The sequence below is a fragment of the Eptesicus fuscus genome, chromosome 7 (assembly GCF_027574615.1).
Source record: "Eptesicus fuscus isolate TK198812 chromosome 7, DD_ASM_mEF_20220401, whole genome shotgun sequence".
In the NCBI taxonomy this organism is placed as follows: Eukaryota; Metazoa; Chordata; class Mammalia; order Chiroptera; family Vespertilionidae; genus Eptesicus; species Eptesicus fuscus.
The window spans coordinates 68,532,484-68,604,572 of record NC_072479.1 but is presented as its reverse complement, the minus strand read 5'-3'; the positions used below and the strand labels follow the sequence as shown (position 1 = coordinate 68,604,572).

Below are 72,089 nucleotides of genomic sequence, written 5' to 3'. Positions count from 1 at the left end.
CCCAAGTCACTAAAAGGAATAAACAAGGCCAATTGTGTATATATCTTTATTTATTTTTACTTTGAGTCTATGCTTTGTAACAAACAAGAAGACTATGTTTGATATTTCACCCTCAGGAGCATCTGACTAGAATTCACTATCATCTGATTCACTAAGTCACTAATGACTTTTAGTATCTAAGTCATTAGTTAAGAGTCCTAAAAAGTGAGGAAATTATCCCCTTTGACTTTGGATATTCATGAGCTGTTCATGCAAGTAACTATTAGCTGCTGAACAGAATGAAAAGAACTTTCTATATAAAACATAGAGAACAACAATAACAATTACAGAATAGAATAAAAAGATTTGACTCTTCTGACCTCCTACATTCATTTCTCCTAGAACTTTTTTTAAATGTTTTTATTGCTTTTTAGAGAGGAAGGAAGGGGGATAGAGAGATAGAAACACTGATGAGAGAGAAATGTGGATACATCAATTGGCTGCTTCCTATACACTCCCCACTGGGGATTAGGCCCAAAATCAGGCATGTGCACCTACTGGGAATCAAAATGGTAACCTCTTGGTTCATGGATCAATGCTCAACCACTGAGCCACACCTGCTGGGCTCTCCTAGAACTTTTTTACTATATTAATAAGTTTAAGGTGAATAAGGGTGGAACAAAACCTAAACCTTCCAGTTACATTGAATTCTGCATAGTTGCATACATTTACTCTTTAGAAGACTATGAGGAATCAACAGAATTTTTTTCCCTAGGAGTAGAATATTATTAACTTCAACAAGGCAAGAGATAATGGTCATGCTACCCTCTCTCATAATCACTGAGCTCTTCAGAATATAAGGAGCACTCTGAAGATCAGGCAAGAATTAACCTTTAATGTATTTGAGCAACAAGATCTAAGGTTATTCAAATTAGCAGGATATGATTTTTGAGGAATAGCTGGTGTTTTTAATTCTTGCTCATGTTAGAAGTACAGAATTGAATATACCTTAGTTTGACTGGTCCTTTTCCAATTGATAAATCATTTCCCGTTTCTGGTCACTTCATTTGCTTTGTCATGACAAAGGGTATCATGGTGTACTAGTTAACTAACTAGTTATGTTACTTCCAACTGAATCACTGATCTCAAGTAACAAAAATGTTTAAGTTTTTCATTTGTTTTTATGACCTTAAACGCTTTGTATTTCCTAAGCCAGTAAGTCATTATTCACTCTCCTGCTGACCTTTTTGGGAATGAATCATGATCTACTTTGGGCCCTCCTGTTCTATTCTTAGTTGCTCTCTGCCTCTACCTTCAAGAGTGGCTTCTTTCTTTTTCTAATTCTCCATTTCCCTCACTTATGGGTGCAGATCATCTTTCATAAAAATAAAAAAAAATGTATGCATTTAGTATTCCTTCACACAACTGCCAAGACAAGAATAGATATTTTTTGGAAAGACAGAAGTGTTAAAGTGTCAATTATTTGGAGATTTTTGGATTATAAACCTTAAGATGTGTGTACGAAAAAGGTAATTTATTGTTCATAAGAGTGATTCACTTAACTTTCTTAGTCAAAGCAAGCAGCAATAAAATTTAGGAATGACATTGAATTCTTTTGACCAAGTATCCAGCTAAAAATTTGTTCTCCAAAGAGGACTCTTCTTCAAGTTGCAATATTAATTGGCTTTCAGTGAGTAACAGTGAATGTGCCTAGTTACAAATGTAAGGAAAGAGGTGAGGCAGCTGGAGTCCCTGCTACTTAACAATGGCTAGGCCCTGTGCCTCTAATTCAAAAGCCCTACTTGACAGGAAAGACCATATTGTCACAATTGCTCATGGTTGGTGGTGTATTTCTAAGGGAGTTAGGTTTTCACCTGAAGGCCTCTTATATCACTGGGAAGAAAAGGAAAAGTGATGAATTTCCTGAATACCTCTGCCTATTGCTCATATAATTAGCATTCTACTTCACACATTATTTTAGATTTAGATGACATTTGAGTAAGCACTGTTATACAATGTTGAGTGGCCAAAAGGAGGTGGCTTTTTAGAGTCAAACAGTTTGATTGGAAACCCAGCTCTTACATATATTGACAATATGACATTTGGAAAATTACATAATCTCTTAGTTTTAGTTTCTTCAGTAATAAAACATAGATCATAGTAACTTATTCTATTGGGTTCTCAAGAGGATAAAATGAAATAATTCTAATAATCCATGTATGGCACTTAGCTGAGTTTTGAAATAAATTATTATGTCAATAAAGTTTTTGTTATCTTTGTTATTTTCTCCAAGAATGTTTACTAATAGTTTAGCAAGCTACTTCATGCTAAAAAAAAAACAAACCAAAACAAAAATAACTAAAATAAAGGATTAAATAATTTGCCCTGAGAGCACTTGTGGTTACTGTAATATTGGATACTTAATTTCCTCCATTTGCAGAGGTGATGGAGGCATAATTTAGCTGCAGAACCAGTTTAACAGAGAAGCAACTCTTCGGTAAACTGGGGCTCCCTAAGTGCTGTGAAATCAGAAGTGAGAATGCTGTTCCATGGAATTTGGACCCAAATTTGAGGGCCCAGGTTTGACTGCTTTGGAATCAAGGGATATCAGAACTTAAACTTGGTTTCAGAGGTTGCAGACTGGTAATGCTCTGTGGTACGTAGCAGAAGCAAAGGATATTCTGTGGAGAAAATGCCTTCATAATACACCTCAAACTGATTCACATGCAATATTTAATGTATATCAAAAGATAATAGAAAACACAGGGAACTTGAGTCTATAAGTTAAAACCAGTTGAAAACGGTAAGAAAAGTAGAATAAAAAAGACTTCAGATACCAGAATTATTAAATGCAGATGGTAAAACAATCACACATAAAGAAATGAATGTATTTGTTTGCCGGTCTCCAAATTCTAATTAATTCATAGCTATAGTAAGAGAGCTTTTGTTTACCAAATTTAGGATAAAAGGAAGAAAAAAAAAAAAACCCAACAAACCTAAAAGAGAAATTCATCTTTCCTGCATTAATAATGTAGAATGTGTTAACATCAACGTTCCAGTGTCCTATTCCTCAACAAATATTGACATTTAACTCTTAACAACTAATTAAAATATCCTGCCAGGATATGTAGCTCACCTCAACTAAAAGCCAAAAAACAAAACAAAACAAAACAACCCACAAAAGAACCAAAAAGATGGTGAAGAAAACTAGCTTTTATTGAGAACTGATTATTTTCAGACTTTGCGCTATATTCCCTCTCCCACATACTTATGTTTGATACTCATAACGCCATTTGAAGATGAAAGGCCACTGGACTTCAAAATTAAGGTAATTATTTCAATGTCAAATATCTAAGAAATAGTGGAGTTATTACTTCTTCTGTCTCTAAGAGCCAAGCTTTACTTACTGTGACATGCTCTTGGCAAGCAGAACATTGGAGGAGGTAATGAAATGATGCCAGAGAAGTGGTCCAACAATTTAGAGGAGAGACCAAGGATTAATTTAGTTCACTTATTCTACAGGACATACAACATAATCAGCTTCATTTTTATATTGCACTTGGGATCATGTATACAATTATCCACTAGGTTGTCCTATGTGTCCTATACGTGTCATAGGCAAGCCGAACTCAAAATGTATAAAGCTGAAACTATCTTTCTTCCAAAACTTGTTCCTTTTCTCTAAGGCCTTATTTTTGTAAATGGCAACATCCTTTTATGCAAGGCTGAAACCTGGGAGCCATCTTGACTCTCCCTTCTCCCCCAACTCCACAGCCACATTGGTACCTCATACCTTTCAACTCACTCTTCTTACTATGTCTTAAAACATCTATTACCCTCCATCTTACCTCCTTCACCCCGGTTCAAAGGGATTGACTACATTTTACCTTGAATGTTAGAATATTTTGCTAACTGATCTGGTTTCTAGTCTTACCTTCCTGCAATCCTCCACTGTACTATCAGAATCGTTTCCAAAAAGATACATATTCCCTGACTCCGGGACCCTTCCCCCACACCCAAGATTCCCTGAACAAATTTCAAACACCCTAAATAGCATATTCATCCTTTCATGGTCCTGCTCTTTTTCTTCCTTCCTTCCTTCCTTCCTTCCTTCCTTCCTTCCTTCCTTCCTTTCTTTTTCCCCCCAGCCTTAATTTTTCTCCTTTCCACCAAGCTTATCGAATCACTCTAGTGTCCTGACCCCAACATGTTACTTGATGCCTGTGCCTTGACGGACTGCCTGAAAGGAACATGGCATGTAGTTTACCGGTCCTGGGTAAATGGCTGTTACCCTCTGGGATAAATGGACACTAATCAAATGCAACACGATTACCTGAAAGATGTTTTAAGAAAATATTTAATCTCCAGATTGCCACAAACCCTAGTCATGAACCCAAGCAGAGGCTTTCTAAGTGTTAGCTCCTTTCTTTCATTATTCTTTCTTCCTAATTAGAAAGGTAACTTTGCAGCTGTGTCCTCAGCCCTGGACCTTGTGCTTGCCTTTCAATGGCTTAGAAGGTCCTGAAAGCCTGTCAGGATAGAAAATAAACACGTGTAAAGAGGCTACGATGGGCCAGGTACTCTCAATGCATCCAATCTAAAGGAGTAATGTGGAAATTTTTATATGCACCTGAATCACGTTCCATCTGTGGTGGGGCTGAGAGTTGTCTTTTCTATGAATTCCCACATGATGTTTTTAGTGTTGACCCACAGACCACAATTCAAGTAGCAAGGTTCTGGTCTATTACAACACATTTCCTGCTGGTGTGACATTGTGTTGGAAAATCTCATAATTATTATCCCTTTGCAATCACCCTGTGCAAGAACTGGTCTTCTGCTGATGGCATATTATGTCATGTTTAGAGGTGAATCACTCACCTATCCAGGCACTGAGTCAAGGTTAAAGCAGCCACTAATGGGATATGCACACTTTGATCAGAGGGATCCGGGGAATAGGATGGCAAAGTTGGCACACAGAGACAGCAAGGAGCCTACAGATAACTCACGGTGGGAATCTGAGAAATGCAAGGAAAAAAGGGCAAGTAGCTCCAAAAACAAACATCGTCACGGTCCTCCCAGGTGTTCACTTTGAGAACACGTACGCACTTTGTGAACATGTATGCACTTTGCATGTAGTTAATAGTATTTACAAAAATAACTACCTTGCCCTGGCCATGTTGCTTAGTGGTTAGCGAGTATCCTGTGCACTGAAAAGTTAAAGGTTCGATTCCTGGTCAAGGGCATGTACCTGGGTTGCAGGTTTGATCCTGGCCCTGGCACATACAGGGGCAATCAATTGATGTGTATCTCTTGCATTAATGTTTCTCTCTCGCTCTCTCTTTCCCCCTCCCTCACTTTCACTCGCTCTAAAAAAAAAAAAAAAATCAATGGAAAAAATATCCTCAGGTGAGGTTTAACAACAAAAAAACAAACAAAAAAAAACCTATCTTGTCTGTTTTGCTATGAACCCAAGACGGTCTTTAACTAAAACAAGTATGAATTGTTTCCCTTTTCTGCTTCTGGTTGGCATAGAAAACATTTGCGATGTTATAAGGTATTTATGTAAAAAACAAACAAAACTAGTTCCGTCTAAGAGACTGAGCCGCACGCGTAGCATGTCATTTTGCTTCAGGAATGCCCTTCATCCGCTGACCTGAGTTTGCTCCTGCTGTGCTTCCTCTTGGCTCCCGAGGAAACATGCTGTGCTGGGGTCCCTTTCCTTTGTACTCAGAGTGGCCTGAGGCTGAGTTCCTTGTCAGAGGGCACTCTGCACTCCCCATTTCTAGTGAAACCCATGAACTGCAATACGTTTGCCCCCAAACCAAGATCACTGTAGAGATGAGTACATTCTAGGCCTTGCTATTTTTAAAATGCACATGTAGGCATGCCCAATATCTTTGTTAAGAGTTCCCAGAGAGCTTCCTGGAAAATCAAAGACCACCGGCAGGTACAAAGCCCTAGAGAAAAGCAATAAGCTAACTGAGTATCCAGAGTGTCTTCTAGATGCCTTTTACTTTTAGCTACTCAACAAATGTTTACCAGGGTTTAAAGCTGAGTAAGACGCTGAATCTTTGTCTCCATATTCACTTATAAAAGTGTATGACTCTCTGTATGGCGCACTCTGTATTGGAAAACATAATTCCATTGAAATGGAATTATCCAAAAACTACAAGATGAATATCAGCATTTTTAATTTGTGTTACATGGCTCTTTGAATCTGACTCTGGCTTATGCATTTTATGACATGAATACTAACCCTCCTAGAATGTTCCAGCAGTATTGAACTATCTTTTGTTCCTTGCAGCTGAAGGTAATTTTACACCTGTCTTTTTTATGCAGCCAATTCCTTCTGCCTGAAATGTCTTTCTCCATAATTTTTTCTCAGTGAACTCCTACTCAACCCTCAAAATCTAGTTTAAATATCACTTCCTCCTAATACCTGCTTCTCTCCCAAAATTAATCATTTCATTGGGATCATAATGTTGTAACTTCATATTAATTTTTCTTATAATACTGATCATACATTACATTATAGTTGTTGGTCTACATGTCTGTAAGCAACCATAACTTATTTCTTTCTACCTTTTCACCTTGAGTACCTAATATTGCACTCAAATATTTGGGAAATCTAAATTGAATTGAAGAACCTAGTAGAAACTTCATTGAATTGAGTTCACTGTTGACTAAACACTGTAGAACAGAAAAACATTTTAGCAATCATGTAGTGCAGCAGTCTAATTATACAGAGAGGGAAACCATGGCCTGGGAGGTTTGCTGGCATGAGTGGGGGGTGGGTTGGGGGGGGCAATGGGGGTATAAGGACACATACATAATACCTTAATCAATAAAGAAAGAAAAAAGAAAACAAAAACCTCATAGTTGGTTAGTGCCATAGTCAGAAATAGACTTTAGTTCTAGGGTATTCCAGCACTGCCACAATATTTTGAGCATGTAAACAAATGCAGGACAATCTAGCTTTTGAAGTGCCACACATTTTCAAGAATTTGGCACTGTAATTAGTATTTCTTATATCCAATGTTTTCCCCATGTAACAAGAATGTGGTAACATTGATTTCAGCTTTATCTTGAATACATAGTGCCAGAAGGATATTCTATTGTACACAATGCCCCTGCCCCCATTCAAAGTGGCAAACTCTAAAGCCATGCATCTATTTATTACAGGCAATATCTCCTGCTCTCTTTTCCAGTGCCATGGGATTTGTCAATTTCATTTATCATAAGGCAACAGAAATTGCCCACATGCTATTTCACCAACAGTGGTGATCTACAGTAATGTCCTGCTGACGTCACTGCCTTGGCATAGGCAGAACATAAAGAGATGGATGATGCTAACAGGTGAGAGTCGGCGAGATTTCCCCTTTCCCTAAAGAACCAGGCATACAGAAGAGAGTAAAAAGGAAGAAAAGAAGCTGGCAGTACACTTCCATTTATTGTGCACCCACCTTGAGCATGGAACAATGATTAGTTACAACAGGCTGAAAATCTATAGAAATCAGAAATCAGTGCCTAGCCCTGGAATCTCTAGTCATGTGCAGAAGGCAGCTCCATGAGTTTCCAATTTTCCTCACATATAAAACAGGAAAGTTGGACAGTAATAATTCTAAAATGCAGTGGAGTATGTAAGAAGCATTATGCTAGGTGGTTTATGCATGTTATTTCATTTGAAAGTATAACAACCTCCAGAAGTTTATATTATTGTCTCCATTTTATTCATGTATGCTGAAGAAGTGCTAGAGATAGGATTCAAACTCAGATTTGTTACACCCAAATCCTACCATCTTAACCATTATGCTCTTCTAGCTCCAAAAATGTATAATTTAATAGAACCCTGCAATCAGCCTGAATGAATGTTGTGAGTGACATAACAAAGATCAGCATTCTTCTGGGGAGGTAGCCACCTTTCACTCAATACACTATCCTTGCACAAATAACATCAAGGAAACATGTTAAGTACAGTGCAGGACTATGCAAAGCCTATAGTTCCATTCAACAGTATCTGACTACTGAGACACGGAAGTGAGCTCCCAGTCTCCAGCAGAAAGCCACATACTGTGGAAGTGCAGTTTGACATGTCCACTTTACCTACGGTCAATCACAATTTCATTTCAGAAATCAAGACCATCTGCCGGGGCTGATCAGCAGCCCCTGAGCGATGGATGAATGGATTACTCTGACACAATGTTTGCTGAGAAAGAGAGGGCTAAGGGACCAGGCAGCCCCAACTGCCTGCCTGGTTAGGCTTTTATTGACACAGCAGTTTGAGATAAAGTTTATCTTTTAGATACAATCAGCAGGGTAAGTAATATTGGGAGGACACATGTGTTTGTAATGTCTTTCAAGCAAGGACACCCAAAAGATTAAGCATAAGGATTCCAGTAAACACCTGGGGGTCTGCATGTGCACAGACTTGTTTGGAAAGGTCAAGGAATAATTAGGGGTGCCGCCTTCAACACTCCCCTAAGTCTCCCCTAAGTCGGAATTCTGATAAACAGGGCAGGCGGCCCTCCACACACTTCCCTTTTCTCAGAATGTCCTCCTTACAAACTTTTCAACTGAGTCTCATATGCTCCCCAACAACCATCTACATTGTTCCCCTCCATTACAAAGAGGAAAGAGTAAGCACAACTGTGGGCAATCTCAGGGCATCCCCATATATAAGATGTAACATCTAAATGAAGACGCATGCAGACAGAAGGGAATTAGTAGTCATTGAGCCTAAGCTTTAGAAGAATGAAAGTACAAATTGAGATTGACTTGAGTTTTAAATGTTTATACGGGAACTAGTTTCTGTCGTTTCTAGAAATCCCCTTTAACTAATTTATAGATGTTGCCCATATAGAATAGGTAAAAAGAAAGAAAAAGAAAGAGAGAGAGAGAGAGAGAGAGAGAGAGAGAGAGAGAGAGAGAGAGAGAGAAAGAAAGAAAGAGAGAAAGGAAAGAAAGAAAGAAGGAAGGAAGGAAGGAAGGAAGGAAGGAAGGAAGGAAGGAAGGAAGGAAGGAAGGAAGGAATAGAGGAAAGGAGGAATGGAAGGAAGGAAGGACCCTGAATTGGAGCCCAGAATTTTTTTCTCTAGGTTTCTGGCTTCTGTGTACCTTTGGTTAAACTTGTTTTTCCTCTGGCCCTCATTTTCATCTGTAAAATTAGGAGGTTAGATTAGATCATGCCCAAAGCCTTTCTTATTTGTGCTAAAAGTAGGTGCTACTTTCATGTGCTAAACAAATGCACTGGTAAGTTTGCAATACCGAAGGTTGCCCATATATGTGATTTATTGATCCATTCATTCAACAAATACTTAGTGAGAGCCTACAGCATGCCAGAAACCATTCGATGTGATCGGAATACATCAGAGAACAGACACCTGCTGCTTCACTTTATGAGACTGTAACCTTTACCTTCAAGCAGTGCACAGAAATAAGAATCCATGTACATTTCTTTTGAGGATCAAAATATATCAAGTAAATGAGAGAAATTCCGATAAACAAAGTATCTAGAACATTCTATCTCAGAAAACAGGTTTCTTCCGTCAGAGCCACCATTAGGAAAGCCATGCTTAATGTGTACCTTCCTCAGGGACAAAACTCTGTTTCCCAGTTGCCCTATGTTGGTAGTGCCTGAGCCGGGCTAACCCGGCCCGCTGTCTTGTTTGCAGTGGTGCTCTTGCTCATTGGCTGGCTCTGGGGCCATCTCTACCTGGGTCACCCAAGGTCCTTCCTTTGTCCAGTGTTATGGCTTTGGCCAGAGGTTTCCCTAGAACATTGGCAGTTTTCCTTTAAGACACTCTGTCATTACCACTTCTTATCACTTGGAGGCATCATTCATTTCAGTCACTAGCTATCACTGGGAAAGGGACCTTTTATAGAAGAGAAATGCCTGCCCCCTCCAAAGGATCCTCTTTGACTTGATTTGCAGAGACCTGGCTTCAAAAAGGAGAGTCAGGGTTTTTTGTTTGTTTTTATTGATTTTGGAGAGGAAGAGAGAGGTAGAAACATCAATGATGAGAGAGAATCATACTGGGGATTGAGCCCACAGCCCAGGCATGTGCCCTGACCAGGAATCGAACCATGATTTCCTGATTCATAGGTTGATGCTCAACCACTGAGCCACGCCGGCCGGGCTAAAAAAGAGAGTCAGTAACTCACTTCAAATTCAGTGCGAGGCTGTATGATGTTGGAAAGAGTGGCTGTGAGATGGCCACTTCCTCAGTGTATACACTTGGCAGAGCACTCGATCTCTGATGGATTCTAGTGGGAAAATACTGTGCAACTTAGTGCTGCTGTGAAGATTACATGAGATAATATGCAAATGCCTAGCACCTAAAACCAAGCATTGCATAGGCAATACATCCATCACCCATAGCCAGGAAGGACACCAAAACATGCACAAATATGAGATTTTTTAATAATGGAGATAAAAGCCTAAGAAATGAATGATCAACTCACTCACTATATCTATGGCCTCTGAGTTCTAGCATAATAAACTAGATTTCTAGAAAAGATAGAAAGCAGTTCCCATATAAACCTTTAAAACTCAAGCTAATGTCCTTCCCTAACCTCCCTTAATATCCTATCCAAGGTTCTATAATGAAATCAGCTGTTTCTCCAGATGAACGAGTCTCATTTCCTAGGTGTTAGGATCACTTATTTCATTTACTGACTTGCTCACCAATAAATCAAAAGAGCAATCTCGGTGAAGGAATGTGGGTTCAAGTTGTAGATTTACCACTTCTGTCTGCATGTAGACCTTTCTAAGCCCAAATGTTTTCAGCTATAAAATGATGATCTATAGTTGCTTGACCAATCTTTGAAGGTTTTATGTAAAGATCAAAAACTCATACTCTTCAACTTTATAAATCTGGGACTAAAATATAAGTGATATTATTATTATTTCCCTAGTATATTTGAATACATTCAAGTAAAGTAAATGTATATGTATATGTATTCCAGATTTATTTTTCTGTTCTTACAAACTGTACCTAGAGAGAAATGAAAGCTTGTAACCTGTGAAAAAGCAGTTATCAATCTTTTCTCTCGGGGTCCTGTAAAAACAGGAAACAGCACCATCAATGAGACAAGTGAGAGCTCACATTGTTTGCTGAACTAAGAGTATGCGATGTGAAGAAGATGCCACTACCCCGCCCACAATAAAGTGTGAAATAGCAAATTTGATTTACAGAGCATTATTTTTTGGTATTGAAAGTTATTTTATTTTTTCAACTATCTCATATATATGTAAGTGAGTTATTATCTTTGGTACTTATATCAACATTAAAATTCTCCAGCAACCTATGAGAGGTACAAATAATTTTTATTGGATATATTTAAGGTGTACAATATGATGCTTTGATATACACATACATTGTTAAGTGATTAGCATAATCAAGCTAATTAGTATACCATCACCTCATAGAGTTACAATTTTTTGTGATAGTGGGTAGTGAGAACATTTAAGATCAATTTTCTTAGCAAATTTCAGGTATAAAATACAGTATTATTAACTGTAGTCACCATTCTATACATTAGATCTCTAGAACAGCTATTTTAAACTGGTGTGTTACAAGAATTGTTAAAACATGCAATAGCTGACTATTTAGTTAGGGGCACTGACCTCTTTTCCCTTAGATTGTCAAATAAAAAAGACTGACAATGGCCAACACAATGGTAGTTGTCTGATGTGAATGAATAAAAATTATACCTCTTTTTTTTGTCAGATCAGCAAATATAATATATTTTTGGTGTGCTGCAGAATTGTAGTAATTAGTTTATGTGTGCCATGAGGTGAAAAAGGTCGAAAATCGCTGCTCTGGAACTTATTTATCCTGTATGACTAAACCTTTGAATCCTTTAACCAACATCTTCACATTTCCCCTACCCTCCCAGCCCCTAACACCAACATTCTACTCTATATTTTTATGAATTCAACCTTTTTAGATTCCTCATATGTGATATCATTCATTATTTGTCTTTTTATGTTTGACTTATCTCAGCATAATGTCCTCCAGGTTAATCCATGTTCTCACAAATGTCAAGATTTCTTTCTTTTTTAAAGCTGCAGAATATTCCACTGCATATGTATACCACATTTTCTTTATCTATTCACCTTTAAATGGACACTTAGGTTTTTTTCTATATTTTTATGTTAAAAATAAGCTGCAATAAACATAAGGGTACAGATATATTCGACATACTGATTTTATTTCCTTTGGATATATACCCAGAAGTGTTATTGCTGAACCATATGATAGTTCTATTATAATTTTTTTTGTGTGGAACCTCTGTACTATTTTCCATAGCAACTGCACAATTTTACATTCCCACCAACAGTTCTAAGGGTTCCCAATTCTTCACATTCTCACCAACACTTGTTATCTTTTCTCTTTTTTAAAATAACCATTCTAATAGGTGTGAGGTAGGTATCCCACTGTGATTTTGATTGCTTTTCCTTGATGATTAGTGAGGTTAACACCTTTTCATGTACCTGTTGGCCATTTGGGTATCTTCTTTTGAGAAATATCTATTCAGATCCTTAGCCAATTTTTAAAATAATGTGATTTTTTTTGGGGGGGAAGGGGGAGCTATGAAGTTATTTGAGTTCCGTGTGTATAAACCCATTATTATATAAACTAGAGGCCCAGTGCACAAAATTCATGCACTCAGGGGAGGGGGGTGGGCTCTCAGCCAGGCCTGCCCCCTCTCACAGTCCGAGATCCCTCAGGGGATGTCCGACTGACGGGGAGCGGGCCTAAGCCGTCAGTTGGACATCCTTAGCGATGCCACGGAGGTGGGTAAGGCTCCTGCCACCGCTGCTGTGCTCACCAGCCATGAGCCTGGCTTCTGGCTGAGCGGCACTCCCCCTGTGGTAGCACACTGACCACCAGGGGGCAGCTCCTGTGTTGAGCAGGATTGGGCCCAAATTGTCTCTCTGACATCCCCCGCGGGGTTCCAGATTGCGAGAGGGTGCAGGCCAGGTCAAGGCACCCCAATGGTGCATGATGGGGGCCGGGGAGAGATGCGGGAGGTTGGCCAGCTGGAGAGGGACCGCAGGAAGGCTCCAGGGTGTGTCTGGCCCGTCTTACTCAGTTCCCATCAGCCGGATCCCAGCAGCAAGCTAACCTACTGGTTGGAGCATCAGCCCCAGGGTGGTCAGTGCACATCATAGAGAGCAGTTGAGCGGCCTTAGCATATCATTAGCATATTACGCTTTGATTGGTTAAATGGATGACCAGATGACCAGACACTTAGCATATTAAGCTTTTATTATATAGGATAATTTGCAAACATTTTCTCCTATTCCATAGGTTGGCTTTTCATTTTGTTGATTATTTCCTCTGCCTTGCAGAAGCTTCTTAGTTTGATGCAATCCCACTTGTCTGTTTTTGCTTTTGTTGCCTGCATTTTCAGGGTCATATCCAAAAAATCATTGACCAGACAAATGTCAAAAAGCTTTTCCTTATGCCTTCTTCTAGTACTTTTGCAGTTTTTGGTATTACATTTAAGTCTTTAATACATTTTGAGTGTATTTTTATGTTTGGTGTTAGATAAGGGAAAAATTTCATTCTTTTACATGTGGATCTCCAGTTTTCCCAGCACCATTTATTAAAGTGACTATCCTTTCTCCATTGTGTGTTCTTGGTAGCCTTATCAAAACCATTTGGATTTATTTCTGGGTTCTCAATTCTGTTCCATTGGTTTACATATCTGTGTTTATGCCCATCATACTATTTGCTACTGTAGGCAGCATATTTTTGAGTCTTGTTTTTTATCCATTCAGTCACTCTATGTCTTCTGACTAGAGAATTTAATCATTTTAGTTAAAGTAAGGTAAGGACTTACTGTTGCTCTTTTTTTATTGTTTTCTATTTTGTGCTTCCTTTGTTCCTTTCTTTCTCTCATGCTGTCTTCATTTGTTATTTGATGATGTTTTGTAGTGGTATTCTTTGATTACTTACTCTATCATTTCTGTAACTGCTAGAAGTTTTTTCTTGTGGCTTCCATAAAGCATCTGGTAGCTATAAGCAGTCTGTGTTAAGCTGATAATAACTTCATTAGCATACAAAAACTCCACACTTTACCCCCCCCATTTAATGTTATTGATGTCACAATTTACATCTTTTTATATTGTATATCCATGAAAAAATTATTGTATCTATCATTATTTTAATATTTTTGTCTTTTAAACTTTATACTAGTTATCAGTAATTTAAACCTCACCATAGTGTTAGAGTATTCTGAATTTGACTATATACTAACATTTGCCAGTGCATTTATACTTGCATATGTTTTCATAGTATTAATTAGTGTCTTTTTATTTCAACTAGAAGTTCTCCCTTTAACATTTCTTATAAGGCGGGTCTAGTGTTGATAAACTCCTTCTTCTTTTGATTATCTTAGAAAGTCTTTATCTCTTCTTCACTTCTGAAGCACAGCTTTGCTGGATATAGTATCTTTGATTGACAGTTTTTTTTTCTTTTAGCATTTTCACACAGCATAATTTTCAAAACACAGTAAGCTACCCCTTCTCTTTAGCTTCTTCCACTTTTCACCCTGGTACTTTGTCATTTCTATTTTTCAAAATAAAGTTGATTTACTAGTGGAAAATTTCTATTTCCATTGTTAGCATAGGATACTAATATTGTCAGTGGATAATTCTCAAAGCACTGCTCTTTACAACATTCAAGGTTCTGCAGGTTTTTTTTTTCTAGATCAAATGTATCTGTTATGGGATGGTTAAGCTAATACTTTCAAAGGTATATTCAATCTATTTATTGAATATTAATTAATGGCCTATTAATTTATCAGGTATCAAACACTACTGGAAATGTAATGAGCAGGAGAAGAATACATTTATCAGAAATTCTCTAAGTGTGTCCTAAGTGTGGTTGATTGGATTTCTCCCTTCTTTTGACACTTAAACTGCAAAAGATTGGGCTGAGGGGCAAATAAGTAGACTTTAAACTACCTTAAAGGATACCATGATCTGTAGGCATTGTTTGAATAAGCTGGTTTTATTGGTTTCCTAATGCTGCTGCAACAAATTACCACAAATTTAGCAGCATAAAAAATTTTTTATTTCATTAAGGGAACTTTAGAAAATAATTTGTTCCTTTAATCTTTCCATGTGCATTACTTGGCTTGTCTCTTTCTCACATCATTCTGACCTCTGCTTCCTTCATCACATTTCCTTTTCTCACTCAGACCTCCCTCCCGCCATTTTATATGGACCCTTGTGATTACATTGCTCCTGATTGAGGATAGTCTTCACATATTCAAATCCCTAACGTAGTCACATCTGCAAAGTACCTTTAGGCAACATAGTCACAGGTTGCAGAGATTAGGAAGTGGATATTCTCGTGGGAGCCATTATTCTGCCTGTCACACTGGGATAGGATAATCTGGAGAAAAGGCTATATGAATTTACATATTGAATCCACCATTTATTAACTATAGGATTTCAAGTAGGCTGTTAAAGTTATGAGCTTCTGCTTCCAAAGCTATAAAATTGTGATCATATTTGAATGTATTTACCTCATAGGGTGGTGGTGGAAATGAAATAGGCAACAGACATAAAACTAGTGGGATAATGCTTGACACTCTGACTACATAATTTGCTAGACTGGTGTTTCTAAGACTTGAGTGATTAATGAAGACTTTTCAATGAAGAAATGGTTTCTTCAGTATTGATAAAATGTTTAAATTACATTGTTATTTAAATTACATTGTTGGGAAACAGGTATACCATAAAACTAGGTAAACTCCTTTTGCTTGTAGCTATTCTAAAAATATACAAAGCAAATTTACAGATTAAATAATATTAAAGTTTCTGTAATTCAATTTATTTATATTAATTTAATTTGGAAGCTAATTTTATTTTGAAAGAAATGAATCATTGCTTATAACATGAATTGCATTCTTGCTATCATGCATTGGACCTCTTCAGTAAGACATTCTTAGTTACTATAGTTTGGTGAAGAATGAAAACTCCTATCATCTTTCAATATTTAAACTATTTGGAAGCCTTTAGTATTAGGATGGGAGACTATATATCATTTGGGCTTTACATGGTCAAGCCTGATTATAAACATAAAAACAAGCAAAAGTGCTTAGCTCAAATAGCAGTGTTCAACTCAGAAAGCATTTAGAACAACATTTCCAAGTCCAGTGGCCACTAACCACATTTGAATATTTAAATTTAAATTATTTAAAAAAATTTTAAAGCCTTAGTTCATTAGTCACACTTGTCCCATTCCAATATTTAATAGCTGCATGTGTCTAGTGACTACCATATTGGACAGCATAAAAAAAAATTTTTATCGCCAGAAGTTCTGTTGTACAGCAGTAGTTTAAAATATACTTATATTTATCTTTTCAGGTTATAATTAATGTAAAAACCCAAAATTTAAAAATTTTTATATATAATTCTGTACCCTTAGAAGACATCCATGAGGCTTAGGGGTTGAAAGACAACTATGGTAGATGGTAAGGGACACAATGGTAGATGACAGACCATGAATAAAAGAATTATTTCTATCTTGTTAACTGCTTCCCCCCATCCCCCCAAATCTTAGTGCTTAAGAAATACTTGTCAAAAAATTAAGTTGCTGCCCTAGCCGGTTTGGCTCAGTGGATAGAGCATCGGCCTGCGAACTGAAAGGTCCCAGTTTCTATTCCGGTCAAGGGCACATGCCTGGATTGTGGGCTCGATCCCCAGTGGGGGACTTGCAGGAGGCAGCCACTCCATGATTCTCTCTCATCATGGATGTTTCTATCTCTCTCTCCCTCTTCCTTCCTCTCTGAAATCAATAAAAATATATTAAAAGAAATTAAATTTCTGATTTGAAATGAAAGCTGTGTATATAAGTCAATTTACAACTAAGAAGTTTTGTGATAGAGTAAACATACTAGGGGTAAGAGATTATATTTATATCTTTATTTATCAAACATCACATTAACATATTTAAAATAAATATTTTCCCTTAGTTCATTATTCTACCACTATGCTTATCCTATATAATAAAAGCCTAATATGCAAATTGTCCCCTTGGGCAGTTGTTTGACCAGGAGATCAACTGGGAGACTGGGAGTTCAACCACTCTCTATGACATGCACTGACCACCAGGGGGTGGCACAGAACATAGCGGGCATCGGCGACAAGTGGGTGGCAGTGGAGGCACTGACGGTCCTTATGGGCCCCAATGAGAGCAGGACCATGGCGGGATGGTCGAGCAGGTGAGCAGGCAGTGCCAGGCCAAGGTGGGTGCGAGTGGGGGCTGATCGCCCCACCGATCGTCCAGCAGACAGCAACCAGCAGTGACGGCAGCAGGTGGGGCCGCTGCCCAGCTCCCAGGAGGTGAGGGAGCCGGGTGGAGGGACCCAGCCCCGATTGATTGCCCTGGGGGTGGGATGGTGGAGCAGGTGAGGAGGCCGTGGCAGGCCAAGGCGGGGTTCCAGGCGGGGCTGTTGGGCTGAGAGCATGGGGGGGTGGGCAGGAGCTGGAGCCTGATCCCTGCAGGCCACCTTGAGGGACCCAACCTGTGCACAAATTTGTGCACTGGACCTCTAGTTATAAATAATGCTAAATTTGAGGTTAGAAAACCTTCCCTATTATGTAACTGAGTCAATTTCTCCAAACTCCATTCTTCTCATTTGTGACATTGCAACTCACATTATTGTTAAAAGGGACTGTACGGGAAGGTGAAAACATTAGCTAAAGATCATATATGCATACCCATGGACATGGGCAATAGTTTGGTGAAGGCCAAGGGAGGGGGAGATGGGGTGGATAGAGGTGGGAAAGCAGGGGTGTGTGGGGGAAGAGGGACACCTGCAATAATGTCAACATTAACATTTTTAATGAAAGAGAAAAAAAATAGGGACCATACTAGAAATCACTATGTAAATTATAAAAGAAATAAAATTTTAATTATTGGTGTGCTATGAATAATGAACATCAATTATTAGGTTAAGTTTATTTTGATTTGCTATTCTTATTGAATGGTCTTTTTCACAATAACAAATTTCATGGAATTTAGGACAGTATCAAGGGTTCCAAACATGTTTGTTATTAATGCTGATGCCTTTACACATCTACTGTCCTCACTGAATCAATGTGTTTAGCAAAGTTATGTACAAATTGAAAATTTAAAACTTGAATACTTCTTTAATTAAAACACAGTACTTGCATTCTAAAGGAAACCTGTCTCTATTTTGCTGTTGTAGTTTTGATTTTACACAGTGAGATCATTATGTAATTTTAAAATATATCCCCGTGTTGTTTGTGTTGTAAAGTCATGCTTTCTAAACTGTTATTCCTTAAAATATAGTGCCTACCTGTAGGTAAGTGGATTTTAAAAAGCTGTGGTACATTTACACCATGGAATACTATACATCTGTGAAAAAGAAGGATCCCTTACCCTTTGAGACAGCATGGAGGGACCTAGAGAGTATTGTGCTAAGCGAAATAAATCTCAGAGAAAGACAAGTATCACATGATCTCACTCACTTGGAATCTAATGAACAAAATAAACTGACGAACAAAATAGGTGGAGAGACATGGAAGCATGGAACAGACTAACAAATCTCAGAGGGAAGAAGGGGTGGGGGGAGAAATTAACCCAAGAACACTTATGCATATATGCATAGCCCATAGACGTAGACAATAGTGTTGTGAAGGCCTGAGGTGGGGTGGGAACCAGCTAGATGGGGGCAATTGGGGGGCATATGTAATACTCTAAACAATAAAGATAAATTTAAAAGAATAACACTTTAAAAAAGACTATATTGACAACATTCTAAATATTTCATCTGTTAGCTTATTGCATAAACTTCACATGCTGGCACTGAAAAAATCCTCCTGTAACACAAACAACTCTGATAGATTATTGATGTCCTTGCAGGAAAAAATGAAATGAGCTTATCAATGATGACATATATGCATGCATTCTACTTTATGGGAGATAAGGCATTTCGTTACTTCATTCTTTGATTTATAAAAATTATGGATTTTATTAGAAGTCCCATGAATGTGCCTGGTGAAATATAATGGAATATTTATATTTCTCTTGAGAATACTCTAATATAATAAATCTGTATTTCTCTGAATTTGAAGGGAACAGTCTAAAATCATGTGCTATCAAAATGCAAATGTAACATCATACTGCCAGGCACCTACTCTCTCCAGCAAAAAATATAGAGCACAATAATTTAATTCATGCTGGAAAATTATTCTATTAGCACAGATTTACTGTCACAAACAGAATAAAATGTTAACTTGGAGGTGATCTCAGTCCACATCTTTTAAAAGATTCAACTTTTCTTATTTAAGATGCAAATACTTCCAAAAAAGTATATAAGAAATAGCTATATCTCTCTTAACCACATCATTTTCAGTTTGATGTGAATTATCTTGAGAGATCAGTAAAGTGGGCATAGTTGTAGACAATAAACATGGAATGCATAAGTACTTTTGAGAACCAATGACCCTTAAAGAGCTGGTATGCCTCTCACTTATCATGGAACCTGAAATAATGTTGATGTCGTTGCACAAAATGATATATTAAAGCACTGACTGCCATGGGAATTGAAAAAGGTAGAGAGAGAGAGAGAGAGAGAGAGAGAGAGAGAGAGAGAGAGAGAGAGGAAACAAAAGAATAAATGTATATTTATATTTCTTTACCTACTCTATAGTTTTCTTCTGAAAATAGAATTTGAGTGAATTTCTTTAAACCCTTCAGACATCCTTACTATGTCATATGCCACTATCTCTAAATGGAATGCTTTCTCTCTTTCCTTATTTTTTTTCCTTCTTGACATCTAACTAAATTACATTCTTTATTGTACTCCTGAGCATCTTTGAGAAGCTTTCTCTAACCCTAAAACTAAGTGAATCTGGTTTCTGAGTGTTTTTTAGGTGTATCCATTTTCTCTAAAATATGTCAGACAAATGTTTTTATCTTCTGTAGTTAATACATAAATCAACTATTTTATTGAATGATTATGTATTAAAGACTCAACAATTTGCATGAAGCTTTTAAAATATATATGAAAGTGGATTTCTATAGTAATAACATGAATATTAAAGCTTGGACTCTATTTTATATTTTATTTAGTTTATTGTTTTGGAAAGCAAATATTGTAATGTTTTAAAATTTTGTTAATTAGCAGATCAAATTAAAACTTAGAAAAACATTTTTAGGAAGACCAAAATGCAGTTATATGGTCTCTTGATAATAATAGTCCAGTTTGGCCTATTGTACAAGTTATTTTAGGCTTGGGACAACTATAGCATCAAAGACAATCTTATAAGACATGAATAAAATATGTCATGCTACATTTTATTATGCTTCCAAAACTTCATATGTGAAATAATTGACATATTGCCTGCCTGCAATACTGAAAAAGAGAAAATGGTAGTAGTCCCAAGGAGACTGATTTTACATCAACTTTAACTTTTCTGGATGTAAATGACTCATCATTTTTAAAGTTGCTAAGAGAGAAAGGCAGTTATTTGAACTAAGCTATTAGTGCTCCCATTTTCACTGTGTACTTTCCGATTTATCTCTACACATTAATAACATTAATATCTCCCACAGCAGAGATTTAATTATACATTCCAAACAAGGCAATAAATTTGTGAGCACACTTAAAACTATCATAAATAATTAAAGCTAAAATTTATTCTTCAAAATAAATGAATGAAGTAAATTTGTGTTGCTGTGACCTTGATTTAGTCACCTAGAATTTCTTAATCACTCATTTTTGATCAAAGAAATGTTATAATCTTTGATGGATTATCCCTGGGTTCTAATTTATTTCCTTATTTTAATAAGGCAGGATACATTTTTTCATGAAATGTTTTTTTAAAATAGCATTGCAATAAACAGATATTTATTAAATGTTTACTGGCAGAATGTCAAGCACAAGATTTATTACTCAGGCTTCACCAAACTGTTTTCTAGACTGAATTAGTTACAGATTCTTAGGCAAGCGGCATCGTACAGACGCGGGCAAATGACTTCTTGATGTTTCCTAGGACCCAGTCTTTTCCAATCACTCAAGTAGTCCTAGATGACTTTTTTTATTTTTTGTCTGGGTAGTGTACTTTATTGATGGAACATGACAAGGGAGGGCTCCCTAAGTCCCTCCCCTTCCTCTGGGGGCCTGGGATGGAACCTGTTGAGGATGTGAAATTCTCAGTGTGGTGGGTGATCGAGTTGCAGATTCCTCAGCCGCTGAGGGCCTCTCTCTTCCTGCCTTGCTTTTTCTAAGGCTGGTGGTCCAGGAGGCTCTTATTCCTTGGAGGCTATGCGGGCCATAAGGTTACCACCCTGTTACCATAGCAAAATTCATTGTTGTCATACCAGAAAATGAGCTTGACAAAGTGGTTATTGAGGGCAATGCCAACCCAACATCGAAGGTGGAGGAGTGGGTGTCACTGTTAAAGTCACGGGAGACAACCTGGTCTTCCAGGTGCTCAGAATGCCCTTTAGGTGGCCCTCCATGTCTGCTTCACCTCCAGACAGTAGATCAGATCCATGACTGACATACCGGTGGTGGTGACACAGAAGGCCAGACCAGTGAGTTCCTTTTTCATCTCAGAAATGACCTTGCCCACAACCTTGGCAGCACCAGTAGAAGCATGGATGATGTTCTAGGCAACTCCATGGCTAACATGCCACAGCTTCCTAGAGGGTCCATCCACAATCTTCTAGGTGGTAGTGGTGGTATAGACTGTGGTCAGGAGTTCCTCCACAATGCTGAAGTTATCACAGATGACCTTGACCAAGGGGGCCAAGCTATTGGTGGTCCAGAAGGCACTGATGACAATCTATTAAAATATATTTTTATTGATTTCAGAAAGGAAGGGAGAGGGAGAGAGAGATAGAAACATCAATGATGAGAGAGAATCATTGATTGACTGCCTCCTGCACACCCCACACTGGGGATCGAGCCCGCAACCCAGGCATGTGTCCTGACTGTAATTGAGTCATGACCTTCTTGTATAGGTCTATGCTCAACCACAGAGCCATTCTGCCTGGGCCATTGCTTACAATCTCGAGGGAGTTGTCATACTTCATATGGTTCACACTAATCAGGAGCATGGGGGCAACCGCAAAAGGGGCAGAGATGATGACCATTTTGGCTCCACCCTTCAAGTGAGCCCTAGCCTTCTCCAAGGTAGCAAATACACCAGTGGGCTTAACAACACAGTTAGCACTAGCATCACGCCATTTGACGATGGTGGGATCTTGCTCCTGGAAGGTGGAGATGGGTTTTCCATTGATGACAAGCTTCTAGTTCTCAACCTCGACTGTGCCACCAAACTTGCTATGATAGAATGATACTGGAACATTTCCCCAACCCTGGTTAGCATGCTCTTTAACAAGCAGTCCCCAGTTGGGGAAAGTATACCTATAGATAAATGAGCCAGGAAAGGTGGTCCAAAATCCCTATTTCCTACAGGTAACAGCTCTGCCTTTCTCTCTCAGTAAAAATATCCAGAGATTCAGTGACCTGGAGAAGCATCCTCTCTAATGTAGAAGTGTAGTTGGAAATTTAATGAATTGATGAATTGCTGGTGCCCTTGAATTATCTCCCACTAGATTCACTGTCCTAAGGTATCACAGCTATAGGAGTCTGGCTGGGGTGGAGGGAGGAATATACGTGTTTATGTGATTCCAGGTTATAAATAGTAGCTAATTTTAGTGGAAATAATACTGTTGGTATTCACAAGATACATGGGCTTTTGAATGCTTCCCTGGTAATCTCTTTTTTGTTAATATAACTGTGATAAATATTTTTGAGATCTAAATACAAGCCAATAGTGAAGTGGAAACTATGAGGTTTATTAACGACTGCTAATACCAGGGATTGGCAAACTGTAATCTGGGGGGCAAATCCTGTCTGCCACTCGTTGTGTAAATAAACTTTTATTGGAATGCAGCCATGTTTCTTTGTTTATGTATTGTTTATAAATGCTTTCACACAACAACAGAGCTCAGTAATTGCAACGAAGACCATATGGCCCACAATGCTGAAAACATTTATTCTTTGGATCTTTCCAGAAAATGTCTGCCAACTATGGCCTTTTACATGTAAAATACATGTAAAAGAAAAGACAATTAACAGTGAAATCCTATATAATAAAGAGATAACATGCTAATTAGACCCCACAGCCAAACAACCTTCCAGACGTCCTTCTGGATGACCTTCTGGACGAAGCCAGGACTGTGAGGGCTGGCTGAGGCTGCAAGGGCTGAGTCCCTTGCAGGAATTTCATGCACTGGGCCTCTAGTTATGAATAACAAGTGTGAAAACTAATATCACTCCTCAGAAGTTCTCATATTCCCAGAGCTTCCTGCCTAAGTCAGTGGAATTGAATGTAAGCCAATTCTAAAGCTGAACATGCTATTCTCTGTATCTATGTTTTTATTTTGTTTGTTTATGTTCAGCTTTTAGAGGGGAGGGGAGGTTGTGGGGCTTGTGAAGGGATTAAGAAAATAAAACACCTCATAGACACAGACAATAGTATGATGATTACAAGAGGAAAACAGGAATGAGGGGAGGTAGAAGAAGGAAATGGTGATGGAAGGAGACTTGACTTGGGGTGGTGAACACACAATATAATATACAGTGGATGTATTATAGAATTGTATACCTGAAACCTATATAATTTTATTAACTGATGTCATTCCAATAAATTCAATAAATAATAAATTAAAATAAAACATTTAAGAAACAAAGTTGTGCGCTTGCAATTGGTGCTAATGCATTAGTGGTAACTGAGCACTCTACACTAAGGAAAGCATGTGATATTTTAGTAAAGCTCATATTTTATATCAGACTGATAAATAATGCAAGGTGGGGCAAAAGTAGGTTTACAGTTGTTCATAAGGAAAATAATTCAATAATTGATAAATAATTTTGTGCACTCACAACTATCTACCTACTTTTGCCTGATTCTGTATATTTATGAAAAGGTTAAATTAAATAAAAATATTTGATCAATTATTTAGCATATTAATTATCCTTGATTCAACCATTTGAGTTTGGCTAATTAGCACATGAAAAGATTATATGGGGAACTTGTGCTATGCTCATGAAGAATTATGCATAGAACTGTACTGTTCAAAAGAGTGAATTTTATTGTGCATAGATTATATCTCAATCAAACTAATTAATTTTTTAAAAGATCCTGTATCTGTATTTTAAGTTGTATTAATTAACTTAAGTTTTATGAAACATTTTTTTGATTGCTAGTATTATTGCTTTTTAAGTTACATGTATAGTTAACAGGATAACAGGATCAACTACAGTAGGGGTTTAGAAATAATAATAGTTTTTCTCCACTAGAAAGAAAGAAAGAAAGAAAGAAAGAAAGAAAGAGAGAGAGAAAGATAAAGAAAACCTGCCTCGTGAGCTGATTTCAAGGTTTGCCAATTGTACTATAAGAATGTCACCAAATCTCTTGGAAAGTAGACATGCATGAATGTCCTGGCCAGGATACCCAACAAACAGCAGAGAAGAGGAACTCCTCCGACCTGAAACAGATTTTATGGCTTCTTAGGCCTTATTAGAGCTAATAAATGTCCATTTTCTGAGGAATTAGCTCAGGCTTTACTTATACTGCAAAGAACCATGTGATAATGAGTTTGCAAAGGTGGAGAACTGGAAGCCTCGCCTGCCTTTCCCTGTAATTGCAGAGTGCTCATGTTCATGAGAGAAGATAATTCTGCCACTTACCAAAAAGCCAAATTAGTGTAGGCCAGCTGGATGGGTAATCTTTACTCACAGAGCAAAGATTTTACTCAAAAACGACAAAAATATGGGCAAATTTGAAATCGAATATTGAACATTATATTAAATGATGTTAGGCAAATGGAAGCACTATGCTTAGATATCTATTATATTACATTTCTTAAATTACCAGGTTAAAAATAAAGTCACCTTATACATCTCTGGATATGGTACAAAGGTTTTGTTCTTGTTTTGGGGGTTAAATTTGCCTACATCACAAGGTAATACAGTTTCTCAAACTACATATGGTAAAGAACATTATTCTTCCCACATCCTCCAAGCAGAGGTCTATCAATCAGGCTTTTTTTTTTTTTTTTTTTAAATTTAAGGAATCATTTAAGTACAAGACCCTGACTGATGCACTGGAAAAGAGGACTGACAATTTACCAATGTCAGAAACAAAAAGGGTAACTGAAATAATATTTATGGTACAGATTTCAATTCTCTCCCCAAATAATTACACATATTCAATTCAATATGAATTAAAATAGCAAATGTGGTTTTTTTTTTGTGTGTGTGTGTGGAAGTTAATCTATAATAATAAAAGCATAATATGCTAATTAGACCGGATGTCCTTCTGGACAACCTTCTGGATGAAGCTGGGGCTGCAAGGGAAGCCTGGGTCCCGGGTGTTGGAGGGAAGCCAGTGCCAGCAGCCGGGGGAAGGAAGGCTTACTCTTGCACAAATTTTGTGTATCGGGCCTCTAGTAAAATATAAATGAATATGCAATATCTAAGAATATCCAAGATACTCTCAAAGAGGAATTACATAATATAGAGACATGCTCTACCAGACATGCTCTACAGTAAAACAGTGTGATATTGTAACAATGACAAACACAGCAATGGAGTAGAATAGAAGGTTTAGAAACAGACACATGCAAATATGGGCCCGAGATTTCTTCGTCTGACATAAGTAGCACTGCAGAGCAGTGGCAATAAAATTGTCTTTTAGAAATGTTGCTTAGCCCTAGCTGGTTTGGCTCAGCGGATAGAACATCGGCCCATGGACTGAAGGGTCCTGGGTTCTATTCGGGTCAAGGGCATGCACCTCGGTTGCAGGTTGGATCCCTGGCCTTAGTCAGGGCACATATGGGAGACAGCCAGTCGATGTGTCTCTCTCACATCGATGTTTCTCTCTCTCTGTCTCTCCCTCTCCCTCCCACTCTCTCTAAAATTCAATGGAAAAATATCCTTTGGGTGAGAATTAACAACAACAACAAATGTTGCTTATATTTATGGAAAACAATTGACTAGGTTTATATCTCACAGGATGAACTACCATCCATTATTGGTGGATTGCAGATAAAATGTGAAGGGAAACAAATGAGATTCTATAACCTACTATAGAAGAGTATCTTCCTCACCTCAGAGTATGAGGGATTTCATAAATAAAATTTACTATAAAGAAAAAGACTGATAAAACAGAATACATAAATTTAGTAGTGGTCACATATTTTTTTAAAGTCACAGAGAGTGGAAACGGCATTTTCAAAGCAACAAAGGGCTCATATCAGGAATATAATTAGAACTTCTATAAATCAAAAAGTAAAAGACAACTTTATGGAAAAATGGAATTCGACTTAAGAGCTTCAGAAATGAGATTATTCAAATCATCAAAAAATGCATGAAAACATGCTCACCTTCATTAGTCATCAGGGATATGCAAATTAAAGCTACAGTGAGGTACCATTCCATATGCAGCAGAATGGGTAAAGTAAAAAACTGACAATACCAAGTGTGGACAAAAACATGAAATAAGTAATATATTCCTTCATTGCTTGAAGAAGTGTTCATTGGTACCACCACTTCAGAAAACCTCTTTTCAATTTAAACTAGAAAATGCATACATTTATGAAAAAGCAATTACTACCCTAGATAGATACTGTATAGAAATCCGTGCTTACGTTATATAACCAAGATACACACAGACACACATATGTACATGCAAGTACACCCAGGTGCACCATGGACTTCAATTGCTGGTAGAGGTTTGCTTTTACTTTGGGCTTAAGGATGGGCCTCCCGTGCTGAGTGTTTTCTCTCAGTGTACCTGTCCCACCTCCAGCAGTCCTCATTAGCCCACACCCAGAGGCTTCCTCTCTCTGCTCTTGCCACATGACAGCAGTAGACGGCTTGTCGCTCAGTTCCAGGCTCGTAGTGAGCGGTGAGAAGGGAGGTTCAGTGGCCCTGGTCCATCTTGTGGGTTACGGAGGCCGCGCCTGTCTGGGCCTTAGAGGTGGGCTTTCACATTGCTCCTGTTCCTGCCTGCTGAGGTCGTCACACTCTGCCTTGCAGTTTGTGGCAGCTCTAGCGTGAGGGGCAGTTTCTGCCTCTCCCTTAGTGGCAGCAGACCTCTGCTTTGAGTTGGTGCAGGACACCGGGCCCAAAAGCTTTCTTGTCCCTCCATCGGGGGCAGGAGGTTCTGACTTTTGTCCCCGCCTCGCCCCCTAGCATCAATGGACCTTGGCCTGGGTCCTGTGGTAAAAACACCTCACCTTTCCCAGATGACTAAGGCTTTCCCATCTCTTGACTGGGGGGCCAGGAAAGTGTGCAGGGTTTTGTCTGTTTGTCTCCCAGTGGCAGCCAATCACCCTCTGCACCCCTGCGTCTCGGTCAGGCTCTCTCCAGTCTCCCACTTGCCCCAACACTTCTTGTATGATGACATGGCTATTAGCAGGCATCTTCAATATAAAAACAAAGTAATGAATTATTATAAGTATTGAAAGAAATGAACTTTTAAAACCACAAATACAGCCACCCTGAGTGGAGGCTTGTTAAGCAGATATTTGAGTGCGGGTTAGTAAGCAGGGCTAAAACGTTTCTGAAATCAATTTAGGAAAGGGAACACATTGGTCCTGACTCTGCTGAAGTTGTCAGCACCCTCTAGTGGAAATAAGTTTTTGAAAAATCACTTCCTTAACCCAGATCTATCTCAGATACAATATCAGTCATCTAAACTTGGCCGTTACAGAAAATAAAATTTTGAGACAGTAATAAACAATGTAGCATTTCATATTATTATATTAAATAATAGCAAGCCATTTAATATTATGTTTGTAGTCTCATCCAGAAAAGCAATACAAAACAAAACAAGAACAAGGAAAATTCAGACTATCTCTGCTCTCACTAAATAAATACCATAGAAATAATTAAAGAATAACATTTTAATGCATGCCAAACTTTCAACTGGTGCAGAGCACCACATGATCAGCACAAGGATGTCCTCATGGCTTTCCCTGGCTCTGCCTAAAAACCCAAAAGGGGAATGAGCAAACTGAAATCTTCTTCAATATTTCACATGAACTTGGATGAGCATCTCTTTAGTAATAACAATTGTATCATAAGCTCAGTCCAAACTCTGAAATTTTTAAATTAGTAAAATCATATTACTACTTATTAAAAATTTAATATTAGAGCTCTGACCTGTGTTCTCAGTGGTTAGAGCGTCGGCCCGTGCACTGAGTGGCGCTCCCCCTGTGGGAGTGCACTGACCACCAAGGGGCAGCTCCTGCATTGAGCGTTTGCCCCCTGGTGGTCAGTGCGCATCATAGCTACCAGTCATTCGGTTGATTTGCATATTGGGGTTTTATTATATAGGATTGTCACTATCTTCCTTTCTAAATTTTTACTTTGGTTGATTTAAGGGTCTTGCAATTTTATCAGTATAATAGCCCAACTCATTTAATAATCAATTTCTGATTCTCTTAAATTTTATATAGTGTAAGGGCAAAGGTCTTAGTGAAGGTTCTTTTTCCCAGAATTTTTCTCATTTAACTGTCAGCAATAACTGTAGGACTATTGCTCCAGATACTCTTTTTCCCCACCAAAAGCACAGTTCCTTTCACATAGATATTATTTAAAAGAAAAACTAGATGTGTCTGAATATGAATACATATGCTAGAAAAGCATTAATATTGTAAATATTTAAATTACTCCTCTCCACCTGCTGAGGAGGAAGGAATTTCTATGTTGCTTGGTGATGAGCTTTGTGCTTTCAGTCATGTAAAGCCTGGAATTAAAGAAGCCCAAAAAAAGATGAAAAAAATTCAAAGAAAAGATTGTAGAGAGGGGACAAAGCAGCATGCGTGGCCTGGAAAGCAAGGGCAATGTATGTGCCCTGGTGGGGTATCGAACCCACACTCCGGGTATGTGCCCTGATCAGAAACTGAACTCACAACCTTTTGGTGTACAGGACATTGCTCCAACCAACTGAGCATCTGCCCAGTGCTAGTGGGCTTATTTTATTACTCTTGGTCTCACATTCTAATTTTTACCCATAGCACTGCCACTAATTTCCTATGTGACTTCAGGTAAAACACTTTAACTTCAGCTTCCTCTGAGAAATGAAATCAAGTAGATTATTAATGAAGTTCTCAGACAGTCCTAAACCCCCATCATATTTCCTCGAAACTTCCTAATGGCCTTAAATGGGTGGTGATATGTAGAGGACAGATGTTTAAGGTAGGCTCTTGGTGGCAATTATTGAGAGAAATGTGTAGCAGAAATGTCTGGCCTCGATATGTTACCTTTAAAAAAATGCACAGTATTTCTAGGGAAGGCCAGTCACCTGCAGGGCATTGACTGATGGGGGTGGGAGAGAGGGGATGTTCAGGACATGCTATTTGATTGGCATGTCAAATATTTCAAACGGAAGGAATTTGAGAAATGGCATGTGCAGGAAGGATTTTCTGATCCTCCCCCAAAAGAGGCCCCAAAATCTTCACATGGGAGGTGCCCTTCCTATACCCAGAGGAAAGATGCATCCTTATTTCCAGAGTCAAGGAGGGACAGAGGAACATGAATAAACAGGCCTTGCTACGTTTCCTCCAGTTTACAACACTTACCTCATACCCTTTGTCCTATCATATTCTTCCACAGCTTTCCAATGTTCCTCAAACCTAGCATAGAAATGCTCAGGTTGAACGGTTTCTTTGGTACTTTACTCCTTATGAAGTCTTCTGTGTCTCATAAAACTTATGTTGAGTTAATTTGTATACCTTTCTGTTGTTGACCTAGAGAGCCCAGTTGATAATTTAGACGGGGAGAGGAAAAAGATATCCCCGCCCCCTCCAATACATATGTCACAACTGAACAAGTCATGGGATCTGGGGCCAATGACTCACAGATCTTATCAACCTCTTGAAAACTGGGTCATCTGGACATAATCTCAAACAGATCAGTACAGCATGTACTCAATGATAAAATGGGAGCTAATAGGGAAAACACAGCTAAGCATCACATCCAAGTAGGATCCTGACATGATTTTATTCCAATGGTTTCAATCAATTCCCATCCCACCCCCCAATTCACCTCTTACCCCTCTGATTAACGAGGAAATGGCAGATACAGAATAGAGGGGCAGTCCATTTAATTTGACAAACTTGCCTAAATTGGGAGAGTCTGAATTAGCTTTGACCCAGGGAAAGAGCTGAGGTTTGCAACTCTAAACAAATCCCGACTCCTTTGTGAAGTATCCTTGACAAACACAATCTGACTGAGGTTACCCAAGAGATCGTTTTTCTGCAAAACCTTGCTAACTATGTTCAAGGCAAAATTCAAAGATATATTTATCTTCAGCATTCTTCAAATAAGTTCTGTCACCTCCTGCTCCCAAGCTCCAATACAAGAAATATGAGAAGTCTACATAGCCTGTAAAAGTCTATAAATTAAAGTGCATAATATGTGAAAGCCATTGTGGGGACTACAAAGGCAAGTCACACATAGTGCTACCCATTAGGATGCTTACCCTTATTACATAGTAGGGAAAATGGAATGCTTCAATAGAGATTAACAAGAACAGTCACTCACACACTCACAAAGCCTTCCTTATTGAAAACACCCTAAATTCTAAAATAATTGCTTTCCCCAACTCCCACAGAGGACTGTAACCTGGCTGTCAGAGTGTACTGTGAATGCAGATTTAACAAATCCCCTTTGAGAGTATGGACTTTTTGAAAGACTTCTCTTTTAACTGAAACAATCCTCTAATTAGTGAAGTTCGTTCAGCAGTGAATGGTCACTCCGGACCCTCAGATTAGCTTCCACAACCTACGCTCCCCTCCCATTCTCCAGAGTTGATGAGATCAAGTGCCTTGGAATTGCAAGTTTTAATAATTCAGATTATTTAAGAGAATACAGAAATAACTGGAAAAAGGGGTGAGGGGGAATGAGCAAATTTTTAGCGCTTGGGATTGCAAACGTGGGGAGTTGACGCCCCCTCCTGGTGAGAAATGGGAACGAGCAGGAAAAACAAGCCGACTGACTTGTAGGATAAGCAGCTTCTTGCCTTTCAAAGCCCGAAGCCCCGGACCCGCCCCTCCTTGGCGGCTCTGACCACTCAGCGAGCCCCGCTCAACGTGATTGACAGGGCAACAGCCCGGGTCCGTTACTTAAATTCGTCACTCCGGAAACAATGGCCCGGTGTTTTCCGGAAGCTCGGCGCCCGCTCTCTCCCAGCATCCTCTGCCTTCCGGCTAAGTTCAGTCCCCCTCCGGCCAGTCCCGCCTTGCGCGCCCATTTCGATCACGAGTTTCAAGCCCGACTCTCCGGGCTCGGGGAAGCCGGCCCAGCTTTTGCAGGACTGCGTCCCCGGGCGGCGGCCATGGGGGCGGGGGCGGCGCCGCTGGAGGGTTACTACTTCTCGGCGGCCCTGAGCTGTACCTTCTTAGTGTCCTGCCTCCTCTTCTCCGCCTTCAGCCGGGCGCTGCGGGAGCCCTACATGGACGAGATCTTCCACCTGCCGCAGGCGCAGCGCTACTGCGAGGGCCACTTCTCCCTCTCGCAGGTGGGGTCCCCGCCCCGTCCCCACCCCGAGAGGCCCAGGGGGCAGCCCCGCGCCGGCCTCGCCCACCCTGATCCGTAGCCCCCCCCCGCCCCACCCTCCCAGCCCCACAACAGGAAAGGAACTGGGTGATCTTTTTCCTGTTTCTGAAGCCTGTGAAATGTTTGTTAAGTGATGCATACACCGCAGATCTGTCTCCTGGGAAGCCCTGTAGTGACATTAGCTGATGCGGAGCCCCGTCGTCTCCGCTCGCTCCCCGGATCCCGGGATGAGGCCGAGGGCGGCTCCCGGGAAATGGCAGGAAACTTCACTTTCCCGCGCGTCCGTCCAGCACCTCGGCCTCATCCTGTGGTTCGGGGATGGGACGGGGTGGACCTCGCTGTGGTTCGGGGGTGGGACGGGGTGGACCTCGCTGTGGTTCGGGGGTGGGACGGGGTGGACCTCGCTGTGGTTCGGGGGTGGGACGGGGTGGACCTCGCTGTGGTTCGGGGATGGGACGTGGGGGGAAGGGGGGCGGGAAGCGGGTGTCTCCAGCCGCCGAGAAGTTGCAGGTGACCTTAATCCCATCCTTGGTGTTTTGGATGGAGACTCTTTTGTGAACTGGATCGAGTGGCAGCTAGTGAAGTGGCATCCTGTTTGAATGTATAATTGACTTTGTCAATATATAGATAGAGCTACAAGCATCAAGTCCCGCAGGCCCCGGAATAACTTCCTTGCCCAAGCCCTTTTCCTTACAACCTTGATGAGATGCGGCGGGACCTGGACTCTCGTTTATGGCCGTGGCCCGGGCTGCAGTGGGTTTCCTTCCATGATCCGCTTAAAGTCGCAGAACCTATCACAGCTGTTAAGGGAGGACTCACTGTGGGCCTGTCATTCACCCGCCTCTGCTGAGACAGTGTGGGGTCATGGTTAGACATACAACGTCTAGTTAGAGAAAGGCCTGATTTTAAATCTTGGAGTTTATTTACTAGTTAAGGGACCATGTACGTTTCCGAGTTTTAGGATGCTTATCTGAAAACGACAAGCCTGTGGCGCGTTGCAGGATTCAGTAGGGAGGGTTTAGCACAGTACCCGTTAGCTTTCATTATGGAGCCCGTGGTTTAATCTCTTTAAACATTTCTTTCCCTCCAAACGCATCAGAGTTCCAGCTGATGTTTCCACCCTTTTAAAAACTGGAGCATTTGCGATTTAATCACCACGATACAGGCTTTCGGAAGAGTAAGTGCTAGTAGGTCTTTCTGAGGAGCAGACACTGATTTTAAGTTGTTGTCTACCGGTTGGGGATAGCTGAACAATCACAAAGCAGGGGCAGGGGCAGGATGTAAGCAGCACATCTGATCTGCTGAGGGCTTATTTAATCGTGTCACAGAATAACTTCTAAAAATGCCTGCTGGTGGGTAAAGATGCTTTCGAGCCTGACATCTTTGTGGTAGTCCTCTTGCTTTTGCTTCATTGGCGGCCTTTCATTTTGCAGTGGGACCCCATGATTACTACGTTGCCTGGCCTCTACCTGCTGTCGGTCGGGGTGGTCAAACCTGCCCGTTGGATCTTCGGATGGTCTGAACATGTTGTCTGCTCCATCGGAATGCTCAGATTTGTGAATCTTCTCTTCAGTGTTGGCAACTTCTATTTACTGTATTTGCTTTTTCGCAAGGTACAACCCAGACACAAGGTATGTTTTCAAAATATTTTACTCTAAGTTTATATGCACTCAGCTCCACAGTTATGATGAATTGGTTTTATGAGATTTGGTGGAAAATGTCTTTAACACTTAGTACTTTTGTATACTTTGTAAAGATAAAGTAAGACACCCCATCTCCATTTTAGAATAAATTTATATTTAAATATTTTAATAACTTGTCCTGTATAATAAAAGGGTAATATACAAATTGACCCTAACGGTGAATGACCCGTCACTATGACACGCACTGACCACCAGGGGGCAGACACTCAATGCAGGAGCTGCCCCCTGGTGGTCACTGCGCTCCCACAAGGGGAGCTGAGCTCAGCCAGAAGCTGGGCTGAGGGCTGCGAGCGCAGCGGCGGTGGCAGGAGCCTCTCCTGCTGCCTCTGTGGCAGTGCTAAGGATGTCCGGCTGTGGCTTAGGCCTAAGCTGGCAGACGGACATCCCTCGAGGGTTCCCAGGCTGCCAAAGGGATGTCTGACTGCCAGCTTAGGCCTGACCCCCCCGGGGAACAGGCCTGAGCTGGCAGGTGGACATCCATGAGGGGTCCTGGACTGTGAGAGGGCACAGGCTGGGCTGAGGGGACCCCTCCTCCTCACCTCCCCCCCTCCCCCCCCAGTGCATGAATTTTCATGCGCTGGGCCTCTAGTTTATTTATAAAATCTAAAGTTTTTTTTTTTCACCAATCAAACCATTTCAGTTAATATTTACTGAACTTACTCCATGTGCTTGGCATTGAAACTGCAGAGGTAAATGAGGTGATCATTTTCTTAAGGAAGCTGTATTTTCATTAGGAGAAACAGACTTTACCTGAGGAATTTTTATGTGATTTAATGCAGGCCCTGGAGGTGAAATGCCTGGGTTTGAATTCTGTCCACTTACTAATTATGTTAATTGAGGATGTTACCCCTCAGTGACTCCAACTCTTCATCTGTTAAATGGGAATAATATACAACTTACCTTATAGGACTGTTATGAAGAATAAAGGAGATTAATAGTGGAAGATGCTTAGAATAGTGCCTGATGTAATGTTAAGGACTCAATAAATATTGATTACAACAGTTAATCTTAACTTAAAGAGATTATTTCAATTGTGTAAGTTATTAGCGGGGGATAGGTGTAAGACACTCTTCAGATACAGAGAAGGAGCAGAGACCTACGGCAGCCACGGGAGGGAGGGCGTGGTTGGCACTGGGTAAGGCTTCGGAGAGAAGACGGTACCTAAGCTGAATCTTGATGCACAGATAGGGCTTTTTAGGGTGGGGAATGAATCCTGGCAGGAGGAGCATAAGCACAGTAGAAAGCATGAGCAACAGATGCAGGGAGATGGTGTTTGGAATTAGAGAATTATAATAGCATGGACCTCTGAGGCTGGAGAAGTAGGTAGGGTGAAGTCATGAATGTCCTTAAAAGGCATGGAAAGGATTTTGAACTGAAATAGATGATGGAGAGCCCTTAATTTTAATCAAGGCACTGGCATGGTTTGGCTTTGTGATGTAGAGTAGATGAAGGCTACCGCCCTGACCAGGTGGCCTCGTTGGTCAGTTGGTTGGAGCATTGTCCCCTGCACTGCAAGACTGCAGGTTCGATTCCCAGTCAGTGCACACATGAGAGGAACCTATTGAGGTTTCTCTCCCGTCAGTGTTTCTATCTCTCTCTCCCTTCTCCCTTCTCTCTCTAAAAATCAATAAAAACATATTTAAATGTTTATTGTGTCTCTGCCTACCCAGAAATAATATTGAATGATTTTATTTAAATATGACTCATATAGTTTTGTATTTTTTAAGAAGTCTCTTCATTATCTCCACAGAAAAAGCGTATTTGTTTTATCATGAAAATAAGTTTAACTGTGATTTCTCTTCCTCCTAGGCTGGCTCAAGTGCCCAGAGGATCTTGTCAACATTAACCCTAGCAGTATTTCCTACGCTCTATTTCTTTAACTTCCTTTACTATACAGAAGCAGGATCCATGTTTTTCACTCTTTTTGCCTATTTGATGTGTCTTTATGGGAATCATAAAACGTCAGCCTTGCTTGGATTTTGTGGCTTCATGTTTCGTCAGACAAATATTGTCTGGGCTGTCTTCTGCGCAGGAAACGTCATCGCACAAAAGTTAACGGAAGCTTGGAAAACTGAGCTGCAAAAGAAGAAGGAAGAGAGGCTTCCCCCAATCAAAGGACCGTTTTCAGAATTCAGGAAAATTCTTCAGTTTCTTTTGGTTTATTCCATGTCCTTTAAGAACTTGAGTATGCTTCTCATCTTGACTTGGCCGTACATCCTCCTACTGTTTCTGTTTTGTGCTTTCGTGGTAGTTAACGGTGGGATTGTTGTTGGCGATCGGAGCAGTCATGAAGTCTGTCTGCATTTCCCCCAGCTCTTCTATTTTTTCTCTTTCACTCTCTTTTTTTCCTTTCCTCACCTACTCTCTCCTAGCAAAGTGAAAGCTTTTCTTTGCTTAGTTTGGAAACGTAGAATTCAGTTTTTTGTGCTCACTTTAGTCTCTGTATTTTTAGTTTGGAAATTCACTTACGTTCACAAATACTTATTAGCAGATAACAGGCATTACACTTTCTATGTGTGGAGAAGAGTTATTCAGAGATATGAAATTGTGAAATATTTGCTAGTTCCCGTCTATATATTTGCTGGTTGGAGTATAACTGACTCATTGAAGTCAAAGTCCGTTTTCTGGAACTTAATGTTTTTCATATGCTTAGTTGCTGTTATAGTGCCTCAGAAACTGCTAGAATTTCGTTACTTTATTTTACCTTATGTTATTTATAGGCTTAACATACCGCTGCCCCCAATATCTAGACTTGTTTGTGAATTAGTTTGCTATGCAGTTGTTAATTTCATAACTTTTTATATCTTTCTGAACAAGACTTTTCAGTGGCCAAATAGTCAGGATACTCAGAGGTTTATGTGGTAATATCACAGATACCTTGAACTCTCAAATAGATTTCCACATTTCCACATGAGCAACTGAACAGGTGAAAATTATGAACTTTCTTTTAGGCACAGTGGTGATCCTCCGATCACTTCAGATGTTTTATTTTTAAACATCGGCTGTATGTGTTTTAAACATATATAACAAATCCAAGGGAATTAAGTGGTAAAAAACTTAGAAACATTTAAGACTTGCTCCATAAGCCTGAGCAATACTGGGAAAATAAAATTGTTTACAATTATCTCATGATAACACTTTTGTACTGCTGGCCACTCAAAAAGCTTGGGAACTTTTTATAGATACAAGTTTAAGAAAATTGGGCATGCATTGTAATACTGGAACTTATGTATTAGTTCTCAAAAAGCAATAGTAGACAGAATATTTGAAAACTGTTTGCAAATGATCAGGCAATATTCTTGATTGAAAAGTTGCTTAACATTTCAGTAAATATAATTTTAATCATAAGGCAAAATAGACTCACATCGATAGTAAGTGTTAGACATTCCAGGCTCATCTTTGTCTACCCATGATTGAAGTTACTGGTTTTGGTTAAAAATCTAGGAATGATGAAGCTCTTTCCCTAATTTCTAATGTGAACTATGTGATGGCCACAGATAAATTGTGTTGATGATAATACCTTTAAAAAGGGGTTTTCTTTTTGGAATATGTTACTGTACTAGTTTTCTGTGGTTGCCGTAACAAATTACCACGAACTCTGTGGCTTAAAAATATTTCTCACAGTTCTGGGGGCCATAAATCTCAAATTATGGTGTCGGCAGTCTTGGTTCCGTCTGGAGGCTCCGGGAGAACCACTCCCGTGCCTCTCTCCTGGCTTACGGTGGCTCTCTGCAGTCCTTGCTGTCCTCGGACATAGATGCATCACTGCAGTCTCTCTGCCCTTATCTTGACACGGCTTTCCCAACTGTCTTCTCTTCTTTATCTTACAGGGACAATGCCGATGGCCTCATGATGACAGTATTAATTCAGTTATACCAATGGCGACCCTTTTTCCAAATAAGATCACGTTTACAGGTTCCAAGCAGGCATGTCTTTTTGTGGGGCACTTCAACCCACTAAAGTTACCAAAGGAGATTTTAGGATAAATTTCATAAAAGTATAGGATATAATTTCTTTGCTGAGATAGTTGAAATAAAATTTTAATCTTTACTGAGAGGTTAAAAACACTAACTTTCAAGGCCAAATATAAAACTAAAGGTAACTGGTATTTGATTCCATTATACAAGAAAAGTTAGCATTGAAAGGAAGTTTAGAAATTATTTGATCTAATCTTATTTCATAGATTGGGGAACAACTGATCTAATCTTGTGTGTTGGTTTTTGGATTCTGTGTCTGCTATTTTGAGTACATTCATTTGATTATCATTCCATTACGGAAAAGTATTTGGACATGTTAACTCACATGTATACTTAGAACTGTGAATAGAATTCATCTTTTAACTCATTTTATGTTTTGTAAACATTTTTAAATAGTTGTGTGAACCTATTTGTCTTAAATGTTGACTAATGCTTTCTCTGGGTTTTAAATAATGAGTGGAATTGGAAAGTATTCTGTGTTTGCAAATATAAAATTGTGTACAGGTGAAAATGACAAGTGTGGTGGAGCAATAAATAAAGAGCAATCTTGTACTCTGCTCAGTATTTAGAAAGTAGATCTACTTTTCAGTTATAACAGTGATTGCAGGACAGATGTTCTTACCCAAACTTTTTTTTTTTTAACTAGATAAGAAAGCACACTCAAAGAAATTATTATTTCTAATGACAATCTGAATTCCAGGAAGTCAAAATTAAAAAAGAAATGTGTAATTTAGGAAAAACAGCTTTCTTGTCTGATACTGAATATGAATGTGTTAAGGAATATTTCTGAGACTGAAAAACTTTTCCTCTCTAATCTAGTCAATAAGGCAAAAATGTGGAAACCATTCCTCTCTAATCTAATCAATAAGGCAAAAATGTGGAAACCATTCCACCCCATAAATTGGGGGAATCACTATTCCAGTTAATTTTAAGTTCCTATTCTGTTAAAAGATGTTTTGGATAAAAATCTACATTCAGAGAAAACAGGTTAATCTTAGTTGGTTTTTTTTTTCTATAAAGTACAGAAAGTATAGTATTTAACATTTTAGAAAAGACTGCTGTGAATTAGAAGGTGTTATAGATCATTGCTTTTAGGAATATCCTGAGTGATCTTTGTGTTTTGAACATTTTTCAGGAGATAACAAATAGATGTTTTTGACATGAAGTTTTAAAAAATTGGACTTAATTTAATTTCTTGATTAGAAGGTGATTTAAAAAAAAAGAGCCGGTAGAGACTTGCAATTATTGGTTTTAAGTATATAAGTCGGATTATGTTAAAGAATGTCAGACGGATTTAGTACATAATATGTTTTAGTACATAAATGTTGGAACTTTTTTTCCTTCTGTGAAATTTCATAGCTGAGTATTATCTTTATATAGCATATAGCATTCGTAAGGTTCCAGTATGCTGTTTCCTCACATATTGTGTGTTTTCTCTTAGCGGATACCCAGAAATCTTTTCTATTGCATCTGACTGTGTATTTAAATTCTTTGGAACTGTGGTTCCTGAGGTTAAACATAGCATGTCATTTGGCAAGAGAAATTTTGTTAGCTCTCTGGCCTCTTCCTCCTCTTCTTAAAGATATTTCTGAAATGTGCTTAGTCTATTATTATGAGGTACCTTAATACAAAGAGTTTAATGCAATCTATTTTTATAAACAAGTAGCTTACTATAGTACATTTCTAGTTTGAGTTTAACTGCCACAAGAAGAGAAGAGATCCTCAGTTTTTATTTATACCCCCAAATAGATGATTATATTAGGTACTTTTATTTATTATTTTTTTAAATTTTTAAATTACAGTTGACATAGAATATTATATTAGTTTCAGATGTACAGCCCCCTAATTAGACATTCATGTAACTTACGAAGTAATCACTATAATAAATCTAGTACCCATCTGAACACATACATGCTTGTTACAATGTTATTGACTATATTCCCTATGCTGTAATTTACATCCTTGTGACTGTTCTGTAACTAACAATTTGTACATTTTAAATCCCTTCACCTATTTCACCCAGCTTCCAACCCCCCTTCCCATCTGGCAACCATCAAAATGTTCTCTGTATCTGTGTAGACTCAATTTCTAAAATAAAATGTTCATATAAAGAAATAAATTCGTGTTCATTAAATTAGCAGTTGTTATCTTTAAAGCAATTAGTATTTCATTAAAAAGTGAAACAAAAAGTATGAAAATAATACGAAACATTTTTTGTAATGGAAAATTAAACATGATTTAGGAACAATGGGCTTGTAGAAAGAGCATTTAGCATGGCAGTTAAGATTTTTATATTCAACTGTGGTTTTGGAATCAATAAGGCAAGTGGTTTAACCTTTGGTCCTCATTTCAAGTGAGTAGAGTATTTGTCCTCACTGGTCAGTGCCTGGCCCATGTCTAGCCTTATTTCAAAAAGAATTCAGCCCCTGCCATATATCCAAAAAGTTCATAAGTAAGTTATATAATAAATACTGAGTAAATGAATACTGAATGAAGTTTTTAGTATAGAAAGAAGTGAATATCCTAGAAAAAAATTACTATGCAACATTAGTTTTAGGAAGTAAATCACATATTTCATGAGAGTCAACCTAAACTTTTCTGCCTAAATTTTCTTAGTTTTAAATTTTTTCATTACCATGGTGCCTAATACTTATATTTACTTATAAATATACTAGAAGCCCACAGTGCGAAATAGCACAGCCCCGCACACCCTACCTGCCCGCCCGCCCGCCCGCCGGCCGCCAGTCTTGCTGCCTTCGGAGCCTGTGGGCCACGCTGCATGAGCCACAAGCCCCGCCCTGCCGCTGCGAGCTGCGGGGAGGGACCAAGAGGTGCTCCATGCACCTCCTGGTGACCGGTCTTTGGTCACTACGGCATTACGGCCACAGGCCTTTTATAATATAGATAAGTATTTCAAAATTATTGCTATTTAAAGAAAAATAACTTTCAACCATTAAATTATAATAGAACAGATGTTTATTAGACTTTTAAGGAAAAAGGATTTTCAATCAATTAGGACTATTTTGTGTTTTAGTTAGGCTTAATTTTACTACTTTAGGGATAATTTTATTTAGGGTACGTTTTCTGTATTGACGACATTTTTAATATGCTAAAACTTGTATAGCATAGAAAATTCTAATAAAAAGGGATATATTAAAGTTACATTTTTTAAAACTTATCCGTGAATCCAACACTAAATTCTTTAACGTTTGGAAATCATTTCTAGGGTAAGAAATTTTGCCACAATTAAGTCATTCTACAATACATTTATGTTGGGCTTTATAAAAAATGAGCATTGATAAATTTAGTATTCATTTGAAGTCATTGTTGCACCATTAGACCAAAAGAGACATGGTATTTTCCTGACAAGAGAAAATATTAAATCCAGTATTGATTTTTCACACTGTTTAGGAACCTTAACATCAGTTCAATTAACCATATATATGTGTGTGTATGGCAATCCAAAATAATTGCTATCGTTTACTGAGCCCCTACAATGTTCTGGGTGTAATACTACTAGCTGATTTACAATTACTATCACGATTGATCCTACTCATATTCCCATGAGGCAGATGTTGATTTCTGTTTGATTGCTGGAGAAAGTGAAGATCAAGCAGAAAGGTGGCTCTCTAGAAGTCCACGCTGTCCCTGACGAACATAGATTGGTCTGATTCCCAAGGCTGTTTTTGACTGCTACTGTGAAAAGTTTTTTATAAGAGAAGTAGAACATGGGGATAGAGGTGATACCCTATCTTTGCATTAGCCAAGCCATTCATGGCATACCTGGTATTATCTTTGTACTGGTTATAGTCATTTTTAGAAATGCTAGAAACTGTTTAAAGAATTATGAACAGGTAAGTGTTTATAATTATGTTGCAAGAGAAATGGCCAAAAGAATATATGGGATGTTTAACTCGGAGAAGCAGAGATCCTATAACTTGATATGCTCATAAGTGAATAATTATTTGGAAGAAGGATTGGAATATTCTATATTCCCTGAATTATAAATCAAGGGTCAGCAGATTTCCACTCATGAAAAACATACATTTTCTAATTGTGTAGTCTCTGCAGGGCAATGAACCCAGAGAAGAGTAAGTTTGCTTGCTTGCTGAAGGCAAGATTTGTTTGTCAGGGATGCTTCAGAAGAGATTCAGGCAGCAAGTAGGTAGAGTAAATGGCTTTTTCAGATGCTTCACAATTCTATGATTTTAAATTTGTTTGTTATAGCTAATATTTTTTGCTTCAATTGGGAGGTCATGGTGAAATAGCTGGTGACTTGTGTGCGGTTTTCGACATACTTGAAATTTCTGAACCAAAACTGTTACCTTGTTTTATAAACAATTTTGAGATTCACAACTTAGATGGTATTTTTAGCTACAGTGTTTAAGAGAACTGCTAATATAGCATTTAATTTTTTCCTATTATTTTAATTTCCTTAACATTAGTGAAGAGAAGGTGCTTCTTTTTGAAAAGGTTTTTCCCCCCCTAACTATAAAACAGCTTAAGCACAATCCACAAAATTGTTTAAAATGCAATACCCACTAGGTGGCGATATTGTGCTATTTTCCCAAGTGTTCTTGTGCCAAACTTTCTTACTAATCTGAATTAACTTTCATAGTTTTAAGTTTTGAACTATAAAGTAATTTATAGCTTCCATTTTTTTTATTATAACATCATTCAAAATGTTTTCTGAATTGTATGAAGCTAAGGTAGATGTTAAAAAAATCATGTTTGTGTTTTGCAATCATATATTGGGTAATTTAACATAATATATCTTCCCATAGACATTCTTTACTTCATGTGGCATAGTCAAGATCTTTTGCCACAAACACTGATGATGATGACAACTTTTGAAAAACCATATAGCATTGTGTCAGCCACTGTTTTAAGTGGCTGCTGTACCCATGTTATTTATGCTTCATAACAACCCTATGGGATCAGTACCATTGTTAATATTTCCACTCTGTGTAGTCACAAGGATACTGAGTATAGAGAGATTAAGTATTTTGCCAGAGCTGGTATTTAAACCTAGGCAGACCGACTCAGAATCCATGTTAACCTCTGTCAGTTTGGTGGGGGGAGTGTTAAAGCGGGGGAGATGGGCACAATGTCTACCTTCAAATTTGCAACATTTAGGAAGAAATCTGATTTGGAAAATGTGGTTACACTGCCTATTTGCACACTAGTTCTGACTCTTCCAGAGGCAGATAATCGTCCATTTGCCATTGTGCCTTCCATTTGTGTCTTTGTGATGGCATCCCAAAGTGATGATTACGTACATATGGAAATAAGGGAGAAATATTATAGTGATGATTACGTACATATGGAAATAAGGGAGAAATATTATTGCATTGAAATAAAGACCGTGTTTTAATGGGAATGATTCCAGCTACCAAATGGAGGAGCATGGTTGTTTGAAAATTAACAGCTTCTCCAGAAACTCCTATTGGAGGTGAATTCTTAGTTAAATATGACATACTTTGGAATTGTAAAAAATTTTAACTGGAAAAGTTTAATCTTTGCATTTTACATTTTGTTAGATACTATTCTGGAAAATAGAGAGGCTTATTCGACTTATAAAATTATGTTGTGGGTTCATGTAATTTCAATTTGATTTTTAAGTTAATCTATTCTTTATAAGGATAAAAGACTTTCCTTACTGAAAATGTTCAAATAGCATGGTTTCATTTCATTTGTAAGTAAATTCATGTTTGGTAATATTTTATAATGTGTCATGTCTAACCTTCTCTTATTCTGAACTGGTGCTAGTGGCTTTTTTCTTTCCTTCACTCTGGATTAGTAGCCACTGTCCCTGTCTCCCACCCACAAATCCTATGCTTGATTAGTCTTCTTGAAATAATAAGACTGAATCCTATTTTTTAAGCACCCATCACTAGCCTGTATGACTATATTTTATTCTCACAATAGGGGGAGACAGATTACTGGCTGATCACTTGGAACTTGCGAAGGCTTAGGTTTCTTCGTTATAGAAAGATCTATAGAATGTACAAAGAGCTTTCCAAACACCTTTGGCTAGGCAGGACTCCAAGCCCAGAGGCTGGCCCTGTGGTAAGGAGAGAGATCCCCTCTTGGTGTTTGCAGACTTGTAGCTCTTGCTGTCCACTGGGCTCCAGCCCAGAGATCAGCCGGGAACTGACACACAGACGCAGGGCTTCCTCCGGCGTGACCCTCCCTTCTGGGATTTCCCTTCTTAATTTAGCCACTCTGGCATCCTAAACTCCATCCTCTCACATCTCAAGCCAATAATATTGCAGCTTTCTGACTAGGGTGTGTCAAGGGGAAAGTCACCCCGTGAGGTCTTTCAGTGATCAAATCCCTTAGTTTGCTCTTTAATGCCTTCAAATCGATTTTTACCTAGTACTCCTTTTCAGCCAGTCTGCTGAAGAGTTAATGTGATTAAAGTTCCTTGCCATGACCTGCCCAGGAGGGAGCCTGGTGTTGATTATAGTTGTCACTTTCTACTCATGTATAAGGAAGTTGGGGTTGTCACTTTTGCTTTAAAGAACTAAGTAGGAGAGTCCTGAAAAAAGTTCATGCAGGGTCCATAAGTTTTTGAAATATGGACTTCTAATATGGCCCCCTAATATAATAAATCACTAGAGGCCCGGTGCATGAAATTTGTGCAGTAGGGGGCTGTCCCTCAGCCCAGCCTGCACCCTCTCCAATCTGGGACCCCTCGGGGGATGTCCAACTGCTGGTTTAGGCCCCATTCTGCAGGGATCGGGCCTAAACCGGCAGTTAGACATCCCTCTCACAATCCAGGACTGCTGGCTCCCAACTGCTTGCCTGCCTGCCTGCCTGATTGCCCCTAACCACTTTTGCCTGCCAGCCTGATCACCCCCTAACTGCTCCCCTGCTGGCCTGATTGATGCCTAACTGCTCCCCTGGCAGCCCAATCGCCCCCAACTGCCCTCCCCTGCTGGCCTAGTTGCCCCCAATTGCCCTCCCCTGCCAGCCTGGTCATGCTGATGGAAGCCGTGCAGAGCAGCAGCTGGGACCTGCCCCCCTGGCAGGGTTGAGGGAACTCCAGGGAAGCCACAGGGAGCAGCAGTGGGGACCTACCCCCCGGCGGGGCTGAGGGAACCACGGTGGCAGGTGCACGGAGTGGCCGCCAGACCTTCCGCGCCCCCGGGGGGCCATGGGAACTGTGGCGGCAGGTGTGTGGAGCAGCCGGCCCTGCCCACACTGTGCACACCGCCATCTTGTGATGGCATTATGGCATGAGGATTAATTTGCATATTACCTCTTTATTATATAGGATAATATTTGTAATTTAATGATTTTTTGAAGGTCCCTTATGTGAAAATGTTACAAGAAACAAAAGTGACTGTGACTTTCAGGCAGAAGGAGTTCACCTTCTAATTGGGGCCCTCAATATGCAAAGTATAGAATGATGACCAGTAAGGAGGCATAAAGAGCTAAGGAGGTTACACAGAAATAGAAATCATTTCTGGCTGAAGGGACAAAGAAGTATTTTGTGAGGAGAATGGCGCCTGAGATTACACTTGATGGAGATCTGTGCAGACACTGTGAAATACGTTCCAGGCAGGACCAAGGGGAATTGCAGAACAGTAAAACTACCACACACTTACCCAGTAGATAGCAATAACAGCAGCCACATCATGGAGCACTTTGCCATAGGCTAGGTGGGCACTTGGTCTAAATATTAAATATGAGTTAATTAAGCTTCAATATCTCTGTAAGGAAAGTGATGTGATTCCCATTTTATTGATGAGGGAAATAAGGCACGTGAATTTTGGAACCATTTGCAGACTTAGGGAGTGTGGCTCTAGGACCTGCCCTCTAAACCTGTATAATCTCACAGCCTACGCTCCAAAGGAGCTGAGCTTATTTCCTTGTAGAAAGTAAAAAAAAAAAACACAACACAATGTTCTGGTACGAACGGTGAGGAGCAAGAACACACAGCCCACACACAGACCCTGGGGTAAGCGGGGTTGGAGAAAGGTAGCTAATACCTGGGAGAGGAGAGCCAGGTTTCCATTAAAACACAAAGATGAACGGAACTCTCTGTGCCCATCCCCACCCTCAACCCTGTTGGTGGTGCCGGGACCAGGGAGAAGGGCGTTTCTAATAAGAAGCATTAAGGGTTTGCGGGGGCGGGGGGTGGGTGGGGGGAGGTTCCCTACAACATTTGGCCTGAAAGGTGTTGAAGCCAGGAGGAGAGATGCCGTCTTCTCAGGAGAAACATTTCTTGAGAGGAAGCAGGTGGCTTATCAGTGTTTCTCAATAGGTGCTGTTCTCTATCGTTTTTATAGTTTCTTCTACAACCTGCCAGTTTCTAAATTTAGAAGAACAAACCTGGCCTGACTTGGAAAGGGTAGCTCAGAGTGATGCTTCTGTGCGCATTTGGTCTTGTGGCCGGATGACCACCTATACTGCAAAGTTTCAGAGCTGGAAAGAGGCCCCAGCCGAGGGGGGGCCTTTCTGATCTAAGAGTGTAATTTTAATGAACCCCATCTCGAAATCTATGAATTGGCCATAGGATTTTGTCCCTTTTGAAATGCAGGGGGAAATTAACACATGAAGGCTAATCAGGCATTCGTATTTTAGAAGCAGATGAGAAAACCTGTGTGTCCCCTGTGACCCTCCAAACCGCCCACCCCAGTCGACCCCACCGCTGCCTAGGGCGCAGTGCAAGCACTCCTGGAGCTGAGGAGCTGAGAACTCAGGGACATTGCTCAGAAAAGAAGGAGAAAAGAGCAGCGGGGAGACTGAAGACAGGGTCTGTGAGAAGGGCGGCCTGGAGAGAGACTTTCCTCATGCATTAGTCACTCTCACTCTCTCTTTCTCTTCATTCAGGCGGCTAATTTCCTATGGAATGTGTACAGAATTCTGATGTGAAAAGAAAGGGAAATACAATAGGAAGTGGGACGAAAAAGCATGCTGATCTCTCTGCTTGCACAATAAAAATTCAGAATGATGTGAATTTTTTAGTGAGGATAACTGTGCTGGGCAAATTTTAAACCTTTTCTGCTAATCTTGTTTTCAAAATGCATTATCTTACATTTCACTCAAGGTGGCAATCTTAGACACCTCTCCTGTTGTTACTCTGACAGGAAATTTGTACCATTTCATTTACGTCATAATGTCACAAATATTAATGATTTTTTCATTGTCTTCTTCTTTTTGAAAGACAGTCTTTGAACGTGTTAGCTTTGAGCAAATAGATTTGCTTATTTTTGTCACAGCATTTTGAAAACATGGCCAGTGGAAACTTGAGTCAGATAATTACAACTGCCTCACACACACACACACACACACACACACACACACACACACACTGGTTCTGAAAAGCTTCAGTTAATGGGAAATTCTTGTTTCCCTTCTACCTGGCCATTAGACAAGAAGTCAACCATTCTCCAACAGCTGTGCGATAGAGCCGTTTACTTGATAAGGAAAAAAAGCGAAGTCATTTTATTTGTAGTGCTCTGTGAGTGATCTAGAAAGTAATTTTTTTAAATAGTCATTCATTTTAGCTAGAATAAATGCAATTTGGAAGTTTCTGCATGTCTCCAACTGGTTTTCAGTTATATACAGAAGTGTGCAAAAGTAGGTAGAATGGAATAAGACATGCAGTCTATGATCATTACAATAGCTTTATTAACACTGCTTCATATACTCACAACTTGCAAACTCACAACTGTAAACCCACTTTTACCATCCACCCTGCCTTCACTATGTGACTTGCCATATAGCTTTTGCTATGTTTGACTTCTGTATAGCTAGGAAATAGAAAGTTGATAGAGTGTTATGGGTATTTTGTCCTTTATAATGTTTGATATTATAGTGCCTCATTCCTTGTGTTAGTGTATGCATTACTCAGTTTGGGAAACCATAAATGTATTAGCATGCAATCTATGAATCTCTAGAGTCACTCTGTTATTTTCTTCATAAATTCTCAGTTAAAATTTATCATTAAAATATAAGGGATTAGTATAATTTCACTTTCTTCCTAATACAGTTTTCTTCTATCAGGAGCAAATTTTTATCAAATTGAAATAATGGAAGCAAAGTAGCTGATTATGAGAAATAATTGGCAAGCATATAAGAAGAAAATTCTGATAAAATGCGGCCTTTATATTTCTTAATGGTTTGGCATTTAAAATAGACATTTGTATACTTAATGAAGTTCTTATGCTCTCTATAAAAGGTGATTTAAGTAGCAGTGATTTAACTCATACATGGTGTGATGAAATAGGACATTATAATTCTTATTGAGCAACTCTATGGAATTGTACATTTATAATCAATACCTTTCTGTGATCTTATAGATCACAGCATAAAGTAAATACCAATAAAGTCATAATAGTTAAACAACAATTTACTTAGCTCATTATTCTGGTGGGTCAACAATGTGGGTTGGGCTCAACTGCATGCTTTTCTGCTGGTCTCAACTAGACTGACAAGTTTAGCTAAACCATTTGACCAGGAAGGGGGCTAGCTGTTGACTGGAGTAGTCAGAATGACTGGGCCATATGGCAGCCTGTCCTGGGCTCCTTCACATGGCGGCATTGTCAGGGCTCTCAAGAGCAGCAAGAGTGGGCAAGCCACAATGCATAAAGCAATTATCAAGTCTCTGCTTGTTTTATTTTTAAATTTATTATTTTTTTCTTCTTTTTAATAATTTTTATTTTTCACTTGGAATTGATGTGCAATATTATATTAGTTTTAAGTGTACAACCCAGTGATTAGACATTTATATAACTTATGAAGGGATCATCCTGATAAATCTAGCACCCATCTGACACCATACATAGTTATTGCAATATTATTGGCTATGTTCCCTGTGTTGCACTTTACATCCTCATGAGTATTCTGTACCTACTAATTGTACTTCTTAATCCCTTCACCTTTTCCACCCAGTCCCCTAGTCCTTCTCCCCTCTGGCAACTATCAAAATGTATTCTGCATCTATGAGTCTGTTTCTATTCTTTTAAAAAATATTTTTATTGATTTCAGAGAGGAAGGGAGAGGGAGAGAGAGAATAATGATGAGAGAGAACATTAATGATAAGAGAGAATCATTGATCTGCTGCCTCCTGCAAACCCCACACTTGGGATTGAGCCCACAACCCAGGTATGTGCCCTGACCTGGAATTACACTGTGGACCTCCTGGTTCATAGGTCAATGCACAACCACTGAGTCACGCTGCCTGGGCCTGTTTCTATTCTTCTTGTTCATTTACCTTGTTTTTTAGATACCACATTTAAGTGAAATCATTTGACATTTGTCTTTCTCTCTCTGACTTATTTTATTCAGCACAATACGCTCTAGGTTCATCTGCGTTGTTGGAGATGGCAAAATTTCATTCCTTTTTTTTTTTTTTTTTACAGAGAGGAATGGAGAGGGATAGAAAGCTAGAAACATCGATGAGAGAGAAGCATCGATCAGCTGCCTCCTGCACACCCCCTACTGGGGATGTGCCCGCAACCAAGGTACATGCCCTTGACCGGAATCGAACCTGGGACCTTTCAGTCTGCAGGCCGATGCTCTATCCACTGAGCCAAACCGGTTTTGGCAAAAATTTCATTCCTTTTATGGCTGAGTCATATTCATTATATCAGGGGTCCTCAAACTTTTTAAACAGGGGGCCAGTTCACTGTCCCTCAGACCGTTGGAGGGCCGGACTATAGTTTAAAAAAAAACTATGAACAAATTCCTATGCACACTGCACATATCTTGTTTTGAAGTAAAAAAAACAAAATGGCAAAAACACCCACATGTGGCCCGCAGGCCGTAGTTTGAGGACGCCTGCATTATATATAAGCACCACTTCTTTATCCATTCATCTATTGATGGACACTTAGGTTGCTCCATATGGCTATTGTAAATAAATAATGCTGCAATGAACATACGGATGATAGGTATGTATTTATTGCTATTTTATTGTTCATATTTTTTTCTTTATTGATTAAGGTATTACATATGTGTCCTTATCCCCCCATTGCCCTCACTCCACTCTTGCCCTCACCCCCCTGGTGTCTGTGTCCATTGGTTAGGCTTATACGCATGCATACAAGTCCTTTGGTTGATCTCTTCCCCTTACCCCCACCCTCCTCTACCTTCCCTCTGAGATTTGACAGTCTGATCGATCCTTCTCTGCCTCTGGATCTGTTTTTGTTCATCAGTTTATGCTGTTCATTATATTCCTTATCCATATTTTGATATATGTTTTCTTCTTGTTATTAAATAAAACCCTTTAACATTTCTTGTAATACTGCTTTGGTGGTGATGAACTCCTTTAGCTTTTTCTTATCTAGGAAGCTCTTTATATGTCCTTTCATTCTAAATGATAGCTTTGCTAAATTTCCATAAATGAGGGAGTTTTTCTCTCAACTCCTTTTTACCTTTGATTCTTTGTCAGCTGATACATATATATATATATATATATATATATATATATATATATATATTCAAAATAGTCTACCTTCATTGAAATGATTACATTTTGTTCCAAATATTTTGGAGTTTCCTTCCTTGGCATTATTTTCTGAATTCTGAAGTCACACATTAAAAAAACCCCACAAAAACACGTTCTTTCTTTATCATGCAGCCATACACTATCTCTTTGTTTTTCTGTTTTTCCTTCTCTTCCTATTTCATTTTCCTGAGCTCATTCATTACTGCCCTTCTGTCCCTAAAGCCAGGGTCAAAGGGTCCTCAGCAAAAGGCCTATGGAAAGGGACTTTGGAGCTAGACTGACACCTGGGAGCCTGGCAAGTCTTAAATGAGTGTGTGATCTTTCTGACGGCTTCATCTGGTGTCATTCTGTTAGTCTCAGGGGCCAGGGAAAGCCTATTAGTTGTAAAGTGCAGAAAAACAACCCACACTTAAGCAAAAGCAAAATAAAACAAAAATGAATTTATTGGAAGATTAAGGAAAGAGCTGCAAGAATCTGAATCCTTCTGAGAATGTCAGACTTACAGCTGGCCCTCAAAATTCCCAACACCCTTCTCTCTGGTCTCTGTGTCTCTTTGCCGTTGACTTCTTTTCTCCTACTGCAGCCAGATTTCTCTACTCAGTCAGGAGGAGTGACCAGCTGAAGCAATCAGCTCAGTAATCATAGCAGAAGGATTTGGGCTGAGGTTTCTTTCATCCATTACCTTTGATTACTCTGGCTCCAGTGCTGGGAAAGCTTATTATCATCATTAAATACAAATTATTGAATTTTACTGCTTGCCAGGTACTTTTTTATGAGCTATCCATGATTAACTAATTTTAGTCCTCACAGGAACTATTGGAGACAATCATGTGAAATAGGTATAATTTCATATTATGTGCATTTTACAGATGACAAAATTGAAGAACAAAAAGAGTGAGTAACTTTCCCAAAGTTGCACATCGAGTTAAGTGGCAGAACCATGATTCAGTACAGGGAAGGCAACTCCAGGGCTGACGTTCTAGTCAATCTGCCATAGTTTGGATGTTTTGAGCAAATAGTAGTTTAATAATTCCCATAGGCCTCTTCCAGAAAATTACAATGTATGTTCAAAAAAGCTCTATATAACTAACAATGGCTCATCTTTTTAAAGACTGAATTTGAAATACATTTATAGGTGGGTTTTATTTTTTAATTTTTTGGCAATATGCAATTCAGTACTCTTAAGAGTTGAAAAAAAATAACCCCATGTTTATCTGGACAGCTGGGGCATAAAAGGACTAAATATAATTTTGACTGGAGAGTAAATGACCACATAAAGCAAAGACCTGTCACAAAGGCTTTTATTGGATTTATTTTACTTTTATTGTGCTTAACCCTGCTTGAGCTCAGCTCTGTATTATTTCTTGTTCTTTATGTGGACATTAGCTATCAACTTTATAAAGAATATTGATTTAACTGTAATTTTATAAAAAATAGCACAAGTACTTTGTACTATTTGGATATAAATAAAACATCCATAAGCAGTGAAATGACTTACAGTAACTCATAAATCAAAGTTCCATATTGTAGGACAAATTCTTTAAATTACAAAGCAACTGGGATCAATACCTTTTGAAAGGTAGTGTTATGGAGCAAGCTAAATTTCCATAAATGAGGGCATTTTTCTCTCAACTCCATTTTACCTTTGATTCTTTGTCGACTGTTATAAACCTTCTTTATTTTATTTGAACCCCAAGTTCCTCATTCCAAGTTCCTCATTCTGAAAACTCCCGTCATCAGTGAGGAGGCTGGCAAGGGGTGTGCAGGTTAACGACTCTGCCTCGCTCACCTCTTGGGCTGTTTCATCAAATCCAGGAGCAATTCCTTTTCTGTTTTTCACCACTGCCCTTAGCAAAAGGGAAAAGAAAAGCCCTTTAGAAACTAGTCATTGCTCTTAAGACACCATAAACAAAGATAAAGAAGCAAACTCATCATCCTGAGGTGAATTTTCGACTGAAGACCTTGCTTGTCCGTAACCTCTAGAGACTTAATTATCCAACTGTACTAGTATATAGAGCGGGTATTGGGGTTGCCAGATGGGTTCACATTCAGAAGAAAATGTGTTTTCCTGCGTGTGTATGTGCTTTCAATGTGTGTGTGAGCTAAAATAGCCACACATGTGGGTTTGTGCAAATCAGTGTTAATGCCAGATACCAAAGGACATGTTTCTAGGAGTGTGTCTAGAGGTTCTTACAGCACAGAAAAATTTCCTGTATTTTTTCAGATTATTTATTGATCACACGCTATGTGCTCTTACCATACTCAATATTGGCCCTGCCCCCAGGAAGAGGGAGAAAATTAAGATTCCATGAACTACATGGACTATTAATTGTCATGAATTCATTCAATGCATTTACTAGTACCTTTCAGGGCAGAGGACAGACCACTGAACTAGTTAGTTAAGATCTCTGGTTTCAAAACGGTTACATTCTAATAGAAGAGGCAGATCATAACCAAGGAAATAAGATAATTTCAGGTAATAGTAAGTGCCATGAAGAAAAATTTTAAAGTGTGATGTGATAGAGAAATTTAAGGAAGGGGACACTTGAAATAGATAAGGGCATTTCTGAGAAGGGAATATTTGTATTGAATACTGAATATTAAGAAGGAAACAGCTAATGGAAGTGTAAGGAAAAGAATATTCTAATAAGAGAACAGTAAATGCAAAAGCCCTGAGTTCTATACACATACTATAGTCTTTAATCCTCTCTAAGTTTCTGTTAGGCAAGTGGTATTAGTCTAATTTTATTGATGGGAAAGAAGCACCAAAACTATGTGAGTTCATTCAGCTGCTAGGCAGGCTGTCATGCCATGAGCTCAGAATTATCTTGCTCTTTCTACTTCCCATGCTACTTCATTGGCTCTGAAACACAAACTCATGTAACAGTAAGAAATTTCAAAGAAAGAAGGGTTCCTCTTCTAAACACAGGAAAATATCCTAGATAGTTCCAACTCTTCATTTTCTTTCTACTAAGAAACACACAACAGAGGCGTAAATTTGTGCATTTTATTACTTCATTCACTTATTAGTGTCTACAGTGCAACACAGCAATTGCGTTAAGAGTTTGGAATGCAGTTTGATGGATGAACTACTTTCCTTCAGAGGAGTATAGCATTTGGAAATTCTAGCAGTATGATCTGTTCCATCAAAAGTTACATGCAAAAATATAAATAATTAGAATCTCAAAATCTTCTTATAAGTTGTATTGACATTTTCTCTAGCATTTAATATTTGACTCGGTGTTTGGAAGCAAATGAAACCAAGCACCTTCTTGACCCCTCTTTGGGTGTGATGAAAAAGGTATAGTTGTGTTTTTTTTTTTTCATGGGTATGTAGAAAGTCATTAATACTGAGACTGTCTCTGAACTCTGACAAATTCCAAAGGAAAAACTCAAACATCTTCAAGTCAGCCTTGTCTAGATCAACTATTTTCTGTTATTATTATTTTTTGTCTGTGGTTTCTAGCTTATTCTCTCACTAGAGGCCCGGTGCATGAAATTCGTGCACAGGGGTGGGGTGTGTCCCTCAGCCCAGCCTGCACTGTCTCCAATCTGGGACCTCTTGAGGGATGCCCAACTGCCCACCAGGATTGGGCCTAAACGGGCAGTTGGATATCCCTCTCACAATCCAGGACTGCTGTCTCCCAACCACTCACCTGCCTGCCTGCCTGATTGCCCCTAACCACTTCTGCCTGCCAGCCTCATCACCCCCTAACCACTCCCCTGCCAGCCTGTTTGACGCCTAACTGCTCCCCTGCCAGCCCGATTGCCCCTAACTGCCCTCCTCTGCTGGATTGGTCACCCCTAACTGCCCTCCCCTGCCAGCCTGTCCTCCCCTGCAGGCCTGGTCGCCCCCAACTGCCCTCCCCTGCTGGCCCGGTTGCCCCTAACTGCCCTCCCCTGCAGGCCTGGTCCCCCCCCCAACTGCCTTCCCTTGCAGGCCTGGTTGCTCCCAACTGCTCTCCCCTGCTGCCCTGGTCACCCCTAACTTCTCTCCCCTGCTGGCCTGGTTACCCCCAACTGCCCTCCCCTGCAGGCCTGGTCCACCCCCCCAACTGCCCTCCCATGCAGGCCTGGTCCCCCCCAACTGCCCCTGCAGGCTTGGTCCTCCCCTGCAGGCCTGGTCACCCCCAACTGCCCTCCCCTGCTGCCTGGTCACTCCTAACTTCTCTCCCCTGCTGGCCTGGTCCCTCCCAACTGCCCTCCCCTGCCCTCCCTGCTGGCCATCTTGTGGTGGCCACCTTGAGTCCACATGGGGGCTGCCATCTTGTGTGTTGGAGTGATGGTCAATTTGCATATTACCTTTTTATTAGATAGGATTAGCGAATGGCTAGATAGGAAAACAGTATAGCAAAGATAACGAAAGTATGTACTTTTACTCATTTCTCTTAAATATTTGAGTGCTCTTGTGAAAAAACAACAACACACAAATATGGTTATTTAAGACAGTGCCTGTATTTAGTGTTTAATCATGATTGTTCTCATTCCTGGAGTCTAAAGAAATAGCAACAGTCATCTGTCTGTACATACTAAGTACTTTCTGTGCATACTAAGTACTTAATATTTCTCAGGGGAAGATAAATGCTGCCATCTATTACTCTAATTTTTATAGTGTTTGATATCTAACATTATATTTTAGTTTATTACTGTGTGGTTTCACTAAGAAGGAAGGGAACTAGATTATGTGGCCTTGTGGTATTGCCATAGGACTTTCACTCTTACTCAAAGGGGATGAGAAACTGTTAGAGGGTATGGAGCATGAGTGCCTTGATCTGACCTATGTTTTTAACAGAACCAGTCTGGCTGCTTTTTTCAGCACAGGCCAGAGGGCGGGTGAGTGGAAGCAAGGAGATGAGATAGCAGGCATAGCAATAATCTGGGTGAGCGAAATTGTGCCTGTGCTTGGGGGGTGATAGAATGTGCCAGGGACAAGAAACTAGGCATCAATCTGGCGGGAACTTGGTTTTTCATATCCCCAGGGCCTGGAATCATTTTTTTCGAGTGTAGAAGGAACTCAGTAATTCTTGTTGAATGAATGGATGGATGGATACATGGAAAAATGGACACTCACATTTATGGCTTCCATCTTCTCCCCAACTGTTTATCACTTAGCTTTAAGATCTAAGCTACTTGTCTTATCCTCTCATTTAAAACATGAAAGTAAAAGAGAAGCAAAAGCAAAGTAGCTAAGTTCCTTCTTAAATTTAATTGAATTCAACAAGTTACTTTTTTTTTTCCCCCCAAGTGCTTTTATGTAATGACTTCTTTGGGATATTAAGGACATCAAATGCCAACAGAATGTTCCAAGACATGAGATGAGATTATTGCTTAGGGTCAGGGCTATGCTGCAGCACCAGAATTACTTTAAAATTAAAATTGCGACATAGGATTTAATTTCCTCCTCAGCAGGGCAATAACCTTTCAGTGAATCAGACTTGGCCATTCTGCTTACTATAAATGGGACCATGTGGCCGTAACCTTACAAAGTGCCTAAACGGCAGACTATATTAGAAAAGTTTGGGGACAAGGGGCACAAGAGTGCACTTAGCATGCAACTTTTTGTGTAAGGAAGCAGAGAAATGAAGAGAAGACACGTGCTCCCACAGATAACTGTTTGGATGCACACAAAGAGACACCGAATAGGTACAGAAGCAACCAATGCCCGGCTGCCTATAGAGGGCCGAGGCTAAACTGGAGAAATGGAAGCAAACTTTTTAATAGATGACTTTTATATCATTTCGATATCTGATCATGTGAATTATTACCTAATCAATGAATAAATAAGTAAAAAGCATCATTTAAAAAAGTGTCAGGGAGAAAAGAAGAGAATAGGGAAACATTAAGTGGCAATAGGAAATTGCCTCAAAAGTGTTCATTTGGGCCCAGCCAGGATGGCTCAGTGGTTGAACATCAACCTGTGAACCAGGAGGTCATGGTGCGATTCCCAGTCAGGGCACATGTGTGGCTTGCTGGTTCTATCCCCAGTAGGGGGTGTGCAGGAGGCAGCCAACCAATGATTCTCTCTCATCATTGATGTTTCTATCTCTCTCTCCCTCTTCCTCCCTCTCTGAAATAAATAAAAAAAAAATTATAAAAAATATATATTTTAAAAGTGTTCATTTTGTCAGTTTTCCAGACTGTAGAAACTGCATTTGAGCTCCAACTTCTCAAATGATAAAGTGTATGTGTGAAAATATTGGTAAATAATAACTGATGATGTCATGTTCTTCTGTTTTCCTTAAAGAATGAAGAAGTTCTGGTCTAAGAGGCTGCTGATGCTTAAAGGACTAGAAAGGCCAGATGAAGAAAGTCAATCTGTGAGGATGCCTGGGAGTTCTTTGGTCCTTTCAGAGGATAAAAGAAGTAAAATGCGCCCTGGTTGTTATGCTAAGTGGTTAGCATGCCCCCCCCCCCCCCGCCCCACACACACACATACCTAGGGGTCATAGGTTCAATTCTGGTCAAGGGCACATACCTGAGTTGTAGGTTCAATCCTCAGCCCAGTCAGGATGTTTGTGAGAGACAACTGATTGATGTCTCTCTCTCTCTCTCTCTCTCTCTCCTCCCCACTCCCTTCCACTTTCTCTAAAAATCAATGGGAAAAATATTCTGGGGTAAGGATTAACAAGAACAATAAACCAAAAAAGAAGTAAAATGCTATTATGGAAATTGTATGCTTTCAAAAAGGGGTTATAAGAATCTGAGGTTTGGCCAATCCCGTCCTCACCCTATAGGTGCTGCTGAAAAAGCTCGCGGGCGTCCCGCACATTATACCTGGTGCCATCCCTTCTAACAGAAGAGTGTGGAGCCCCTCACACCTGCAAGGCTCAGCCCCAAGCGGCATGTACACACGTCACAGACTCTCTGCACCTGTCCCTAACAGCTTTGAAATCTGCCCCTGCCCTCCTCCTGGGTAAGGCATTTCAGCATCAGAATAACACCTGTCCTGTTTTTCAAAACACTTTCACCTGTTTTATTTCAGCGTATGGATTCATAGAAGCTGAAAACTGGAAGAGATCTCAGATGCTATGACCCCTGCATAACAGAGGGAGGAGTGGAATCCAAGAGAAGTGACTGCTTTGTCTAAAAGCAAACAGCTGTTTAGCAGCAGAGCTGACACCAATACTCAGTGACTTCACTCAGTGACTTCTCTCTTCCAGGGCAACCTCAGGTGCGTCCCTCCCACTCCTCCATCTTTTTATCCTTATTTTATTCTTCTTCTTGACCCATCTATCATAACATTTTTATGCATTGAAGGTGGCCTACTTATATAAAACTTCCAATAATTTCTCATTTTCTTTAAAATAGCTTCATTTTTCTTTTTTCTTTTAAAAATATATTTTATTGATTTTTTACAGAGAGGAAGGGGGAGGAATAGAGAGCTAGAAGCATTGATGAGAGAGAAACATCGATCAGCTGCCTCCTGCACCCCCCCCCCCCCCCACTGGGGATGTGCCCACAACCAAGGTACATGCCCTTGACCAGAATCGAACCTGGGGCCCTGCAGTCCCCAGGCCGACGCTCTATCCAGTGAGCCAAACCGGCTAGGGCTAATTTCTCATTTTTGTTGATGCTTTCAAAAAACTGCCTTAAAATGATTTCTTTGGCAAGCACTTGCATTCTCATCTTTAGGTTCCCTGTCTCCCATAGTAAAAAGTTAAGCATAAATAGAAATAGAGTTGTTTATCTCATCAGTGCTATCGTTTTTGCTTGACTTGTGTTTTATCAGATTAACCACAACTAGAATATTTTAAGCCAGTACTCCCTTTCTAATTTATTGTCTATCAGTGGGAAGACACCAATGAAGTCTGAAAACATCTGGCAGAAAAGTGTTTCTTAACGTCATAGCCAATGCCATTACACTACTTATAACAGCTTTTTCTATTCCCTGGTGGAGAGAGAAAAAAAAAAAAAGCATTTATGTCTAAATTCAATTTTAGTAAAAGGAAAATAATTATATCCAGGTCAAGTTCCATTTCGGTGAGATTTGAATCAATGAGATATTATATCTTCAAAATTCATGCTTGGCGTGCTGAGCACTCAGAGACATGCTCAGGAGTTAAAACAGCATCGCACAGAGTTGGGATGCTAGCGCTTTGCAAAGGTGCGCATTCTCCTAGGGACAACGATTCTGTTCCGAGTGCTCTCCTCACTCAACATGCGTAGGCTCCACGGTTACCCACGGCTGCTTTGGTACCACAGCACCGGAGACACAAGCTCTGGCCATTAGGAGAAGATTGCTGAAAAGTGTCATTTCGGAACCTTCAGAGACATCCTCTTGGTTGATCAGAGATCTACAATTTTCTTCCTTTGTCCATAATCCTACTCCATGTTTCCAAAATGATAGCAATTTTCTGCAGATTTCTTATTTGAAAAATGCTATGGTGGAGTTAGAAATCTGATTTTTTTTTTCTCCTGGCTCACCCACAAATTGACCCTCCATACTTCTGTTGTTGTTTCCTAAATGGGGGAAAAATGATTGTTGCAATCACCAACTATTTTATGTGCATTCAGTGAAACATTTGTTTCTAATTAAATTTTTTGTAACTTACCTGACATCAGAAATGATGGTCAGAATGAGAAGAAAAATAGTAACGTGAGAGAAGCTAAAAGTAAATACAAGTGCGCAATAGATAACACTTGGCAATTAGATGTCACGAACAACTTGAGACGAATGAGCAAAACCCTGAGATATGGGAAAGCTGTACGAGGAACAGATCTTGGAGGCAAAAATGAGGACAGGCTTGTTGTTAGACCAAGTGCATCTCTGTGGTGGCATCTTAGAGCGCTGGAAAGAAAGACCAGCTAGGGACATTGGGAATCCACTCTCTAGGAATGACAGCAGGAAGAGACTAGAGAAATAAAAAAGAAGATGAATGAGTTATGATACACAATTTCCTATAGATTTTTTTTTTTGGAATTAGATTATAAACTACTTTCACAGTGAAGTGCTTTTTATGAATGTCCACTGGCACTAACAGTGGATGCCTTCATTTTTCTCAACCCCTAATTCTTCATACACTCTTTGCATCTTAAAGTATTTAGAGTAAATATCGAAGCACTGTTAATAAGCATTTAACAGGTTTTTAAAATAAAAGATGCAATTAATTGAGATCTTTTAAAAAGTAATTTAACTTCATCTAGCCACAGTAGTAGACATGATCTAATATCAATTTTTTAAAAATATCTCTCTGCCTGGCTGGGGTAGCTCAGTGGTTGAGTGTCTAGCCAGGAACCAAGAGGCCACCTGTTGGATTCCTAGTCAGGGCATATTCCCTGGGTTGTGGGCTTAGTCGCTCGTGGGCGGGGGTAGGAGGCAGCCAATCAATGATGTTTCTCTCTCATTGATGTTTCTATCTCTCTACCCTTCTCCCTAACTCTCTCTCTAAAAAAATCAATAAAATATATATTTTTTAAATAGCACTCTGGCTACCACACCAGGTGGGGGATAAATTAGAGTTGCTATAAGATGATGTGCTAGAAATATACACAGTAATGCCTGTGAGAGATGATGGCAGTTTAAGTCTGAAATGGCATCAGTGGAGATGAAGGGAAGAGGATATGTTACAGGATAAAATTGTATGTCACCAAAATTCATATGTTGAAATCCTAACCTTCACTACCTCAGAATGTGACTATATTCGGAGATAGGGTCTTTAAAGGGTTTATTATGTTAAAATGAGGTAATATGGGTGGACCCTAATTCAGTGTGACTTATGTCCTCATAAGAAAAGATTAAGATTCAAAGGCACGGAAGATAGACCAGGTGAAGACCGACAGGGAAGGCAGTCATCTGAAAGCCAAGGAGAGAGAGGGAGAAACCTCAGAATGAATATAACCCTGCTGATACCTTAATCCTGGACTTCTAGCCTCCAGAACTGTGAGAAAATAAATTTCTCTGGTTAAAGTCAACCTAGTTTGTTATGTCAGCCCTAGTGAATGAATACAGAATGGATTCAAAATGTATTTTGAATATAGAATTGTTAAGATATGGGGGGTGGATTGGATGGTGAAAAAAGTGATAATCAAGATGGTAAAACTTCCTAGTTGGTTAATTGAAAAAAACATTTATTGAATGCTGGACATCTTGCTTGGCACAGGATACAAAGATGCCTGTTGGTTTATATATATAAAGCAGTGTGGTAAGGTCAGTGATAAAGCTCAATAGTTAATATTACAGGCATATCAAGGAGAAATGGAGGCCAACCTGCGGTAGATTCCATGCACATGCATCTCTAATCTCTTCTTACCATCAACTGATATGGGACCAACTCTTGTTAGAAGCTCCACCTCTGAAAAAACATGGACCTCAGCAATCATCTCAATTTGCAAAGGAAATGAATGCTTGGGATGCTTTGATGCTTAGCTCTGCTTTTCAGACTGCTTTAGAGAATTTCATTATTTATAATTGTCAAAGATTTTATTTTCATCTTTTAGAAGGTCTTCTTAAGGACCGCATGGCATCACTTTGCAAATTCCCTTATAAAGGCACCGTTGCACCCAGTTAAAAAAAAAATGGCTTCAATTATTATTGTTCTACAGTAGCAGGGATTCTTGTGCTGACTAAAGGAAAGAAAAAGTTGAAAGACGACCTCCACATGACATTAAGGAATGCTACTGTCATACAGGAATATAGCAATGGTATTCATTTAGCAGGGAGAGAGTCATGGTTCCTTCTCTAGAGGAGGGACTGAAAAGAAAAAAAATCTTTTTCCAACTTGTACTACAAGATATGGGAATTGCATGGTATTTTCAGAAAAAAAAATCTGTGTTGGTTAATTAGGCAAATAAATAGCAGGACATACTTGGGGTTATTCAACTGGAAACCTGAAAGTTATAGAATGTGTCATGGTAAACAAATTAATGAAACATTTGAGAGGATGCATTCATGTAGAAAAAACCTGTCAAAATATTCTGGGGCTATTTTTATTTAAAGTGACAGAAAATTCCTAAGGAGATGAGATTCTCCTAACAGAAAAAAAAAAGTGAACATGTATAACAGGAATATATTACAGTTTTCTTGTCATAATAGTTTCCAGTCCAACTTAAGTAAAAAACAAATCTGTCACATGGGGGTGGGGTGGGGAGAGAGAGAGAGAGATAGATAGAGAGAGAGAGAGAGAGAGAGAGAGAGAGAGAGAGAGAGAGAATCAGTTCTTGGTTATTTAGTGCCAACCACAGGAGCTCCACAGCAGAGAGAGGATCAATAGGAAATGCCCACCATCAAGTGGATTCCCTGGGATGGATTGATTTTTGGTGTGAAGTGGTAAGAGATACAACCTTAAGCTTTTAGCATCCAGTATTGAAGCTCTGCGAGAGGCTTCATAGAATACCCTTCTTAGCTGAGATTAAGCAGAGCCTATAGAACTGTAGGGCCAAATGCCAGATAGATCATGTGGGTGAGGTGAAGGGTGTGAAAGGAGGGTGTCTCACTCCTCTCCTTTAAATTTAAGACTTATAACATGTTAACAACAGATATGATTTGCATTTGCCTCTCCAAACTATTTTCCCTCTACTTTAATGAAAATTATATTCACTATTGAAATGAGTGGAAAATAGGTCCCAGTTTTCAGGTGTGTGGTAAAGGATGTTAATACATCTTACTGAAAACACACACACACACACACACACACACACACACACACACACAACAAACAAACAAACAAACAAAAACAACACATACCCATAACCATGAAAGTTTGAAAGACCTTATATTAAATAAAGGCCAGCAAGGTTATTTACTGCAGGGAATTCTCAAAACTATTAACATGCATAACCAGACTATAAGGTGGGAGGGAAGGGAATACAGGCCTTCTCATTTTCAGTTGACTACAAATATCAGTAGCAAAGTAAGGTAAAATGTAGATTAGTATCTAGCAACTACCCCTCATCCCCCTTAAGACAAAAAGCACATTGCCTTCCTCATGGCAATCAGTTTAAGTGTATTTGGCTCAGGGAAATTGAGATTATTGAGTGCAAGGATGTTTTAGACTGTTACAGCTTTGGCATTATTTCTTTTTTTGGGGGGTGTCCCATTTTATATCTTATCAAAATTTCAAAATGTAATCAAATGCCATACTAAATACAATATTTTGCTGTAAAAATAATTTGAAAGCGCTTTTAGAAGATCACTTTTCTGACAGAAACATGACAATAACAGACGAACAAAGTCAATACAACGAAAAACCTGAAAGATGATGAGCCTATCTGTCTTAAAGGGAGTTGGCCATTAGTGGAAGCATTTAAAAAGTGTCAGGGAAAATAGATTGGCAGTGCACATTAAAATACATTTAGGGAAAAAGGTTTCCATCATGACACTGTTGTACAATTCCAAGGGGCATCATTTACATAGACCAGCATGTAACTACTGCTTGCTAAAATTGTGCTACATGACAGCACTGTCACTACTTGATAGAGGAACAGACCCCGTGAAGGAGGCAGGTGGATTTGTGGAAATAAGCACAGCCACCTGTCAAAACTGAGGGCCATGGAGCACTGCAATCAAAAGTACCAGCAACCTCTGCTCTGATTCCAGGATCACTAAGCAATCTTCTGATTATAATTTGACTCTTCATGCAGCTTCCTATGGAGAAAGAATATGATGGTCAGAGAAATGAGTATCTGTCTCCTTTGCCAATTATTTTTCTCACTGTAAATTAAATCCGCCCTCTGATATTGTCCATTAGTCCACTGTAATCTCTGTTATAGTGAATAAACATCCCCAAGTTTGATCCAGTCTAAGAGGCAGACAAAACCACATTTTTGACTTAGAAAATATGAAGAGGGTATGAATTTGCAAATACACGGTACAATTTTGTAATGCTTCTTAAGGATAGTCAGTGGACCCAAACTGGCATTTCAATGGCTCAAACACATATACACTTAAATTTAAAATAGGGTGAGATCCTGGGTAATAATTAATAGACTATTTTCAAGTAAAATCTGAGAAATAAAGACAATTGATAAAGGAAAGAAAATTAATTGCACATACAAAGATGATTATAACTACATAATTTTATTTAAATCTCAGAACATTGGGAGGTAAGTTATTGTTATTCACAATTTGATGAAGAGAGAATGGATGCTCAAGGAGACTCCGACTTGATTAAGGGCACAATTGGCAGGAACCATCACCAGATCACAGAATTACTGGCTTTTAATTGCACACAGGTACTACAGCATCATGTAAGTAGAGTAGCTAGATGAAACTGACTAATATGATTGACTGGAGAATGGGGAAATATCTGGAAGAAAAGAGAATCAGAGAATAGTCACGAAGCTAGGGCTTGCTGAGGAGGAGATTGATATAATTAGCGAGGACCTTAGACTATACTAATGAATGACAGTAAGTGGTGAATAAAAAAGGAGTCCTCCTCCAAGGAGTCAGGAAGTGTGCAATGACTGATTCACGTAATGTATACTGGTTACAACTTGAATTAGATTCTTTATATATTTAGCCACACCTGTGGGTTTATTTATTTCCTTCTAAACAATCTTTCATTTCCGCCCGACTGGCGTGGCTCAGTAGTTGAGTGCTGACCTGTGAACCAGGAGGTCCCGGTTCGATTCCAGGTCAGGGCATACGCCTGGGTTGTGGGCTACATTCCCAGTGTGGGGCATGTAGGAGGTAGCTGATCAATGACTCTCTCTCATCATTGATGTTTCTATCTCTCCCTCTCCCTGCCTCTCTAAAATCAATAAAAAATGTACTTAAAAAACAATAAATAGTGTTTTACTTCCAAATAGCTGGAGACATACCCATATAAAACAACAGAATGAGATTTGTGGGTAAATGGACATTGGGAAGTATGCCCTTAACACATCTGATTAAACACAATCCCTTAAAAAACCCCATCTGAATTTTTTCAATTAATTGGCAATTTGATACTCATATTCATATCTATCAGCATCTAAATATTTTATATGTGTTAGTCCACTTAATTATCTTAATTTGGTACTTATGATATTACTTTTTTCAGATGAGGAAACTGAGGCACAGTATAGTTATACAACTCGCTGGAGTCACAGAGCCATTTAAAGTAGATGCAAACATAGGCAGGAGAGCTGAGCTCTAACATAGGTAAGCTGCCTTCAGAGCCCATGCTTTCAGCTCCCCGATTTCATCCCACACTGTATTTCATTTTTTATAGAGAAGCTTACACTCACTGTGTCAACTTCCTTGCTTCAGCCTACTCCAATCTCTGGTGAAACTAACTGCTGTTGACAACATCTGCTTCTTGAAACCAATGGAAAATTTCAACTTTATCTTATTTGACCAAGTGTAGCCTTTGACGCATTACTTTCTCCTAGTCTTTGTTGTGTCCCATTTCTTTCATTACCTCTTCTCCCTCTTCCTCTATGGATATGGCTCCTTTTCAGTTTACGTCTTCTGGCTGAATAATTTCATTCATTCCCAATGCTTTTCCCAAGTACACATCTGGTAACAATTGTCAACTCAAAATCTCCAGCACAGATTCTTTTTTTCTGTCCAGGACCAAATCCATTCATATTATCATGACATATTAAGGTCCTATTGAGTTAAACACCGTTTTTATTCTTACTGGAAGCTCTTCTTACAACCCACGCTCTTTGTCAAATAATTCACAGCTTTCTAACTATACCATAGACTTGTTCTCTATTACGTTTTTTACATGCTATTCTCTCTGCCTAAAATATTTAGCAGTAAACTAAATGTTCTTTTATTCAATATTTCTATTATAAAGCTTAAATTAAATGTTTCTATAATCTATTATCTCTTCTTGAACTTCATATCAACTTATAAATTTCATCATGGATAATAATGAGATCATACTTATCTTCTTCCCCCCCCCCACTTGGGAAAAGAGGGGGGAAGGAATAAAATTATTTATCAGGAAGATATAAATCATTTGAAGTGATTTGAACTTGTGAATTTCTCTTTCTGTTTTGTTTCGTTTTTACAATGGTGAGAAATTTTGATTCCCCAAGGATCTTGATAATTTTATAGTTCAACTAGTGGCCTGGTGCATGAAATTTGTGCATGGTGTGTGTGGGGGGGAGTCCCTCAGCTTGGCCTGCACCCTCTCCAATCTGGGATCCCTCGGGGGACTGCTGGCTCCTAACCACTCACCTGCCTGCCTGATTGCCCCTAACCACTCTTCCTGCCAGCCTGCTTGCCTCCAACTGCCTGCTCACCCCCAACTGCCCCCTGCCAGCCTGCTCACCCCCAAATTCCCCCCCTGCCGGCCTGCTCGCCCCCAACTGACCCCCAATGATGGCCTGCTCGCCCCCAACTGCCCCCCCTGCTGGCCTGCTCACTCCCAACTCTCCCCCCGCCACTAGCCTGATCACCCACAACTGCTATCCCATCTTGGCCTGATCACCCACAACTGCCCTCCCCTCTGGCCCCTAACCGCCTCTACCTCAGCCCCGACACCATGGCTTTGTCCAAAAGAATGTCCGGAAGGTCTCCTGGAAGGTCTCCCAGTCTAATTAGCATATTACCCTTTTATTAGTATAGATAGAGGCCTGGTGCATGGGTGGGGGCTGGCTGGTTTGCCCTGAAGGGTGTCCCGGATCAGGGTGGGGGTTCCCTTGGGGGGGCAAGGCAGCCTGGGCGAGGGGCTGGGGCAGTTTTCAGGCCAGCCATGCCCCCAGGGGGTGGGGGTCTCCGCTGGGGTGCCTGGCTAGCCTGGGTGAGGGGCTGATGGCTGTTTGCAGGCTGGCCACGCCCCCCAGTGGAGACCTTCACCCCATGGGGTCGTGGCCAGCCTGGGTAAGGGGCTGAGGACCATTTTCAGTCTGGCCACACCCCCTTCAGGTTGGGGGTCCCTGCTGGGGTGCTTGGCTAGACTGGGTGAGGGGCTGATGGCTGTTTGCAGGCTGGCCACGCCCCCCAGTGGAGACCTTCACCCCATGGGGTCGTGGCCAGCCTGGGTAAGGGGCTGAGGACCATTTTCAGTCTGGCCACACCCCCTTCAGGTTGGGGGTCCCTGCTGGGGTGCTTGGCTAGACTGGGTGAGGGGCTGATGGCTGTTTTCAGGCTGGCCACTCCACCCAGCGGGGACCCTCACCCCATGGGGGTGTGGCCAGCTTGGGTAAGGGGCTAAGGGCCGTTTTCAGGCTGGCCACACCCCCCAGTGGGGACCCTCACCCCGATGGTGGTGTGGCTAGCTTGGGTGAGGGGCTGAAGGCTGTTTGCAGGCCGCTCCCTCGGCGGCTGGCCTGGGTGACCCAAGCCTCCTGCACGCTCAGGCTGGCTCCGTTGCCACCGCCCATAGACCCCTCCTTCAGCGGCCGGCCAGGGCAGGCGGGAAGCTTGGCTTCCTTCGTCGCCGGGGGCAACCCAAGCCTCCTGCCTGCTCCAGCTGGCTCTGTGGCCGCCACCATCTTTGTTCTGCTAATTTGCATATTCCCTCCTGATTGGCTGTGGGCCTCGAGGAGTGATGGTCAATTGCCATATCACTCTTTTATTAGATAAGATAGGTCAAAATACCTTTGTGGTATTATTCTCTTTTTATTAGAGAAGGGTCAAGAAACTTTCTTAGGAAGACGTCTTTGTGAAAGTCTGAAACATGTGTAGCTGGTGTGCTAACCTGGATTTTCTGAATTTATCTAATTGGTCTATCACCAAAATTGATAGCTCCTCCCAAGTCTGGGTGGGTCATTTGGCAAAGACAGTGCACCTAAAATAGGCGATGTTCACAGTGAACACTCAGGTTATGAGTGGTGGGTTTCACATAATGCATGTGTCATCTCCATGGTTCACATAGGCCCCTTTGATCCACTCAGGTTATTGTGCACACCTAAAGTTTTAACTGAAAACCAGGGCAATACAACCTCAATCTTTAGCTCCAAGCCAATACATACATGGAAAGGTATTTAACATCATTAATCACTAGGGAAATGCAAACCAAAATTACATGCTTATTATGTAAAAATATCAGAGATAACAAATGCTGGGGGAACGTGGAGAAAAAAGGGAATTTTTGTACACTATTGAAAGGAATGTAAACTGGTACAGCCATATGGAAAACAGTATGAAGGATTCTCACCAATTAACAATAGAACTACCATATGGTCCAGCAACCCCACTCTGGGTATGTACCCAAAGGAAATAAAAAAAAGGATATTAAAGAGATATATGCACCCCACATTTATTGAAGCATTATTCATAATAGCCAAGATATGGGAAAAATCTAAAATTACATCAATGGGTGAATAAAGAAGTTGTGAGAATATATGTACACACACACACACACACAATGTATATATACTAGTATATACACATTATTCAGCTATTAAAAAAAAAAACAAAAAACTTGACATTTGGAACATTATGGGTAGACCTTGAGGGAATTATGCTAAGCTAGGTGCAGAGAACAGATTAATGGTTTTCAGAGGCAGGGAGTGGGTTGGGGGAGGGTCAAATGGGTAAAGGAGGTCAAAAGGTACAAACTTTCATAATAAATAAGTCATGGGGATGTAATGTACAGCATGGTTACCATCTATATATATAAAGAGCCAGGGTCTGTAACATCCAAAATGACTGAAGGTATGACCGAACACCAGGCTGCGCACACAGCAGATTCGGGTGTGCAAGGACTGGCGAGCGGGTTGAACTGCTGACCTCTTGGAGAGAGAGAGAGGTGGGGGTGATCAGCAGCTGCCGCAGCTGCTGGAAAGACCCAGAGAGAGAAGCAGGGTCTTATCTGCAGCCTCTGAGGCAGCTGCTGATCAGCCCTTGCCTTTCTCTCTCTCCAGCTGCGCCTCCCTCTCTCTCTCTGAGAGGTTGGCAGTTCAGCCTGCTTGCCAGCAGCCTGGGGCAGCTGCTGATCAGCCCCGCCTCTCTGATCAGGCCCAGAGATAGGCCCAGAGATGCTGACTGGCATAGAAACTGACTAATCAGCACCAAATCTGGTGAACCGCGAGGAGCCAATGGCTGCCTAGGAGGTGGAGCTTTTGACTGGCATAGAAACCAACCAATCAGAACCTAATCTGGGTGAACTGTGAAGGCAGAACCTAAAGTGGGGGCTGAGAAGGGGTTTTAAGGGCAACAGCTGTTTGGTGTAAGGTGTAAGAAAGCAGTTCAATTTTTTAATGACTGGTTTGGCACTATAGTGCATATGGCTGGCTTATGTATAGGGATATAGGGATTATGTATTTTTGTCTGCCAAGAGCATCTCCTCCTGATGAAAAAGGCTTCCCCCCATTCAAGCAATCCTATCCTATATAATCTATCTATACTAATAAAAAGGTAATATGCTAATTAGACCAGGTTGACCGGCCATCTTCCGGATGTCCAACTTCCTTCTGGACAAAGCCATGGTGGTGGGGGCTGAGGCAGAGGCAGTTAGGGGCAAGATCAGCCTGGCAGGGGAGAGCAGTTAGGGGTGAGATCAGGCTATCAGGGGCTTGGGGGCGATCAGGCCAGCAGGGGAGGGCAGTTGGGGGCAACATCAGGCTGGCAGGGGAGAGCAGTTAGGGGTGAGATCAGGCCAGCTGGGGAGGGCAGTTGGGGTGAGATCAGGCCAGCAGGGGAGGGCAGTTGGAAGCGAGATCAGGCCTGCAGGGGAGGGGAGGGCAGTTGGGGGCAAGATCAGGCTGCAGGGGAGGGCAGTTGGGGGCAATCAGGCAGGCAGGCAGTTAGGGGCAATCAGGCAGGCAGAGGCAGTTAGGGGTGATCAGGCAGGCAGGCAGGTGAGTGGTTAGGACCCAGCAGTCCCAGATTGCGAGAGGGATGTCCGACTGCTGGTTTAGGTCCGATCCCTGTGGGATTTGGCTTAAACCAGCAGTCGGACATCCTCCAAGGGGTCCCCAATTGGAGAGGGTGCAGGCTGGGCTGAGGGAACCACCCCCCCCATGCACGAATTTTGTCCACCGGGCCACTAGTCTATATAATACAACCCTAATATGCAAATCAACTGAGTTGCTATGATGTGCACTGATCACCAGGGGGCAGACACTCAATGCAGGAGCTGCCCCCTGGTGATCAGTGTGTTCCCACAGTGGCGGGGGGAGTGGGGGAAGCGGGGAGTGCCACTCAGCCAGAAGCTGGGCTCATGGCTGGCGAGCACAGTGGCGGTGGCAGGAGCCTCTCATGCCTCCATGGCAGTGCTAAGGAGCAGTGAGCAGGTGGGTGGTAAAGAGTGAGGGGTGCAGGACTGTGAGAGGGCACTGGGCCTCTAGTAGTTAATAATGCTGCAATAGTTAATTGAAAGTTGCTAGGAGAATAGATCTTGAAAAATTTTTTTTCAGGATCACAGTTAACCCTTTGCACTCGCTTGCTTTTTTCTCGATTCCTTTATTCTACTCGGGATTTAATTTTTTAAATACCCCAGATTTTACAAAGCGCGGCAGTAGAATAAAAAACTGGAGTTTTTTTTCATACAAACTTATTTATTTGGATTTTTTTATATTTTAAATTATTGATACATTCAAAGAGTGTAAAAAGAGCTGCTACTGATGCTAACTGTGTCGAGTCACACTCGACATCCGAGTGCAAAAGGTTAAAAGAGATGGCAAGTGAGAATTGTTTTATCTACCCATTTAGCTCCAAAAGAAAGAACCCAAATTTCTGAACCTTTCAGGCCACTGGGACCTTTTTCAACCAAGTGCTGATCAGAGATATTCATTCATGGCTTTCTCCATGTTTTATCTCAAAAATAGCTTTCAATGTCCAGTGAATTATCCTTTCGTTACTTTATCTTAAAATGAAGGGTCTCTATTAGATTATCTCCAAATGCTCCCAAGTCTGGAACTATATAATTTTATGACTCCTGAGTATAGTATTGTTGAAAAAATATTTTTTAAAATTTCTTACTGATAGTCAATTAGCCTATTTCATTTAGTACTTGAGTAAATACAAGTTGCTCTCAAGGTAATACCATCACTTTCCTGAATTAGCAAAGAGGAGAAAGAGCTCAGGTCTGTTTTATACATCAATTCTTTATATTCATCTCAGAGGTGATATAGTGCATTTCTGAAGAAGATAATGGATACAGTTAAGACAGGGTCAAGCAATGCACCTAGACACTAACATCTTAAAAGCATGCTTACAATTTCTCAAATAATTACACTTCTAAGCTTAGCAGATAATAAACACCTGAAATTCTAATTTAAATATTTAAAAATCATTTACCATTTTATGTATGCTTAACCATTGGTTCTTTTCCTTAGCATAACTAATCAAAAACCACCATAGATATAATCATCTAAAAAATGTGGGCTACTTCTAATATTTACAAAACCATCCTATCTAATAAAGAGGGAATATGCTAATTGACCCTCACACCATTGCAAAGATGGCGGCGCCCACAGCCAATAAGGAGGTAATATGCTAATTGACTGTCATGCCCTCAAAGATGGTGGTGCCCACAGCCAATAAGGAGGGAATATGCTAATTGACTGCAACACCCTCAAAGATGGTGGCACCCACAGCCAATAAGGAGGGAATATGCTAATTGACTGCCATGCTCTCAAAGATGGTGGGCCCACAGCCACATGATGGCGGTGCCCAGTCCCCTCAGCCCCCCAGCCACCCAGGGCTGCCCCGAGGCACAGGCAAGCCTTGGATAGTGGCTGCCGAGCCACCCAGAGCTGCCTGAGGCTCAGGTAACCAGGGCTGGCCAAGGCTTGCACTACTGGCAATGGCAGTAGCACAGGTGTGATGGGGATGTCACCTTCCACCTCTGAGGGCTGCTGAACTGTGGAGGGCAGGCCGGGCTGAGAGACACCCCCCCCCTCAAGTGCATGAAGTTTCATGCACCAGGTCTCTAGTTAGTAAATAAAATGCCCTGAATCACAGAATAGTCTTTGAATAAGAATTTATCTGATTTTATTCCTTAACAAGTTTGAAGATTACCTAACACTATTTATGGGGCCCTAGGAACTCTTTTTCTTCCATTCAATGAAAGTCTGAAAGTTTCAATAATTAGATATTGAAGTTGTTATATTCATTCATACACACACTTGAAATATATTGATTGAGTGTTTACTAAACACAAAGACAAAGGCCCTAAAGGTATTTTATTTTCTGTCAACTATAACAGCATATTAAAGTCTACTATAATCAGTTTTTTCAGTCCTACATATGTCAATGTTGTTTAGTTATCAGAACATTTAAGAGCAGGTTTTTTTTTTAAATATTTTTTTTATGATTATTGTCTAAAGTTTTATATATGTCTTCTTTTTCCCCAATTGACTCCCCCTCCCCAGCCCCCCAGCCATTCCCACCTCGGGCAAGCCCCCACCTCCCCAGGGTCTGTGTCCATTGGTTATGCTACTAAGAGCAGGTTTTAAAATAAGAAGCAGAGGAAGTTGAAGACAGGCCATGGTGAAAGGACACAAGAGAAGGAGATCGTGAGTGCCAGAACACAACATCTAACTGCGTCAAAATTGCATTGAGTACAATTCCTGCTGAGAAGAGAGCAAACATGTTCTGTTAGTAAAATTTGAGAGTTGTATTGTGGATACTAGTTATTTTATAAGTAGGGCAATACCAGCGGCAAAAGATGCCACATCAGGGAACAGCAAAGCAAAGAATAAACAAACCTTTAGTGAAACATACTTTCATTGTAGTCTAATTGAAGTCCCAGAAATATGGAGCTACTGCAGGTATTTAAGAAGAAGCCATATACTATCTCCGACCGAACCACAGCTCCTGACACACATACTGACACTGACTTCTCAAAGGTGAAATGAAAACTTCTGTTTTGTTCTTGTAGTTGTTGGTGTCTTCTTTTGGTATAGTCCAAAGTAAACACCTAACATTAAAAATGTAAGCAGGAACCAATAAATAGCACAAGTCAGTGAAGATGCTATCTTAGCTACTATTTCCCCCTTTGGTCTGATTATTTTTAGGATGGGTGAACAAGATTAATGAGGTTTGGGTGCCTGAAAGTTACTTTCAGAACCCAATATATGTTTTAAGGTAACTACAGGGTGGTTTGACCACATGTTGGACTGATCAGGGTCTTGAGAGGAGAGCATTGTGGACATAAAGACAGTTCAAATGAGAAAACACAGAGGCTATTTACTCAGAGTTTGCTATAGCGAGTGAATCAGCCACCATCATTTAAATTTGGTGTAGACTAACAGGCAGACCAGGGAGTAAGAAAACTCTGTAGTGAAAAAAGGGAAGGTTTCAAGGATGCCCTAACTGGAGGCTGTTGTAATGAGGAAGCTGGTGGTACGCTATCTAGCAGTGGAACATCCTACATTATTAACTAAGGAGGCATATTTGTGTGTTTGTTTCTGTTTGGTTATGAGTTGGAAGTAGGAGCAAAAATGAGGGAAGCTGGCAGATACTAAGTCCTGACTGTTCTGGATTAGTTGCTGCAGACGTGGTGCTTG

General features: G+C 40.1%; 1 protein-coding gene and 1 long non-coding RNA gene across 2 annotated transcripts; one reads left to right on the top strand and one right to left on the bottom strand.

The window, feature by feature from the left end:
* Positions 1 to 20,930: 20,930 nt before the first annotated feature.
* LOC129149809 (uncharacterized) lies at positions 20,931 to 31,514 on the bottom strand. The gene is made up of 4 exons (XR_008556626.1): positions 31,453 to 31,514; positions 29,637 to 29,804; positions 27,288 to 27,473; positions 20,931 to 21,820 (listed from the first exon to the last, which is right to left on the bottom strand). It is a non-coding gene; the product is annotated as an uncharacterized LOC129149809 (long non-coding RNA).
* On the top strand, positions 31,272 to 39,403 carry LOC103285196 (ALG10 alpha-1,2-glucosyltransferase). The gene is made up of 3 exons (XM_008140551.3): positions 31,272 to 31,576; positions 33,048 to 33,245; positions 35,127 to 39,403. The coding sequence occupies exons 1-3, from the start codon at positions 31,394 to 31,396 to the stop codon at positions 36,180 to 36,182; spliced, it is 1,437 nt and encodes a 478-aa protein (XP_008138773.2). The 5' UTR covers positions 31,272 to 31,393; the 3' UTR covers positions 36,183 to 39,403.
* The last annotated feature ends 32,686 nt before the right edge of the window (positions 39,404 to 72,089 follow it).

Coding starts and splice junctions, on each gene's coding strand:
- LOC103285196 (XM_008140551.3), top strand. CDS start 31,394: ATGGGGGCGGGGGCGGCGCCGCTGGAGGGTTACTACTTCTCGGCGGCC. Junction 31,577..33,047: donor GCCACTTCTCCCTCTCGCAG/GTGGGGTCCCCG, acceptor TTCATTTTGCAG/TGGGACCCCATGATTACTAC. Junction 33,246..35,126: donor AGGTACAACCCAGACACAAG/GTATGTTTTCAA, acceptor TCTTCCTCCTAG/GCTGGCTCAAGTGCCCAGAG.